This window comes from Nyctibius grandis, chromosome 6, assembly GCF_013368605.1.
Source record: "Nyctibius grandis isolate bNycGra1 chromosome 6, bNycGra1.pri, whole genome shotgun sequence".
NCBI lineage: Eukaryota > Metazoa > Chordata > Aves > Nyctibiiformes > Nyctibiidae > Nyctibius > Nyctibius grandis.
The window spans coordinates 51024364-51096452 of record NC_090663.1 but is presented as its reverse complement, the minus strand read 5'-3'; the positions used below and the strand labels follow the sequence as shown (position 1 = coordinate 51096452).

Below are 72089 nucleotides of genomic sequence, written 5' to 3'. Positions count from 1 at the left end.
AAATCTGTAAAAGTCAAATTATTTGACTCCTACTGCTTCTCCCTTATTCACCCTGTCAGGGAAGAAAATTAGATCAGCTTGACATGACTTGTTACTAGTACATCCGTTCTGGTTGTTATTCATCTCCTTATAATTTTCTAGGTGCCTACAAATTGCTTGTTTGACTATATTCTGGTATTTTTCCAGGATCTAAGTTGCTATGACAGCTGTATAATTCTTCGGCTGTTCTTTTTTGCTGTTTTTTCCATGATAAGCTCAGTTTAGGGGAAGATTTTAAAAAACAGTTTTTTAGACTCCAAGATCACCACTAGCAGTTATGATGGCTGAAGCAAATTGCCTGTGTAATCAAGCTTAAATTTCACGAGGTCCAACCAAAATGAGAATATCTGGTGTAAGTCATCTTTAACCTAATCTTTTCCTATAATAAGCTCAACTCTTATCTTTGTGACTATTAATGCAATGTCTTCTTGTCTTTGGTTAATGAAATTTGTAACCTCTCCTTTTTCCTCATGGTGTATACATTATATTAAACACATACTATGCATAAGATAGGAACTGGTCTAGTAGATATGTTGAATAATTTCTTTAGTGATAAGTGACGGTCCTTGTTCTTTTCTCATTGATCTTCCCATGTCTGTTACCCTTGGCACTCATTTACTTGGGCTAAACAGTCTAAATCTGTAAAGTATTCTGATCTGACTTGGGGCAACAGTTATAGTGCCTTCAATACCTACAAGATTTGGGGTTTGTTTGGGTTTTTTTTAAGAAGCATTGTCAGCTCTGACTGTTGGAATTATTTGAAACTAAAGAGTTAAATATTTGTTAGCAGCACACATTCCCTTTTGAGAAAGCTGTGAAGCATGGTCAAGCTAAATATAGAGTTATTACACACAGGAATACATGTACATGCACATTCATTAATATCTTAATCAGCATTTTTTTAAAGCCAAGAATGAAGGACTACATTTCAGTATAGTGTCACTATTAACTATCTATCTTGTACATTTTCTGCATATAACCCTGCCTGATGCCTTATTCAGTCTTTTCTTAACTTGCAAAATTTTGGAATTTATTAATTTGACAGTATGGTTAGCTGAAGATATAAATCAGGCAGCCATTAGTGTCAATATTTATTCCAAAGGGAAGATTTCTGCTCTCTTTATATTAAAGGATAGAACCAATGGAAGCATGAGGCATCGCAAGAGGAAAAATTGTGAGCAAAGGGGAAACCTTTAAGTTAGTCATATGGAAGAATTAACAAATGCTTTCACTGGCATGATTCTGCTAACACTGTTTTCCAAAAGCAGTTTATGCCCCTAACTCTTGAAAGTCAGTAGGACGATCTCCCATTTTTTTGCTCTTCATTATTTTCCCCCAATGGCTGATCCACAGGGTGGAGCAGGGGAGGGCATGACAGCAATTTCACCTAGTGCAGCCATTCATACTCACTAAACAGCACAGGAGACACACCACCAAGCACAAGTCAGTCCCACCACACCAGTGCTGGTCACCACTGCACTGGACTCCCTCAGTCAGGAATACAGTGTCTGGCTCCAGACCAAATCAGCCAGGTCCAGCTGAACTGTTCAGCTTAGTCATCACATTGCCATCATTGTTGGAAGTGATGACAATCACAGGGCAGGTTTGTGTGCAAAGGGACAGTGGCTCCAAAATGGGGCTGAGGGAAGAGGCTCTTGGGATAGATATGGGAAAGAAACAAGGGACTAGCACCCTGAGGCACAGATGATCTCAGGCAAAGCTCAACTATAAACCAGTTGATCTGATGAACGTTAGCTCTGGTCTTGAGGGCAGAACCTGTTACATTTCATCCCCGTTTGTGAGAGCTAACAGATAGCTTCTCAGACTTAAAGAACTCAGCATTGTGACAACTAAGGTGCGATTAAGCAGATGAAGGAGCAGATCTGAAGAAAATCATCAATTCTGTATTTCACCTTTCTCTGAGGCAGATAAACTTCTATGGTAAGAAAGTAATAAGTATGCAGGTAATTATGCTCTAAATGTCCTCTTAGGCAGACTTTACTATTGTCTTCCTAGAGGTCACATTCACCATATTCACATTTATTAATGCTGTCAACAACTGATTTACCTGCATTTTGCTTGCAGAAGACAGACATAAGAATTTAGCTGAGAGATGCTGCAGCAGAAGATTCTATCACAGACACATCACAGAAGCTTTACAGATAACAAACATCAGCTTTCACTGACCCTTCCAACTTTGCTATTTTTATAGCAAGTCTTTTGAAATACCAAATCGAAATTACAGAACACTCTGCAGTCTTTCTAAGTCTGCAGAAAAGACATCAACTTCCCTTCAATACTTACTACAAACATCTTGTTTTTGCCCTCTGCCTTGAAGCAACTGGTCTCAAAAACAACAAAATGTCTTACTTTGCACAAAGTTCAACCTTACTTATGGATTGCGCAGATCTTGTCATGCTATTTGCATTTTTATTACTACCTTGTGTAATACAGGAATGAGGCAGAAGTGTATATAAAATCTGCTGTATTTTCCTAACTGTGGTTGAGTGTAGGACGACGAATCTGGACTGTTCCAAACATCAGACAGCAATCTTCTTAGATGTAGTTGGAAGTTGTACCAAGGAAGCTGATAAAGAGGCCAGGATGGAGGGTTGTGTGCTGCACATCAGCTATGAAAGAGGTGTCGAGTGCCTGAGCCCACTGTGCCTCTCGACAAATATGTGGCATTTATTCACACATGCTCAAAAAGAAACATGGCAACTACTATCTGCAAAGACTGCAGAACTGCAGAGTTGAGAGATGAGAGGGAGCTCTCCTCTGCTTTGCTTCTCCCTTCTTCTGTCCCACATTTTTGCCTCACCCAATCTTACTGTGCACACTGCTCTCCTTCTGCAAGAGGCAGTGACTAGCAGGCTGGGTGGCCACACATACATTTAAGAAGATTCAGTTACATTTCCCAAACTGTTTTCTATTGGATGAAAGAAGATGTATCTATAATCTGTATACGCAGTTATAATAGATTGTTTTAATATACATTATCAGTATGCATGTTTTGCTTTGTTACTAAAGGCTGAATGTAGAACACTCAGTTAACAGTTTACAGCCACTTAAGCAACAAATTAGTCAACAGTAGTTTTAAATTATATTTTCATAGAATCATAGAATCATAGAATGTTTTTGGTTGGAAGGTACCTTAAAGATCATCTAGTTCCAACTCCCCTCCCACAGGCAGGGACACTTTTCCAGTAGACCAGGTTGCTCAAAGCCCCATCCAGTCTGGCCATTCTGGCCCCCTTTTCAGTCCTAATTTCTTGGGAATCAGTATTACTTTTCCAAATTTCTATTTAAAACTTTAAAGAATTTGATTCTTATCCACTAATGGATATATCTTTATCTGCTAATCTTATATCTTACTAATCTAAATCTTATCTACTAATGGATATCAATCTTTTAAATTTGTGCCTGTGAAATATGCCAAATTTGGCATATGACAAAATAATTGTTTACATTGTTACAGAAAAGACACAGTAGTATGTATTTGAAACTACTACTCCTGTTCACTCTAGTCTATATCCCAGAAACAAACAGAAATTAAGTTCCCTGTGAACACTTACTTACATTAAGTAACCCATGTTCAACAATGATAGTACAGTAGATAACTTATCAGGATGGAGAAAGTTCAGTCTCAGTGCACAGTCAGGGTTTGAGCCCTTTACCAAAAACACAGTAAAACAATCCAGCCATCACAATAAACACCCCAATGAGCATCTGGAAACCTCTCTGCAAGATGCGAGACTGAGGAAAACAAAACTCACTTTGCATATGCCACTGAATGGCACCAATATGACGAAATATAGCCAGAAAGGATCTAGGCACCTAGAAGTTAGTCACTATAATATCTAATGTTCCGGCTCATGATTAATACTGTGGGATTTGAAACGTGTATTAGATGCCTAGGTTCACACACGGTACGTGATGGTAAGCTGGTGTCTCAGCCAGGGATTCTATATAGGCATCATGCCAAGAAAATCATCATCTACAGACAAGGAAATCTACAGGTCAGAGGACATACAGATTTTGCACCCTCTCTAGCATATCCTAGTCTTCAACAACAGAGTGCTGGAAGGTTGTGTCCGCTTGTGTAACAGCAAGTAAACACAGCAGCAGTATGAGATGCTGTTAGGGAAAGCCTGGCCAGTATTCAGCCTGCTCCCATCATACTCCCAACACCCAGCACTGTTGTACTGGTGCTGTCAGAGGGTACAGCCCTGCCTATGGTTTCAGAGAATGAGCAACTTCAGCGTCACCTTCTGGAGCTGCGGCTGCCAGTTTTGAGCTCAGCATCCCATATGCACAGATTATTTTTTCTCTAGAGGCATTACTTTGCTTTAACAGAGTAATTTATATTGAAGATTGTCTGCTTTTTTTTTTTCTCACTTAGATCTATGCGGTCCTTCTGGAGCTGCCTGCCATTAGCACAGCATTTAACTACCCAAGGGAGCCAAAAGACACATTAACTATAAAGAAAGTTTAAGACAGCATAACAGAAAAATGTTGAAGCTTAGTAGTTAGGGTACATACTAGTGTAAGACCTGGTTTCTGTCTGGAATTCATTTACAGTCCTTGAGTATCTCATTGAATGCAGCCTGTTTCAAAACTTTAACAGAATTCGTAATAAAAATGTAGTCTCATTATCAGTGCACTGAGCCATTTACTTACTCCCACACACAAGTCAGATGCGAGGCAAATCAGCTTACAGAGATCATTTAATTACTCATGAGTGCACCTAGGGCAGTATATCCTGATTCTCATCAATGACCTATAGTTTCAAGTGTTTATTCAGAAGAGAAGCATTTCAGAAGGTCAGAAGGGATCATTCATCAGAGGCTTAGGAATAGCTCCTCTGTCAGTTTTAGCTACAGTAAAAGGATACACAGTAATTTTCAGACTCGCATCAGGTTTCATTATTTTTCTGATTAAGAGCTTTTTTTTTCCACAGAAAGAATAAATTCTCATTTAAAGGATTTCTTAACTAGTATATTATTTCATATAGAACCTAGTATTGAACATAATTTTATGCAATCATCCTAGGACTGTGAATAAGTATATTTTTTTATTTATCTTGGCGCTCAGAATTTGATTGCTTTTTTACAGCTACATTTTATTGCAACATACAAAAGTTCTCCCTCCCCCCTAAACATGAGAAAGAAGACTAAGCTCCATTAAGTTTTGAACACTCATGAAGTATCACGCTATTACCCTGAATATAAAGAGAATTTAATTTTCAGCATTTTACTATAGGAAATTTAGACTCATTCTGTTCACAAGGCTAAAGATGTTTCCATGTGAATGAGAAAGATGAGGTAAACCTCTTTCCCTTGCCTCTTCCAGGTACGTCATACATGATGGCAAGGCATGTTCTCACAGGACGTGTTGAGGAGCACCATCTAAATCCCAGACTACATCAGTCACATGACACGGGGTGCAGTGACACAGGACAAGTCACTCTAGTAAAGGCAGATGAGGGGCAGCACTGCAGCTGAGGTCCTGCCCCTCCATGACCTCCTCCTCCCACTTCCCTGTCACTGCTCTGCAAAGCCCTGGGGAACACATGAAGTTCCCACCCTGCCGCAGAGGGGCTGGAGGCCGCCTGGCGGAGAAGGAAGAGGGGGAGAGGTAAGCACCGCCGCTGCCCCACGCTCCAGCACTGTCTGCAGGAGAAAATTGGACTCTACTACAGCTTAAGAGAGGGCAAGTTTTGCCCAAAGGCTTCCTTCATATAACTCATGGCCATTGATTTTAACATCATGATTCATTTATTGTGGCTCTCTTTGTAACTAAAAGATGCAATAAAAATTACTGCAGTCTGCTCAGCAGCCAACTTCCAGAGATGTGATGTCCTGAAAGGCTGATTACGGACAAAGACTCCTTGGCTCGGAACACGTTTCAAATCTTCCCACCTCCCCAGGAAATATTTGTGACCTGCTTAAAACACACTAGTGTAAATGCAAGTCTTTGTAAAGATAAAATTTCAGATATACATCAGGTATAACTTACTATACTTCTACTTTCCTACAGATAGCTTGAAAAATGACTGGGGGTTGAAATCTTCTTTGCTCAGTTAAAAAATTATTCTGAAGCCCAAGAAAAACATGAATGTAAGCATTAACTATTTAGATACCCATCACTTCAGTGGCTGATAACTGAAAAAAAAGGGTGAAATATGAATTCCTGACAGTAAAAATGTATCTTGAAGAGAGGCAATGAAGAGGAATAAAAAATGGAAGAGGAATACCAAAACGAGGACAGTAGCCATTGGGGTTCTGCCCTGAACTCACTGTCACCCTGCATGACAAAAAACGTGACAAAGTCCTCAAGAATGAGCAGTGACGCAAGGCAAGACTCTACCCTGGTCTCACCTGCAGATATCTCACTGCTCTCGATAAAAATCTGACTTTGAACAGAGAACAGCACATACAAGTAATATTTCTTGGCCGTTAGCCAGAGTATAAATTATTTGCAACGCATGGTCTCTGCTGAAATACTTTGCACGATTCGTGGCTGAGGGAGCAGGACCTCCAGAAATTTAAGCAGGGAGCTGATAACAAAACACAGCATTAACAACTGTGAGTGCAGTCTGAATATCTGCATTGCTCCCATAATTCTGTGCCATATGGCCTTTGTGTAAAGTCTGTGAAAGTTTTGAGATGCAGCTTGCTGTATGAGTTGCTTGTCAGGGCTGATCAGTACAGCTGAGTGCATATCTGCAGGTGCCAGGGTATCAAATGACCTGAACCTACGAGCAATGAGCTCGAATCCGCAGAAAAGTTTTAAGAGCCCAATCCCCTGCTGATTTAAAACAGGATTCAAGAGTCTCTCCAGCTCCAGACAGTGACTAGTAAGAAACAGCAGGGGCAGAAAAATTAGGGAATATTCCTTGCAGTAAGCACAAGCTCACCATTACCCTCAATCAGTCTGAAGATCCTGAGTAGCTTTAAACACCCTATAGCAATTAGAAAGGCAGCTTTGCAGTAAAGTTGGGCATTTGCATTCAAACGAAACATACTTAACCAGCTAGACTCAGACATTCTCACTTTTTTTAATCCCTTCTTCAAACAACTCTAATAATACAGGTGCTATTTTCAGGGGTAGAAAACTTAAAGTTGTCCTGTAGAAAGAGATTCCCCATTTTTTTTCATATTCTTACTCCCTCCCCTAAGCTCAGATTCTTTATTATTTCTACTACTTCACTTTGAACACAGGTAGTCAAAATGGCTTTCCATAAAACTAGTGACTGCCCTCCCCCCTTTAATCTTGTTTTGTTTGACTTACGAGAAACAAACTGAGCATGAGCTACAAAGGAAGAACTTTTGCTCTTCATCAGCTGACAGAAGGCAAGTTATTCTCCAACTCCCAAACACGGACCTGCTGGTTTATAAATAACTTCCAGACAGTCACATCTAAGCCTCCCTAAAAGGAGAATTGAGGGGAAGAGACACGTTTGGACAAAATTCCTGTTCTGGATCATTTAACCATTAAATTGAACCAGGAATTCAATTATTTGGTTACACTGTATAGAAATACTTGGGCAGATCTTCTCTGTTAGAAAATTGGACACAATTACCCCTCTTGCATTTTTGTAATGCGCATGTTCTGGCAGGATTTTCTTGTAGGAATGATCACACAAATGAGTAAGACACCTGGCTACACCTGAGTGGTCCAGATTGCTGGATTTTTGATTTTCTCCTATTAGGTCATCCAGGTGACAACTACTTACTATTTTAGCTAGAAATGGCTACAGACGTGTATGTTTTCAAGTTCATGTGACACTAAGTGGAATAAAGTACCACTGCTACTTTAAAGACTACAACTAAGAACCAAAATACGGCAGCTAGACAACGTCAAACATCACATATAGCATCACTACTGGAGCTAACCCGAGCATCCATCTGCCTGCACTTTTACATGTGTAGGAATTGTGGGTTTTGCAACTGCATATGTTCCAGTATTTGGTATTTGTTTCAAATGTACCATTTATATTTGTTTTCCTCTACTAGAGAGTCATAATCAAACATTCAGAATGGTTTTATAACTATTTTGTATTTTATTTAAAAGAATATAGCACAGTTTGGAACCTAGCTGTTTGAAATTTGCCCCTGATGTCCATATTTCCCTGGAATGTCTTTTAAAAAGTAGCTATTTTCATCGTGTTGGTGCTACTGTAAGACAACTTTCTAGAGGTTAACTGCAACAAAGGAACACAGACATGTCAGGCACCCCAGGCTCTCCTACAACCTTGTATATTCATTGCTTCCAGTTTGCCCAGATTCAAAATACACTTAGTATTTTACTTGCACATTACTGGTGCCTTTAATTTTAACAGGACAACAAGCGTAACAAGTGGGAAGGTGTCAGAAGTGTACCATTGTGTCCCTGGACAGCAACATCACGTATCCACCTGTGCTGCATTGAGAATTGATATTTGTAGTAATTTAGTTTCCTGCTGCTTTGACACAGATAATGCAAGCATTAGAAGTTGTTGTGCAGCCATATTCAAATACGTACATGTTATTTTGTGCTAAGCAATGGGACCAGTGAATTTAGCTGACTTGAAGACACTGGCAGAGACTGGCAGATAATTTGTTTCAACTGCTCTTAATGAAAAGCATCACCTAAACTGACACCTTTAATGTTGGAAAGGGACATGCTAAGACACACTGAATCTTGCTGGTTTCCACCTGAAACTTGGCCTGCTCACTTTTTGCTGCTGAATAGCTCCAGTAATTTGGGGGGCTGGTGGGAGAGGAGCACCTGGAAAAGTACAGATTCTCAGTTTAGATCCCAATGGGTACAAGGCATCACGTTTGCTGCTGCTCCTATACGAAAACATCTTTATGTGGCGACACCATGCGTAAGAGCGCACAGAGAAAACTGCCCGTGCAATTATGACTGATGAGATTAAACATTTAAAGATTAGTGTGAGACTTCCAAATTGCTCTGGCGAGCTAAAGGACAAAGGAGAGACTCCCCTCAATGTGAGTCCCCACAGGGCTCTGCTTAGTCCTTCTCACTGATGTAGCCTGAACTCACCTCTCAGGAGCCAGGTCCATTTTGGAACTGAGACCCAGGACACATTTCCAGCGAAGATCCTGAGACTTCCCATTTCCTCACAGGATACCCCTGCATTATAAGTTACCCATTGGAGTAAAAAATCACTTCAAAAGAGAACATCATCTTTTGGGCCATGTTTCACCAAATACTTGACACAGATGCACACAACTTCCCATGGCTGTGAAGATTTTCTAACCATTCCAGTTTTAAAGCTTTCTATTAAACAACACTTCAGCAATTGGGAATCCTACTTTTAAGTGGCAGTGACAGTTTCCTGGGTGCTGTGCTGTAATTTAATAGTGCCAAGTACTAGCTGGAATTTTAAAGCATGCTTTTAGCAGTTTGAACTGCATTTTCCACACGACTCTCTCACTACAGGTACTCAGAGCTTGCTGCTACACAAAGAACCACACTTTGGAGAACATTTCAACATCACAATCAAATCACGACTGTCTGATATCATCACAGCTGCTGTACCATGTCTAGCAAAAATAGATTATGGAATGTCATATGATAAGGAGAAGTAAAACTACAATAATAGTAATTTTGGAGAGCAGACATAAACATTCGGAGCAGGTATCTATAGCTTCTCCAGCAAGCATACGCATGCCAAGTTTTCCCTGAGCCTTTTTGAGTGGATAACTCCAACCAATCTTTTCTGAGCCATGTTTAATCCATTTTCTGTCACCTACCTTTTTAATTATACCAACATTTTAATCTTAATCTTTTCTTCATGCTTTTGCTTAGTTACCGGAATTCAGCTTTTCCCTTACTTTTTCTATACTTTCATTTGATTAAAGCTTCCTTTGTTGCTACATTTATTTTTCTTTTTTACTTGTGTATTTTCATGGCAAGTACTCCCTCTGGCAAGGCTCACTGTGAGATTTACTTCACCGTATTTCCTTCCTAGCACTTCCCAGCTATTTATCATGGATTGTCTGTCCCCTTCCCATCTATCTGCTTCCTTTTTGAAACATGGGAATCAAACTGGCAGTGCACTGACTGAATAATAATAATGTGCATTCAGAGGGAACACCACACTCATTGCCTTTCTGCAATAATTTACAAACATGCGTTTCCCATCAGGGAAACCCATGTGGAAATACAAGGCTGTTGCTTATAGCAATGGCCAAATATACAGCCATAATGCTGTCAGAAGCGTCTAGCAAGAATATTGATGGGAATTAATGGAAAGGACTTGCAACTTCTACCCCATCCTTTTCACTGGCGCTGTCTATCCCACTCCTCAATAGCCCCTCCTACTATCCTCCATTTCTCATCCCCGGTACCCAGCACTGGCACCATCCACATTCCCTGAACGTCGCCCATCCCTCCTGTTCCTGGCACTCCCATACCATTCACATCATATTTTCAGTATAGTAATAAGAGATTGGTCTCTAGTTTCCCTACTGCTTTCATCAAATTTCTTTGCTATAGGACTACAGCAGCACCTATTTTTACAATAGATCAGCATAAAGCATGAACGAAGAAAAATAAGCAGTTCCCGGTGCCCTAGACAGACCTGTTAGCAAATATATGTGTGCAAGCGTGTTCAAGGGAGTTTAGGTTTCCAAGGTCTAGCCATACCAACACTCCTTTGGTAAGGCATTGATGCCAGCTGCTTTGTATGTTACAACTGCGAAGCCCCAAAGTACTGAACATGAGTGAGCAGAGGGTCCCTGTGGGATTATACCAGCATAAGGAGACCAGGGCAAAGAGTGATTTTTTCTGCACCCCGGGTACAGACATGGCTGAGTGGGGGTCTCACCTGGCTGCTCTCTGAGGGGGGTAGTAATAGACCTCTGTGGCCCATCTGTGCTACTGCCATTGAATGTAGCCTCCTTCATTAGCTGGCAACGTGGCTCTCAGCTAAAACTCATCTTCCCGCAGGCAGTGAAGGGACGGCAGCAGTATTCATTCCAGGTTGTACAGCAATAAAACTAATTCAGAAATACACATTTTCCAACGCTTTCCCTCTTAGAAGAAGTAAACTAAGCTATTTCACGAGTTTCAGTCAAAACAGACGTTCCCCATCTATAATTGAATGTGGGACTTGGGTTGACTGAGCTGCCCAAAGTGCTTTGTTCCTCGCCGGCTGAGCACCAGCTGGCAGCAGCACTTAGCCCTGTTTGAGCAGTCGCCTGGGAAAGCTGCCGACCCCGTCTGCCCTGTCAGCCTGGGTCTCTGGTCACGCAAGGTTTTGTGTGATGGACCACATGTAACACAAGTGAAATATTTACCATAATCATATTTACAAGGGGTCTGGCTCCCAGGAGAGACTGAAAGCCTGAATACCATATGAGAAATGAAATGAAGTGTAGTGTAGTTTGTTGGGTTTTTTTCAATTGCATTCAAAAAGTTTGGAGCCAGACAAAAAAACCTGTTTTGTTGGGGTCAGTGGCCACAAGAAATACTTGAACATTTCTGGTGAGAGTCAGGAAAAAAGTAACCGAGCAGCAGCAATGCTTACCAGCAGAAAGCCCCTCTGCTTGCAGCAGGCCCCGCCAGGCTCTGAGCCACCTCTCCCTGCTGCCGTCTTGTTTGCTCCATCCCTGTCCCTGAGGTACTGCCGCACAGCCCCTGCGTGCTGTTGGCTTGGTGAGGCAGCGGGCGTTAGTTATAAATGTATAATGAATGCTTTTATGGCTCCCCAGCAGGCAGCGTGCGGGCTGTTTGCAAGCTGGTGCGGTGATGTTATGTCTGGGGCAAAATGCCCATAAACTAATGAAGAGAGGGAAGTGCTAAGGAGTGTGGGAGTGGGGCGATGCGGGTGGCAGGGGGCATGCAGGAGCAAGGCTGGCAGCACGCTGGCGGCAGGGCATCCAGCAGCCCAGACTGCAAAAGCAGGCGGCCAAAAGTTTCTACTTCATGAATCACTGTCTTTAAAAGGTGGTATGTTCTCATGGGTCTAGATGGAGGGGAAATGCACTCTTGGTTCATTGCCCGTTTCCCAAAACCATTTGAATACATATTTTACTCAAACTGTTGGATGGTGCAACAGTGTCCTATGGTTATGGTCAGATACTTTCTATTCCTCAGCTTTCTCCTCAAGTCTCAGTATGTCTCCGTCTAGCCAGCCACACCGGTCACAGCCCATTGAAACGAGCAGTTTCGGGTTTTCTCTACTTGCCTTATTTAAAGTTTGGCTCCAGCACTCACTCCCCGTGGAAATTCACATGAACTGATCTTGTGAGGCACAATAGAGCATGATACTGTTAGTGTCACCTTGGTTAGCCTGATGAATCTGCAGCGCAGTAAGTGCTAATGTTCAGGCACTGAATTTTCTCCTAGAGATGGGCCACATCGGCTACTGACAACAATTCCAGAATTTGGGGCTTAGAGGATCTTTCAGGTCACACTGGGGCAGTTGCTGAGCTTTGCAATGTCTCTATGTAGCTCTTCAGTACCTCACAGTACAAATATCTGAAATACAAGTTCCCATTCTCCTCAGCAACCAAAGACTGTGTGTGATGGGAGGGGGGAATGACACAGTAAATTAATCTGTCTGAACCTGAAGCCTTTACGATGATCTTTGCACAGGTAAAACTTTGTAAGAAAAACAGCAGCATCTGCAGGAGACAATGCAGGTCTGGGAATTAAGAAGCCATGGTTTCTGATCTCTGATTTGGTCGTGACTTGGGGTTGAGAAACTACATTTGTGTAACATGGGGGATAACAACTCTAATCTGTTCCCACGGGATATTGGAAGGATCTCTTTAATGATTACCTTGTGCATCAAATGTACCACACTATTTGTGAACAGTAAGTGCTCTAATTTATTCCAGGTATGGCTGGACACGAATACAAATGAAATCTCTGGGAAGTTCAGATGCTTAACACCTGAAAATCTTGCTTCGTTTTACAGAGCTGGAGTTCAGGATTCATAAGGCAGGATGGATCTGTCCTTGAGCTGCTAGGATTTTAAGCGTGGCCATAACAATCCTTGCTTTTTCCCTTAAGTATTCTGTTGGGGTCCGCGCGAGGAAGGAACTACAGCACGCCAATATGGTGCTCTAGTAGTTTCTTTATTTTGGTTAACACACACTTTTATAACCTACATACTCTCTTATGTAACGGTCACACACTAAGCTATTGGCTACAAGTATTGTCCATAATCTGGCTGCGTGCCACCTCTACTGTTCTAGTTGGATACTTACTATAAACTTAAGCCAGCCACATCCCTATGCTTTCTTGTTATCTCATGCTGTTACATAACAGTGTACTGGTATGTTCTCTCTATAACTTTCCCACGGTCCAGGCCCCTACAGTATTCTTAATAGTATTCAAGGGCAATCTAGGCCTAATACAAGAGCAACAAAGATGTGTGTGCTAATTCTTGGCTGTGTGTTTTGCTAAAATGGCAAAACATTGCCCATGGAATGTTTTACGGTGGCAACAGATTATCCATTTTTTAAGGAATAAATGTTTCAATTGATGAAAACAGAGCCTTGCCAGCCGTGACAATAACACCTCCTGCCCACAGTAAATCCTGTTCTGGCACATGTGGGCAGAAGGTTTCTCAATGGCATTTTCCGGAACTCTGGCAGGTTGGAAAGGAGACATTCAGCCTATAATGAAGAGTGAAACCTGTGCAAAAACCCACTGGCCAGTCTTGTCTTTGCTCTGTTTTACCCTGTCAATGGAGAGACAGTGCACGAGCCCGGGATGTCATCGCAGCTCTGTGCCGTGGCCCCTTGTGACACCTTTGTACAAACCCCATGGCACAGGTGTGTAGAAAATGGTAGCTGGAAACCAGGTCTGGCGGCATCCGATGCAGAGGGTCTGAGCCTGGGCTGCAGGCTGGTAGACTTCATTTCCCTCCCTTGCGGCAGTAATTTCAAGCAGTACAGTATTGCCAGTGTCTGGTTCCGGATTAAGGTCTGCCTTAAAAGTAAATCTAGAAATAAAATGCAGACAGCCCACGTAGGGGCCTGCCTAATTAGTAAAAAAAGGAGCAAATCTAGAAATAAAATGCAGACAGCCCACGTGGGCCCGCCTAATTAGTAAAAAAGGAGTAAATCTAGAAATACAATGCAGACAGCCCACGTGGGCCCGCCTAATTAGTAACTCCAGTGCAGCCCACGTGCGGCATGCCTGGTTCAATGCAGACAGCCCACGCGGGGCCCGCCAAATTATAAATCACCCGGTATGCTTAACCTGCCTGCAGGTAAAGCACCCCCCCAAAATCCTGACCCGAAATAAAATAGATTTGTGATCCTTGAGTTCGGACAAAGCACAACCGAGGCACGGTATCAACAAACTTAACTCTGACTTTATTAAGTCCAACAATGAGGCAACTCAGTGAGCAAGGAAGAGAGAGAGAGAGAGAGAGAGAGAAGTAAAAGAAAGAGAGGAAAAGAGAACAGTTGAGAGGGAAAGGATAGTCACCACCCTGAGATCCAGCGGCGTCCCGCGGGATCCTTTGTTCCTTCTCGGAAGGTGGCGGTGGGGGCCCGCGTGGTCGGGCGGTCCGGCCTCTTTTATAGAGTTTTTCGGCAGAGTCATGTGACTTGGAGCCGCCAGTCAACAGTTCGCACCAATCACAGGTCCAAAGGCGGGACATGTCCGGTTCCTGCGCCGTAGGATTGGCCCATTGTCAGGCTGTCGCCGGAGACACACATCCGGAGGCGGGTGGAGGGCGGAGACCTCAAGCCGGCGCCTACCTTATTGCGTCATAAAACGTCGCCAAGGTCAGGCAGTCCGGGCCTCCACAAGATGGCGTCTGAGCACATGGCATAGGACGGTTTCTGAGACAATGCCGAAAAGAAGAAAAAAAAAGGGGGACACGGAACAGATCCCCACAGCCAGTTAAATTTTTTTAGCAACTTATGTTTTGCATCCATGCTCATTTTATAATTTGACTTCTACATGTAGCTCACAGACTGACAGCAAGGATTGCATATACAGGTAAAACTCTCCCTGCTCTTTCTCTTATGACTGCTTTAACCAGTGCACATGATTATTTAAAACAAATATCTGCGTAAGAAAAGGTGGAAGTGAATCATAAAGAGAATAGTGTAAACGATATTTGACTTGCCAGTCAGTAGGCAGGTTTTGTGAAACACTTAACATACAGTTGCTACATTGAGCCTTGAGCTATTAATCCTGCTGTTTCCACCTATCACTGCCCTGATATTATTTGCACATAACCTCTCTTTCTAGTGATACTTGGTAAGCCAAAAAACATAGTCTGCCCTTGAAAATCCCGAGTCATTATCAAGAGCCCTTGCTTTGGATAGGTTAGAAATGCATAGCTGTTTGCAAAGAGCATTTCTCTAACGCACTGCTCCTACATTTTATTGATTCACATGAGGAATAGAAACTTCAGCAGAATGTCATTTTTGCTGCAGTGAAATTTAACAGCTTGATGCACTACCATCTGTTTAAGGGAAAATAAGTATCAAGCTGATGTTAGGGTTTAATGATATAATAATATTTCAAATTGTACAGCTGTATTGATGGCAGATTCATTCTTTGAGTAGATGATTGCTCTCTTTTGGAGGTGCTGTATGACTGCAAGAATGAACAGAATTATTTGGTGTCTTAAGCAGGAAAGGCAGGAAATTTGCTACATTAGAACAAAGGAAACCAGAGTATGCTAGTCAGTGGAAGAGCAAGGGGAAAACGAGCACATGGCCTTTGCCTGCTGAAGGCAAGATAGCAAGCAAGGACAGTAGCTGGTGGACTGTGAAATCAAAGTGCCAGGAGCTGTTGATACAACTGTACCACGGCTGCTGGTCTGAAACCACTGCTGCCTTCCCAAGACCATCCTCATTCTCCTTGTGGTTTTGACTAAATTTCTCTTATGTGTTTTCTGGGACGGGGAACCTTCTGAGGCAAGTCATTTTTCCATTTTGCTTGTGCAGTGTTCACCACCATGTTCATAAGCACTAATGTTTCTACAAATGATAAATTTAATAATGACAGAACTGATTGCTTTTATTTTCTCACTGGTATCCTCTCTTGTGGGACCTTGTGGGCAGCTTCCAACTCAGGACATTCTATGATTCTATGATTCACCATGACAGCCAAAAAAATGTTTAAATAAAAGCCTGAATGTCTTCATTTTGCTCCCTGAGCTTTTGCAATATAAATCTTTCCTGCTCCCATTTCAGTCAAGGACAATATTCTCCTTCAGTGGTAGACGACCTAAGCAATAAAAATCGTATCAACAAGGGTCTACTTAGACAAAAGCCAAATGTGGGAAGTTTGGAAAGCTATCTGCAGTGGTTAGTTATTGGCTGAGTTAACTGCTGCTCATATTCTGCCTGCAGCTGTGAGTGAAAAGATATTTCTGGTATGGGGAGGGAAGAGTGGATACCATCCTGCCTGTGTCAGGGAGCAGAACTTGCAATCCCCAAGTCTCCCAGAAACCCTTCAGAATGGGAGCGGTTGTCCAGCCCACCTGCAGGGTTTCATGACCAGCCTGTTAAACTAAGTGCTAAATCACCTCTGTACATCCTCATTATACTTCAATATTAGAAGTGCTAAGAAGCATACAGGAGTTCAGAGTAGCTAAGAAAGTTTTTTTCCCCAAATGTCATTTATTCTCCATGATTCTGCAGATGCTTCTTCAAGAAAGTGAAATAGATTGAGGACAGCTTGAATATTTTCCTTTCCTCTATTTTTTTTTCTCAGTTTTTCCTTTTTTTTTTTTTTTGTTGGAAAGCAGCATATGGGGATGGGTCCCCAGTGTAGGCCACCATGTTAAAAGGTGCAAAGTAAAATACAGGTCAACCACAGTATTATTGTTAATATCTATGCTACACCTGGGCACTGAAACAGTTAAACAGTGGAAGGTCCTACTTCACTCGTTGAAAGTTAATGATGCTTGAAAACCTTGTTATCCTCATATCACTTGTTATCCTCAAGGACTGGACATCCCAGTTTATATTCATGAAAATGAATACATATTCATTTTATGTTTCTATTAATGAAAAATTATTAACCTATAATGGGAGTTCTCACTTCTTTAAATAATTAATGAAAAAACTTACAACTGTTCTAGTCTGAATCTACCCAGAAATAAGAACATCGCAGAAAAAGACTATTCATAATGAAATAATAGTGAAAAAAAAAAATACTTTGCAATACCAAGGGCTTTTATTAGCAGTTTTGTTCTGAGTGCAGGTGCTAAAATTATGTGCTATGTTGAAAACGTAGCTTAACTGTCTGAATGCGATCTGCTAATATAAGCAGACTTCTCCATGCCTCAGGCTGAAATAATGCGGTAAGAGCTTTGCAATTACTTTATTATTCACTAGGGGAAAATCGAAACAATAAATTTTATTAAAATTTTAGAAATTGTTCTTTAAAAGCCAGTGGTTCGGTAGAAATCTGAAGGTGGAAGTATAAGTAGCATTTGAAAGTGTTGATGACCTAAGGGGTGCTTGGGACTTGAGCTTAGCTATTGCACAGTTACCGAGACGAAACAGTTTGGGTTGTGAAAGCTGATGGCTGCTTGGCTGCAATGACTCTGAGATTGTGAAGCTTTCAGTCCTGTAAGAAGCAAGCAAGCTGAACAGTAGAACCACAACCTTGGCCTTCAGGAGAGAAGATGATGGCTTGTTCAGGGATCTGTTTGGCAGGATCTCACAGGAGAGTGCCGTGGAGAGCAAAGGGACTCAGGAGAGTTGGTTGACCTTCAAGAACACCCTTGTCAGAACACAAGAACAGTCCATTCTGACATGTGGGCAGTTGAGCAAGTGTGGCAGGTGGCCAGCATGGATGAACAGGGCTCTCCTGCCTGAGTTCAGACAGTAAGCAAGCACACAGATGGTGGAGAGTACTTGCGACCCAGGAGCAATATAGAGACATCACTTGAGTGAGCATGGAAGGATTTAGTAAAGCCAAAGCTCAGCAGGAGTTAAAGCTCGTAAGGGATTTGATGGGCAACAAGAGGGGCTTCTGTAAGTACATTGACAGTGAAAGAAAATGTGGTTCCTGCTGCTCAGGGTGGCAGGTGACTCAGTGACTCAGGACATGAAAAAGGCTGAGGTACTCAGTGTCTTTTTTGCCCTTTTTTTTTTTTTATGTGTAAGGTCTGACCTCAGGCACTGAAATATTGAAGACAGAATTGTGGAGTGCTTCAGCTAAGTGGACATAGCTAAGTCCATGGAGCCAAGTAGGGTGTTTCTGAGGGAGCTGGAAAAGTGGGCTCATGGGAATCTTTGAGTTCAACAAAGGCAAAGTAAGTCCTGCATCTAGGGCCAAACAACCCCATGCAACAGTACAGGTTGCGCCTCAAAAGCTTTGGGCTCCCCAGTGCAAGAAAGATACAGACATACTGGAGCAAGTCCAGCCCTTGACTTGCAGCCAAGGCTGCCATCAGCGTTCACCACCCAAACTAGTTCATCCCTGTTGGCCAGACTCAAGTAACTCAGTTCATCACACAACTAAGCGAGTGAGACACAGCAGTCCATGATATACAGCCCAGGTAAGATGATCTAATATTTTGTGAATATGAAAGAAAAAGAAGACATGATGGAGAACAGCATACAATCTTTCTTACCCAGAACGAGAGAACTGGAATAGAAAACTACCTATCATCAACCTGCCCCTTCAGTGCACCAATGCCACAACTTAATGCCTGAATTAAACACTGGAAAAAATGAGAGATATTGTTAATCTTCCAGGTTATGACTTTGAAACCCCTGTGTTCCTTAAATGTATGTTTGCATTGGTGTGGCAGCAAGCAAAAGGGAGGGTCAGTGAGCTGGAGGAAAGAGCTGTAGTGCCAGAAGCTCTGATTTCAGTGGGGGACAGTTCCCTGTCTACTTGTCATATTAAGAATGATGAAAGAATAGCTTGTGCTTAGGGACATCGCCTAGTTCATCTACATGATTTATAGATCTAAATAAAGATTTATCTGTCCTAGGATCTGAGGAAAACATTGAGGATATTATATTAAAATATACTTTATTAAATACAAAATATTTTCCCTCTGTCATCAATAAACATATTAACAGGACTTGTACAGAAACATGTACATTTTTATAAATTAATGTACACATGTTCCCATTTCTCAGCTCTATTTTTTTTATGACATTTGCATCATGCTGCAACATGTCCAAGTCTTTACAACATAAAATTAGACAAAGCTCCCAAAATTTTATTACAAAAGTTAAACACACAGTTGCATCAACTGTTTTTCCATGTCTATAGATCTTCAGCATCTTTTCCTAATTGAAAAGTTATGAATTTATGTGAGTGCCGGGTATAACACTCCTCTGAAAGATGCCACCAATGTCTTTCCCCTTCTGTCTTCTGTCAAAAATCTTCCATCCAGTCATTGAAAGGTTTAAAGCCAATAAGGATGCAATATTCAATTTAGGCACAGGAACATGACAAACCCTTTTCTAGCCCTGACACTAACCCTACCATACTTTTTATTTGCATCCCTCAACTATAGGCCTGTAAGCACAGGGACCTGTCTTACTTGCTCTGGCAGGACACTGCAAAAATAAAGATCCAGATGACCTGTTTCTCACAGGCTGCATGCTTTGCCTCAGACTCTCCCGGTCTGATCATGACAGCCGTACAGCAATCTCTGCTGTCTGCTACACATTTCATCTTCCTGTGATATTATAGCTATAGTTTCCTAACACACTGCAATTCTGCTACCTCTCCTGCTGGTGTTTGTAATTTTACCCTACCTCTTAGGTTGCCCACTGAAGCTGCTCTGGCTGAGCATCTTCTCAACTTCTTGAAAGTTTCTGTCCGCAGTGATTCTTTCTTTGCGGATGCCAATACTGCTGTTGTGATATCACTACTGCTGGAAAAAATGCCTGACCTGCCATGAGATAACAGCCAGAGCCAGACCGAGAGTTTATGAAAGCCCTGTATCCACTTGTCCGTAATATCTGTGCTGCAGGCTGGCTTAAGCCAGATAAAACCCTGGATTTGCTGGATCTCTGCAAAAAAACTCATGTGAAGGATTCCCTAACTGTGAACTTCAGTGGTAATGCAATGCACTGCAACACTGCAACGCAGGAAGCTCAGCGTGGGTACTACTATGCAGAGAGATTACATGAAAAAACTCAAATGGCCTAGGAACACAGCTAGACTCCAGGGGCTCTGCAAGAGCAGACTTGCAGGCCTTGGGGTGCTTCTGAAAGCTCCGGCCTCTCGCCTGCCCTCTCCCCTTCTTGACCAATGCCTTCCTCCTCCCAAATGCAAAAAGATGAGCTTAGCACGAACCCGTATGAATGCTGCCCCACACAGAAGTTCAGCATTTGAGTGATTACTCTTGGCACAAATCTGAGTCTCACAGAAGGGGCAAAAAGGTCACTATTGTCATTAAGGTCCACTGGAAGACATCAGGTGTGCACTACCTGCAGACTGTATATAATCAAAGGATGGGTGTCATAAAGGTTCCTAGCTTCTCTACAGACTCTTCAGTGTGTTCTAGCCACAACATTTCTGGGTGAGCAGCCCAGTGACAGAAGGCTAGAAGCAAATAAAAGAAAAAAAAGCCAGGTCCAGTACAATTGTCTTTTGAGGAAGAAACAGAACTTAAAGCAAGAGGCAGGATGAGCAGAGGCCTGCTCAAAAATCCCAATACACAATAGGGCTACCATGAACAAGGTGCATGAAAGGCAACTGGATGCTGAGACATGCAATGTAAAGTACCAAGCAACATACTCAAACACGATCCTGCAATAAAAACACTTCATAATCTAGAAGCTGTATCAAATCTGCAACTACTCGGTTAGATGATTTGGCTGTACACAAATCCAGTACAACTACTAGTGAAACCTCACTGTTATTCTCAAGATTAGCAAATACTTCTTGACACTGTCAATAGATCATAATGCAACACAAATACCATACATTTTACAAGCCTTCCTCTACACTTGTTTATTGATAGAAATTACGCTAATGACGGTAACTACACCACTAGCTACTGTTCTAACCAATATATCTCATCTTTTTACTTTCTAACACCTGCTTCTGTCTGTCATAAACTTTGCAAAAGGTCTGAATTAGGAATTCACAGAACTGGAGTTCATGCTAACAATAACAAACAGGACCATATTCAACAACGAGATAGCATAGATATCCTTCTGATTTCACTTTTACATACATAGCAGCAATAAATTTCACCTGTACAGCATTCTGGTAATAGAAACAGTTATGGTCAAACCAAATGCCTCTAAATCCTCAGTGGCTCTTGCTAAAACATTAAAAAACAAGCAAGAAACATCAGGAAACTAAAGAAATCAATATGGTCACTGGTCTTGTGGTTTTTCTTTTCTGAGGAGATGCCCCAGTGTTACATGAAATGCAGAATTAATGAGTAACTCAGTGATTTATGGACAGCACCGGACTCAAGTGAAAAAGGCAAGTCTACTTCTCATATGCTCCTTTGACTTCCCAAGGAGGCTGTCAGTCCAAACAGCAGTAAGATTCTCATTTGAGAAAATACATCCATAATTTAAAGACGAGGGTTTTTCACTTCTTGGTTGGTGATGCTGGTTTTGTTTTTAAGAATACACATTTGAGAAGCAAATCTGATATGGAGTGATTATTAAAATTCAAATAAGAAAATACAAACATAAGCAACAGCTTGAGTTTAGACAGCAGGCAAACAAGAGATCTGAAGATCTCTAAAGACACGTAGTCTTGCCATTGTTGCCAAAATAGTGAGGCAAATAGCCACGAAAAAACAGCAACTAGCTCATTAGCAATGATGAAAACATGTTTGGGAAGAATTTACTTGATCGTGTAAAAACAACCACAGAAGCCTTTAAATTAAGTTCTGAAAAAATAATTTTCAGTGTCTAAGGTTGCCTCATAAGAGTACCACTGCTCTGCCCTTGCAGTTTTTATGTAAGGTTTCGTGTGAACTGCAAAACATGCCTCTAAAACTACTGTTTTGTGTAGCAAGCAGGAAATCTATGGAATGTATATGAAGACCTGAAATGGAATTAATGGCTACTGTCTTACTTAGTCCTGGATCATTTTACATTATATGGATTCCAGTTTAATTCTTCTGTACCATCACATGGCTGACTGTTTTTGGCCCCACGAAATCCTGTTTCTGCTTGATGCAGTTTTAACTTAAAAGTTATTTTTATATATCATAATGTAACATAATCTAAGAATTATATTATGTTCTCTGTAGTTTGTCTCTTCATTTATGAAAATGACGTCCCCCTACCATACTGCTTAGCCTTTTGTCTTCTATCACCACAAGAGAGCCAACATCATCTTGCCCGTCATCCCCCCCCTTCACAAAGCATTTCTTCCAGACTTAACTCCCCAGCAGTGTGGCCTAGTAACTTAAAAATAATCATTCTGCTACTTATTGGGTGAAAAAAAAATGCCAGATTCCAGCCTTATGTATCCTGAATAAACACTTTCACCAAAAAGGAATGAAGTAACACAGGATTTAGCAAAACTAAGTTAAATGTGGAATTACAAAAATTAGTACCTTTTCTAAAGCAACGGAAAGGGACAACTGATCTACTTAAACCCCAGAGAGAAAATAAACCAAAAAGAAAGGACACAACATCTATTATGGCTTCAGTGAAAATCAGCTGTTATTGAAATAATCACTAGCCATTGGCAGAACTTTGTGGATCATCTTTTCTCATAGAAGGCAACAGACTGCTCAGTAATTCCTTGAATACGTGGCCTTGCCAGGTGGACTCCAGGGAGAAGGCACTTCATCCCCATGGACAGCCTGCAGCTTCTTTTCTTCTTCTCAAGCTGCCCTCTCCTCTCCTTCTTTTCCTGAGAATAAAAAGATGTGTCAAAAAAAAACCCGAAACAAAAACAAACAAAAAAAACAACTCCACCAACAGAAAAGTTAAAGTTATTTTTATACCTTTCTTGTGTAGAATGAAAAGTTAATATGCAATGGAGATTTGCCTTTCGGAGCTTAGCGCATCCCTTTTAGGGATTCAGTCACACACATTGCACAACGCAACACGAGAGGCTGCACATTTGATGTCATTTACGATTAAGGTTACTGTTTCAAGGATGGGCTGGTTTTGTGCACTATCTAAACAAAAAGCCCAACAGAAGGCCTAGTGGATTAGGTAATGTATTTGTCTAGTATATAATTAGCCTCATCTTAATTACTTATTTTCTTTAAGAGGATACCTAAATCACAATGCTAAATACATTGTTCTCATTACATGGAAACATTGACTCATCTTTGCAACTTTCTGTACTTATTAAATCACACTTGCCATGTACTAGAACAAACTGGGAATTAACCAATTTAATTAGAAACAAATATCTATCTAACTTATATTATAAACACTGCAAGGTTCTGATGATATTTTCTATTGTTTCAAACAGCAATGGGCAGTTAGGATGATGAAGGATAAGCAAGATACCTGCAATATTATTTTTCTCCCCAATTAATGATTTTCAAGAGACCTGTCATTCAAAAAATAATTTGCCAATTATTTATAATTATTTTTGAATTTTTATGTTGTTCTGTTCTATATAAAATGACTGCCATTTCACCATTGTGAGGACCAGCATCTAAGGGTACATCTGCATTAGCAATTCAGTACACTGGAGAGCTCTTTATAGGTGCAAATTTTCCTTGTACCATACTCGCAGGTTTGTGGTGCATGCCTGAGCACACCACTTACTGACTTAAAGTAGTTTCTCTCTTGGTGGAACTAAAGTTGACATTATGGACCAGAGCATAACTTACAGCACCCCACTTGACAGGTGGATAAAAGGTCCTTGAGCAACTGGCTTTCTGGCACATGAATAGTGCATTCATTCCTAAGACCAACAACTAGCATACATATCATTGGTAGTAAAGATGCAATGTGGATATGCAGGCTTAAAACCATAATCAATTGTGCCAAATCCAACTTTGGTCCTTTCCTCTTTTGCAGCCTATCAACCAGTATTTTGAAGCACCAAAAAAGTTTCATATTTTCACATGCATGAACTGCATTGCAGTGGAAGTGCTACTCCTTGAAGATTGCCGTAAAATAACTGGCACTCTCACATAATCCATGATCCTGTCCCTCTGAGGAACACTGTATATCCTGCAAATTCCCAAGATCCTAGCAGTGTTTTCCTGTTATTCATAAGTGAGAACAGAAATAGTGAGGTAACTGCAGCTAAGAGAGTAGGCTGGTAAATGGCAGTAGAAGTGTTACTGTAAAAAAGGGAGCTTGAGCAGAAGTTTTCTCATTTCACATATACACAGCAGTCAAACTGTACTAATGCTAGCTATACATGTGATATGTACAAAAAATTTAAAAAGCATAACATGCACTGAAACATCAACCCTATCAATATGATTTTAATCTGTCCCCTTTAGGTCTTTGTTAACATAAATCTAAAGACCCAATTCAGGTAGGAACATCTGGTCCAGCTAAATAAACAAACAATTATTTCATGCTGTTACTAGTAAAGCTGATTAAAAGCAAGACAAGGTTTGCATGGAGAAGTAATGCCCTTTGCTGAAACAAGCGATACAAAAGTTCATCACGGTTAGTCTAATAAAAACTATTCTCTCTCCATACGAACTGTATCTTTCTGGATTATATGGAGTAATTGAGACAAACTGGGCTTGTAGCACTGTAAGATTCTGACTCTTCTCTGTCATCCTACACTTTTGCCTTCTTTCTCCTTCCATAGAGATCTTCCTCAGATGAACACAGCTAAGTGGCTTTGGGTCTTTAGAACAAGGTCAAGATCTCTTTTTTCAGGAATTCTTAAAGGGAACTGGTTAGTACCCAAACGGGAAAGCAGTCTGCATTATCAGTGATATTCTTCAAAAAAGACAACAAGATATGTGCAAGCAGTACAGATGAGCCTGGCAAGAATGTGCTCTGTAATGGAACACATATATGATTCATGTTCCCGTTTTGGAGTATTTGCACATATCCAGCCAATTTATTTTTACAAAAATTTAATCATATTCTACAGATCTTAGAATCTGAATCTGTATTTGACATTGAAAGACATATCAGGACAGGTAATTGAAAACTCATTAAAAATATGACTTATTGTAGCAGTATTGGCAATTATTTGAGAAATCACACGTTACAAAGAAATGTGCATATTTTATGTTTATAAAGCACCCTTTACATGTTTCATGGCTGAAAAGCCTAAATCAAAGATAAAGCATATATCCACCCAGGAAGGGAATGAAAGTTCCTTTGGATTTTTTAATCATGTCTTAGTTTTGAATGTTTGGGTTTGAAGATCCAATTTTTATGAATGAATCCCAGTGCCAAGGAAAGAGTCTTGAGCTAATTTAACTGGTTTTTAAAAGATTAAATTTGACATGAAGACTTACTGGCTTCTTCCCTGCCTTCAACACACAAAGCTTTTTATGTTCTAGTCCTAACCACAGTTCACGTTCTCACAAGACATAACTGATATAAATCTTCCCTAAAATAATAAACAAGATGTTACTTGCACTAACAGGAGAAGAGTAACAGAAATACTGAAAGATGAAAACAATAACTGTAGCTTGTCATACACTAGATCAACTTGATTGTATGGCTTGATTTCTCTGTGGAAGTTTCCTGCTCAGTAGCCTAGTAAGATGAATACATTTTTCACTTACAAAATTCTGGGAAGATCACATTCTTTAGCAGTATCACTGCCACATAATAATCGAATTTTAGATAGTACAGAAGCCTTACAACATTTAAGATGAATAACAATAACAGCCTTATTACTAACATATTCCAATGCCAGGAGATTAAAATTCCAATATAGAAAGTATTTTCAGATAGATCTTATTAAACCACATGAAATGAATAACCCACATCAGCTGTTTCTAACCCAGAGAAGCAACAAATCCATGAGACTCATCTAGTACATAATTTCCTGATGTTTTTAAACCACTTCAGAACACCAAAAATAGCTGTTAAGCATGCTCAACCTCAAGGTAAAATTTCAAACTTCTTCTAGGGCATTTAACCTTCCTATGCTGATCTTCAAGAATTATTTGAGAGCATCCTTACTTCTTATCCACTCATACTAGGTTAATGTCTACCACATAAAATGGAGAACATAACACATCTAGGATACTCGCTTTTCTCTACAGAAAACAGTTATCAAGTTTACTATCTCAAAAATAATGGAAACTAAACTGATTTGTCATTATAAACTTTCTACATGATTCTTCTCCACATTCTACTCCTCAGAATAGGTGCACGTCAATGACAAATGTCAGACACTGGTAGTATGTATTAAGTAAAAAATGACCATTTATCAAGCATAACATCTAGATCGGCTTGAAGAGTACTTGTTGAGTAGCAAGAGGCAAACACTATGAAAGAAACAAAAAAATCAGAAGCTTAAATTTCCTCAGCAATACTAAAGTATCTCAGCTCAAGATTATCCTTTTTATGTTAGCATTTTACAAGTGTTAATAGCCTTTTTCAGGGCATTTATTTTCATGCTTAAACAGTAATCTTCTCTATGCACTTATGTTATCAAACATTCACACAATGACCTCTAAAAGTGTAAGTAACAGAATTTCCATTAACATAAGAGCAGAATGTTTCTTATATTTTAGAAGAACTACAAGGAGATTTTTATGTCTGTTTTACCCATGCATTACGGTCAACACCTGGTTCAGGGAAGCTGAGGATGAATTTAAACATTTATTTCTGTTGAATGTTAATGAAAGCATATTAGAGTGCTTCTGACTATATTATTCCTATTTTATTTCCCTTCAAACAAAAATCCTCTTATTTGAAATAATACACTTAAAAGGCTTCCACAATTCTGCCCTCTCAGATTTCATGCCTGTTTATCTACCTGTAGGTAGATATCATCTTAGTTCCCCTGATAATACATGAACAACTTTATAGGCATTTCTTTCTTGCAGTTCACTGAAGGTGTGTATTTTCTCTATTACTATACAAACTGAGATAATATTCTGGCCAAACACAATGACAGAGCCATTGCCCGATATGCTTTTGCAAATAAAGACGTGTTAGCTGAAAAAAAACAGCACAATTTCAGAAAGTAAAAATGTGAAGACTGGGCATGAGACACATCAGTCAACACCTGCACATAGACACTGAAAATGAGATAATTTTAGAGGTACCTCTGCCAACCAATTCAGTACCTATCACATCCTGCAACACCTGCTTATTTTTTCGAACTGCTCCTCTCATATAGGCACATGTACATCCATTTAGATCTGGTCATTCCTCCAACTACTAAAATTTATGTTAATAATCCCACTGAAGTCAAGTGACCTCAGGAATTTATACACAATTTGAACAGGCAGCAGATTTAATTCCCCAAAAAAGGGATAAGTTTTTTATCTTCGTACAGAGTCCAAGACAGCAAGGAAGTCAAACATAGAATGAGAGTTAACATTCATGCCTTAGTACAACTACACTAATTGATGATAGTCTCAGTAAAAGAAGCATACTGGGATAGAGTGTTAGCTACTACTCAAAGCATAGTACTTCCTTCCTTGGGCACCAGGAATACTGACTAAGCAAGAAATAATCTAAGACTGGATATTAATTATCTGACAAAACTGAGCTTGACAAAGTGGACCAGAGAAAACACTTCTTACCAATGATTACAGAAATCAGAGGTATTCCAACAGAGGACCAGGTCAAAGATCTTAAAAGACTTAAACCTAAGACTAAAAAGGTTTGAAAATAGAAAGAAGGGAAAACGTGCAGGTTCTTGCTGTTTTACTGAAGTGCATATTTCTGAGTTAGCCAAGTAAAGGATGATTGTCCTTTTAAAATCTGTCCCACACCTGTACATCTGCCCGCCTCAGTTCTCATCTATCCCTCCAAAAAAAGAGAAGTAGAAAGCCCAGTCAAGACTGGAAAAGATTTTTTTTAAGCTATTGACAGTACAAATGAATCCCTGTGAGGACCTTAAGCCAGCTGAGTTGCAAGATCCCATTCTTATAAATGGCAACAGAGACCATATGTACAGGATGCATGCCAAAAATCATAAGGAAGAGAGACAACAGAAGAAACGCTCTCAAACTAAGAAAACCTTGTAAGTTGGTATGAAGAATGACTGTGTCACAGGGTGAGGATGAAAAACACAGGGTTTTCTTTAACTAGCAAGTGTTTAAGAAAACAATATATACTAAGAATATTAGTGATCTCTCTTGTAGCTTGTCTTTCTGAGGCAAGGAAAAAAAACCCTGCCTTATTGTCGGAACTAGAGTACTAGATTAGTTTACTGCTTAACAACGGAGACTAAAGTACACTGTTGTAGGAAAAATGTAATTGGGAGTGTCAGAGTTCCACCCTTTCTAGTAAATGTAAATAATCTCAAACCTCATTACAAGTGCTTTTATCAATTTTAAGGTATACAAGTCTCCACTTCAAATGCTTCCTTGAATATATGTGCACTCACTGTTGCAGCTAGTCATGCTGCTTGGCTTTGCAGGTTTCGTGCTGTGGTGAGTTGGCCCTTCAGAAATGGTTGCTCCTAACATGGAATGTCAAAAAACGAAGACTAACTATGAAATTCAAAACTCTATGACATGTAGGTGGGGACAATATATTTTCCATTATGCTAAATATCAAGCCCACCATATTTTACCATCATTTTGCTAAAGAATTTTGGGGGACTAGCTATGTAATGCTGCCATCATCTGGCCTCCCTCATAACAGCATGAAAACCCACAAGTATGATACAAAAGTGTTCACACTCATTACTACATTAATCTTCTTGGTTTTGACAAAATGCAAAAAAAAAAAATAATACCAGCCATCTTTCATATTCCTCCATAGCCTTTTTATTTTTTTCTTCCTTCTTTGCCTGTTGTATTTCTTGCTTTCTTCTCTCTTGGATTTTTTCTACTTTCTTCTGTTTTATATATTCTTCCTTTTTTTCATTCCTGTATAGTGAAAGGGAAAAACAGGAGATCATCATGTAACAAACTAAATACTGCATCTGTGACTGATTAACTAAGTTGAGTCAAAAGAGATATTTTAAGCATTTAATAAAAGATCAAGAATACATATAAATATGTAAAGGGCAAGTGTCAAGAGGATGGAGCCAGGCTCTTCTCAGTGACATCTCTTGACAGGACAAGGGGCAATGGGTGCAAGCTGGAACACAGGAGGTTCCACTTAAATTTGAGGAAAAACTTCTTTACGGTGAGGGTGACTGAACACTGGAACAGGCTGCCCAGAGAGGTTGTGGAGTCTCCTTCTCTGGAGACATTCAAAACCCGCCTGGACGCGTTCCTGTGTGATATGGTCTAGGCAATCCTGCTCTGGCAGGGGGATTGGACTAGATGATCTTTCGAGGTCCCTTCCAATCCCTGACATTCTGACATTCTGACATATCTAAAATCTTCAAAGTCCATCTTTATGTATTATATCACCAAGGTATAAATGAACCTACTATTCTATCTAGTATGGCATCACCTTTTCTGCACTACTTTCTCCCTTATTTGGTATCATATAAAAAAATAGATTCAAAACTTCTGTGGTTAATAGTAAGTTGCACATGATCTGTGAAAAATCTTGGCTTGTAAAACTGACAAAGAATTCCTCCAGCAGACACATCTCATTTGCTTCTGAATAAATCTACATTCATACATTGTATTCCACAAAACTTTAAGATAAAAGATTTACTTTCCTTCCTATGGCTTAGTAATGAAGCATGAGACAAATCACATAAGACATTATACTACTCAATGAATCTTACTTCTCAGTGGCAGTATCTCTGCCTGGGCTTAGTCAGTAACCTTTTGGGGAGGAAAGCATTTAAGTTACTAAACTGAAAGAAGCTGTACAGCTTGTTCTCACTGTTACACTTCTTCTCCATTGGGACTGAAGAGCCTGATCCCAAGCATGACATTATCTCCCAATTAAAAATACATCAAGCATTCACAGAAGACCTACTGTATTTATAAGCAAAGATTTGGGAAAATATGATATTCCAAAACCCAGTAGAGTAGTACCATTTTTGAACTGCTGACATGCTGTCTCTCTTCTTCTCTGCAACCAGTTCCTCTTCTTTCTTCTTCCTGATTGTTTCAGACTGTTTTTCCTTTCTGCTTTGCTCTCTTAAATATTCCACTTTTCTTTCTTTCCATTTTTCGAATGCCTAAAGAAAACCACAGATTCATTAGAAATCTTACCCCTCTCCTTTTTGTCAATACTCCACTTACTTATTCTGTATTATTAATTTTGAAATTTCTACACATTCCAATTTTGGAAGATTTGTTTGTAGCATTGCTCAGAGGTGGGTATCACTATACCTAAGAAGTATAAATTATTTTTCCCAGTAATAGTTTATTGCCAATGTATTTATATGGAGTTTATTTTACAGTCAGTTAGTAGAATACAAATACGGAAAAATGCCTGTTTGTGTGCAAGTGTAAACATTACATACTTCCAACAGAACAGAATCTAATATGAGCTTTCTTCAATAATTAACCATGTTTAGATTTTAGAACCGAGTTCGTTTCCATCTCTTGCTGGATTAAGCAAAATTATTCTCAACAATCTCCTGAACCATATCTGCTACACATTTATGTACATATTTCACATCACCTTCTGTGCTGCTTCTGTTTTCTCCTCGTTCCGTTCTTCTGCTTTATTTTTCTTAAGTGCCTCAAGCTTTTTTTTTTCACTTAACTTCTTTGCTTCTCTTCCCTTCTTTTTTTTCCAGGCTTCAAAAGATGCAATTGCTTCCTCTCTTTTAATGGCTTCTTTCTAGATTGAAAATAACAGTCTACATTTAAATAAATATAAAACTATAACTGAAAAAGTATGCTTTAAACTCATTGTCAAATGTAGGATTAGATGGAGCAATAAAGAAATGGAAATTGATTTGCAGACAACATTCCAAGTAATACTCAAAATTAAATTTGAACTATATAGAGCATTTTTTTTCCTATTCTCATTTTTGATTTAACTTAATCAAATGAGACAAACTACTGCTGCAAAATATGTGTGGAAGAATATGAAATACATGTTAAATGCTTAGAAGTGAAACACATTAAATACTTAAAAGTCAAATCTAAGAATTGTGTATGGTACTATTCAAAATACAGACCTCTGCAGATAACCATCTCTTGAGATAGGGAGCAAACTCATTTTCTAACAGATAACAAATTAAAACTTAACACCTGAGGGGTTGAGCATCCCAAGGCCTTTGTAAACAAACCTGAAAATTAATCCAAGAAGCACACTTTTAACATACCTTATGTAAATGTGTAGGCAGGCAAGCATCAGCCACACACCCTTTACAGCAACCATAACAAGTGGGACATGCCATTTACTCTTTCAACTCACCTCGTGCTATTTAGAGAAAACCCGATGCCGTAGAATAGCAGTGTGATGTAACTAGGCAGAAAGCACAGGTAAGCATACTTCAAAGAATTATAGTTTGTCAACTTCTTTTTAAACAAGAATGCAAACAAACCTTTTCAGTATCATTCTTTAGATTTTCAGCTTTCATTTTTTCAATTCTCTTTAATTCCCGTTGAAAGACCCTTTTCTTTTCCAACCAATCCTGTAAGAATCATAAGAAGACTTTAAAGTCTTTTTAAGGTATAACTAAAAAAGTTCTGTTAAAACAAGCAAATATTATTAGAGCAGCACCAATATAATGATCACCAAAATTACTCTTAATTCTTCCATGTGCTACTTAAATAACTACCTCATGTGGAAGACTAAGCTGTGATCACATAAACATTGTGACCAAAAAAGGTCTAAGATTCTAAAAACACAGCTATAAAATATGAAAAAACTTAAGGATCTTTTAAAAAAAAAAAACTTAAAAAAAACCACACAAAAAAATGTAAGCATTAAAAAAATGAAAAAGAAGAATAAAGATTCTTATCACTTGGTATATAGGAATATTATTTACATTTGTCTTTCTTGCAAATACCTATAATTAAAGAGAATAAAATCCAACTGGGATGAATGAGACTTCAGGCATCTATAAAGTGTTGTGAGCCATCTGCAGAATCAGGCTTAAATTTTCAAGGTTTAACTATATATTTGGTATGCTGCTTAGAGATACAAGTATATTAAATGAAGACTATTTTACCTTTAAAAATTATGGAGATAATATAAATATTGATTTGTCGTTCTAAATTTTGTTCTACAACCATAACAAGTATTAAAAAAACATACCAATATGAATATGATTCTGTGATTCTGAACAGCATCTGTTAATGAAAGTTCTTCTCAAACAGATCACAGAATCACAGAACAGTTAGGGCTGGAAGGTACCTCTGGAGATCATCTAGTCCAACCCCCTGCTAAAGCAGGTTCCCCTAGAGCACGTTGCACAGAGTCGCATCCAGGAAGGTTTTGAATATCTCCAGAGAAGGAGACTCCACAACCTCCCTGGGCAGCCTGTTCCAGTGCTCTGTCACCCTCAAGTAAAGATGTTTTTCCTCATATTTAGATGGAACTTCCCATGTTTCAGTTTGTGCCCATTGCCCCTTGTCCTGTCACTGGGCACCACCAAGAAGAGACTGGCTCCATCCTCTTGACACCCGCCCCTGAGGTATTTGCAAGCTTTGATAAGATCCCCTCTCAGTGTTCTCTTCTCCAGGCTAAATTATTAGCAAAAATCTGTTGGAACCCACAAACTAATTGTTAGGAAATTCTACACGGAATCCACACAGACTATCCTTCTGGTGAGAATACTAGACTTGTTTTCACTTCTCCTGAATGCCAACCACATAGAACATATCAGGAAAAGAAACTTTAAACTACACACTTACTTATGTTAAGAAAGAAGTAGAAATAAAGGAAAATATTATATGTGTCTGAAAATAGTCTGACACAATAAATTATGAAATTATGTCCCTCTCATCTAGCTTTTTAGTTCATAATTTGATGAATTAAAAGGATTATTACAACTGTAAGCATATGCAAGGAATATACTCAGAAATATCGATTTCAAGAAAATAAGAGGTGTTGACTCCTATAACAGGACCTTTATATACGTTTTTTTGGTTGATTGGTTGGTTGGTTTGTTCATTTTTTATTTGTTTGTTTTTAAGATCTACCTGGAAAACAGCTGCTCGTAAACTATCTGCTTTGTCAAATTCTGTACTGTTCTTCTGCACGCATTTATCCTCCAACACCTTTAATGTTCCCAGATATTGAGATGAAACAGGTGTAGCTGATGGAAGAGCTTTTGCATTTTTCTTTAAGTGCACAGAAGACAGAGACCTATAACAACACCAAGACACAAACATATTAACGATCTTTCCATTTATTGTAACTGATACCAAGTAGTGTTCTTTTTATTTCAGTGTATACCAGAAGTTACTGTGATTTTGTTTTTACATGCACTTGGCTGGGCACAGGGGAAAAGGAAAGGAGGAAGAAGCCTGTTTTCTTCTGAGGGCTTTACTATTGCCAAAACAAACCACTACTCAACATATCCAGCCTAAGTAAGTTTACAAGTTCCTTACACTTTCGTCTACAAAACAGCCTAAAACCTGTGAAGACATCATGGACTGGATTCATTGGTGGATCATCATAGACACTGGCAAAAGACTTGGAGTCTGATCCGATATAACCCTGAGCAAGGGTTATGATGACATGCCACATCTACTGAACTGTTTTCCAAAGGTGGTCAGACGTTGTCAGCAGTGAAATCAATGCTGACAGAAAATGAGAGTGAAGCAGATTGTCAGGGCAATTACATGCATCTCACACTCTGCAGACTGTGATACACAGCTCTTTCTCTTACCTTCTTTTCTCAGATAAAGAAGCCTTCTGGTTTTGTAGAACTCTCTCCTTTCTTTCACTTAGTTTCTACGAAACACAGAGAAAAAAAAAATTACAGTGTCTCTCAGATCAGGATAAAACAGTTTAACAAGCTAACAAGGACGTTGGGAGTTGGGCTTGATGATCCTTATGGGTCCCTTCCAACTCGAGTTATTCTATCATTCTATGATGTTAGAAAAATATGCAAGAAAGCCACACTAATATAGAAAGGGTACAGTACAGGGTATTAAAGTAAAGAAAAAAAACACCAAACAAGCAAACTTTCAGAATGCCTGCATCTTTTTGGACTGGCACCTAGAAATGTTTCTTTGTACTATGTAAAAATATAGTCTACAGTTTACAAATACAAAGGAATAAAAAGAACCCAGCTGAGCAGTGGATCTCCCTGTTACTACATCAACACTTTCAAAACTGTTTTTAATATTTAGTTTTAACAATTACATATATCTACATATTTTCTTTCTTACGATAAAGCATAAAGTGCTTTGCATCTTAATCACTATTCAAGTCACACTACGGATTCCACCCTCTTAAAACATACACTGCTCATTCCAATTCAGCTAACCTCATAGTAGAGATTTGACATTTTCACTTGGATAAGGGTATTTCCTCAAGACTGGAAAACACACATTTCAATACCTTTGTCTGGTTTAAATGATTTGTGTAAAAGGTATTCCCCACATCTTCATAAAACTATACAGAACGTGTAAGAGCCTCAGGTCTAGAAGCTAGAAATAAATTGTCAGCTTTACAAACAGAGTTCTACACATTTAAGGTACCAACAGTAACTTTACAAAACTTTTCACCATGCTTCTAGGACATTGCTCTAAACAATGGTAAAAACGCATATGAATAATACCTTGACAGAGTCCTTTGAAGCATTCTTTGCGTCCCCATGCCCAGACTGATCGTTCCCTGATACTTCCTGTATTGTATCAGTTACTATTTGCCCTTCCACTGTTTTCACCATTTCATCTGAATTGTCATCTGTTGACTTCTCTAATTTCTTTGTTTTCTCATATACTGTGATCATCATTACTTCAGTCACAGAAAGGGATTTTCTACTATTGTCTTCCAGTTGCAAGTCACTGGTGCTGATCTTCTTCTGATCTTGATCTAACAGGAGAAAAAAGATTGAGAGGACACATTAACAAGAACTTCATTGTTTACGAGTATTATTATTTCTGTACCAAAAACATCTGTTTAAGAAACACATTACTAAATTTGATATAATATAATGTATTTTCTGTATACTCCCTCCTAAGATCTATATGGACTAATAAGAAGAGCATTCACTTGTATTGCTCTTAAATGTAAGACTGGAGTAGCAACTGAAGTTTTAACAAATGTTACAGAACGTGAGAACATGACAAAGGCAACACTTCCCACCTGCCTTACCACCCAAACATGGTTCTAGTGCTGAAGCCAAAAGCAAAAGCCATTGCAACCACAGCAAGAGCTCTTCTGACATCTAGCAAACTACTAATGAAGCCTGTACAACAATCTGGGTAACAAAACCACTTTCATTGTGTCTTTCAGGGATGTGGAACACACAAGGAAATAATGGAAAGATTCTGCGGTGGGGATTTGAACAAAACGTCACCCCAATTTAAATGTATGTCTAAGTGGTGAAATTGTCATTTATGAAATACTTTATCAATAATACTTAAAAATAATTTTTATCAGATCTGAACTGCCATTAATGCAGAGATCTAAATTGGTAAAACAATTCAGACACAAACCAAAAAAGTCATGGCAAATTTAAAATTACAGTCTTTCACAATTTTCTGATGGAATTCTTAAAAGAAATAGAAGTTGTGGATGAGAGATTAACTCCAAGTTACCTGAAGAAAGAAATATCAATGCTGACAATCTAAGAAATTTAACCTAGATTTACAATGATGAAGGTAAGTTCAAGGTGACAAGGAAAATTCTGAATTTATATGAACCATTTTCTATCCTCTGTTGATACGTAAACTTTCATATTTTACTTTAAACTTACTAGATAGTACAACTGTATATAAACTGTAGGCATCAGAAACTGTAAAACTCTAAGCAAGCCGCAGCACTTAGCGCACAGGACACTGGCAACCGCAGATTTGCTGCTGACTACGAGCACTTAGTAGCACGAACTTCACAGAACATCACATGCAAGTCAGTTTGGCTCTGTTTGCAAAATGGAAACAAAATACTAACCTTCCCATGGTTGGCTGAGAAATGCAACATAAAACCTGGAAGTATTATTATTGTAGTCTCTTTCTTGACAGTTCAAGCTATAGAAGTTTGATCAGTCTGCTTGGAATTCTTACACCTGCACACTTCAGCATCATATTTAAACAATCTTTTCAAATCCCTTTTCCTCCACTTTTGTTGAAGACTCCACATCATTGTTGTTTCTATGTCCTCCTTTGTCCTGACAACACCACCTTTATTATTCTCTTCCTCTTATGCTGTGCCTGCACTTGGGAATCTACCCACTCCAGTACACTGACGCTCATATCCTTTTCCCCATACAAACTCTCCTTAGGCATTGTTTCATTAATGATGCCTAAACATATCAAGCTATACCAAAAAAATTTTCTAATCCAAAGTATCAGCAAAATATAAAAAAGAACTGAAATTAAACACAGATCTAAGCATATTTGTTATTTACTACTCAGTACACTGCCTGAGTTTTCTACTTTTATTTACCTTTCTACACTAAATTCTTCAAGCCAAGTCCATCTTTTATCTCATTAGACCTCAGCGTACAGATATTACATAGGCCATACAGAGAGCATTCTTCTTGCTGCATCTGACAGTCTATGTTACCTACCACTTACAGTCCTGCAACAGCAAATTACCGCCAAGCATGATTCCCTTAGCAAATAATAAAGGTGTCTAACAGCCTATTCTAGAGTTTTTCAATCTGTGGTCCCAGGATTTTTTTTTAACTAATCTGAAAAAGGTGACTAAGAAAGGTAAGTTCAATGGATACTGCTGAGGAGCCCACAGATTTCGTACTTCTTAAAGGGCCTGCACATCCCCTAAGAACTGTTAGGGATGCACAAATCCAAAAAAATACAAAAGCGCTACTCATTTTGTATCAAACTTTGTGGAAAAAGGTGCAGGAAGAATTGAAAGGTTTACCCTAGTCCTGTTGATTGCAAAAGAGGAAATGAAATCAAAATTACTTGTTTTAAGTCTCAAAGATGCTTAGACAATGATGCATACACTTGACATACATCAAAGTACAAAACCTAAATTCTCAAACTTTAATCTGTTCTTCTCCATTCCTGGCATGTCTCTAGGGCCAAATTTCTCAATACCTGGGATGATACTGTACTCGGACATAACTGCAAGAATGAGGCTGGGCCATTCTCAAAATGAGAACAGAAGGAGACACGAGGGCATGAGAAAGATACTGAAAGAGAGTAGAAAGGAAATTGGGAATGCCACCAATTTTAAGAAGACCTGTGTCTGACCATTAGATATTACTAAGGTATAAATGGTGACATTTTGTGATGGACAGAGTTTGTATGCCTTAAACAACTTGTTTGATAACTCTGGCTGGAGGAGGGGATGGGTGCTACAGAGGCCTGCAAGTCTGGCAAGAGATAAAGGCCTTGGGTACAGAACAATGCCTTTGCTGTGCCTTAGCTGATGTGATTTACAACTCTGGCTGGAAGAAGAGGTAAGTCCTGCGGAGGCAGGATGGTATCTTTTCCTTGGGGCCAACCTACATGTGCAACATCTTTGTAATATGAAGGCATCAACCATGCTTGTGCAGAAGCGGGGTCATACAGCGGACACCACAACTAGGGGAGATCACGACCATCAGACACCCCTTGGGGGACCACCGACTCATTTCGAGAACAATTTAAATTACAAATGTGCAGGCGTCCCAATTAGCATGAGAAGCGAGCAGAGGGGAGAGGCAAGAGGGATGTTACCACCCTCTCCTATCTCGCATGCAAATAACCTAAAGTATTTAGACCTTCTCACTTGGGATGCTGGTGTACGCTCCCCGCCCACCACCTGAGGACCGATCCTGAAAGCGATTTACTGGAGGACCAATCCTGACTGGCAGACTGATCCTGCAAGCAATTTACCAGAGTACCAACTCTACAAAAAACTTACATCGCTAGATCCAAGGGTGGTGATATCTCTTTTTCTCTCTCTTCTTCTCTATCCTCTTTCTCCTTTTCTCTCTTTTGTCAGTGCCTTTAGAAACCCAAGACACTTATGACCATGCTGCTTTCCCTGTATTAATAAATTGTTCTTAATTCCATACCAGTTATTTGGTGTTGTTTCACCTTAATTTACTCCAAGGGATTTATGAATTAGTTGCGACCAGGTTGTAACACATTTATCTGGTTGTATGTATCTAAGTTCTACCTTTTACAGGTGGTGCTTCTCCACACATCAGTAAATCGGAGTGTCCAGATCTTTCATTGTGGGAAGTAAAATTAATGGAAAATGGTGGTGAAGTACTTTCTAGCCAGGGACCCTTAGATCAGAAAGTGACAAATAAACAAGTGAGCAATTCATAACAGATCAGTATAATTTAACTTGACTTTGTAATACTTTGATAGAATGTTTGTTCAGAACTCTAGAAGTATAATTCTTGTTTTACATTTGGAGAAATAACACCAACCAGCACATAAGGCTGCAAACCATCACAAAATCCTGTTTGTAGTTAGAAAGGAAAAGAATGATGTTCTCTTATCTGGCCCTCATCATACGAATGCTACTGGCAAAGACATTTTTTTCCCACTCCTATTTCTTGTCCTATTTTTCTCCCCAAAAATTTTGTCAGCTAAACAGAAGTTAGTTTCTAAAGTTTCCAATGTAGATGGTAAAAAATCAACACATATACTCTCTTACTTCAGGACCAGGGCTTTCGGTAAGCAGTTTTTTCTTGGGCGTGGCTTGGGCATTCAGAGTAGCTACAGATGATGGTGCCAAAAGTGAAGAAAAACCATTTCTAGAAGTTGTTTTTCCTTTTGACCTATTACGGTCATTATCTTCCACAGGACCACTTTTTCTCAACGTACTTCTTGGTCGAGGTGATGGTTTATAACAGCTATCTAATGAAGGAATGCTGACATTCTTAGCTGAAAATAAATATTATAGTTTCAGTTATGTCTAAATGTTAAAGACATTTTAGTCTGGAACACTATATTGTCAAGATAGATTTAACTAACTAATTTCAGTTAAATGAGCTATTCAAATAATAGCACAACTTTCTTAACACAGTGAGACCATATACAAACAGCTATATAAGAAGTTACAGCCACTTTTTCATAAAGTTTAATGAAAGTTTTAAAGCTTCTAATATCTCTACATAGACAATCTACAAACTTATTTTTTCCATTTATCATTTTCTCTGTATATATTGAAACTACACTCAAGGGCTTATCTGCAATTAGAAAGACAGAGTGTTCATAAATATAGAAGAGAGCATATATCTAGTAGAGCACTGTTTTAAGAAAACCTTTTTGCTAATCTGCTTGTCCAGTTACCTCCTAGAGAAGCTACAAAGGGAATGTCACTCCAGTCTTCAAAAAGGGCAAGAAGGAGGACCAGGGTAACTATAGACCGGTCAGCCTCACCTCCATCCCCGGAAAGGTGATGGAACAACTTGTTCTTGATGCTGTCTCTAGGCACATCAAGGACAGGGGGATCATTAGGGGCAGTCAACATGGCTTCACCAAGGGAAAGTCATGCTTAACCAACTTGATAGCCTTTTATGAGGACGTAACCCGGTGGATAGATGATGGTAAAGCTGTGGATGTGGTCTATCTCGATTTCAGTAAGGCGTTTGACACGGTCTCCCACAGCATCCTCGCAGCTAAACTGAGGAAGTGTGGTCTGGATGATCAGGTAGTGAGGTGGATTGTGAACTGGCTGAAGGAAAGAAGGCAGAGAGTGGTGGTCAATGGGACAGAGTCCAGTTGGAGGCCTGTGTCTAGCGGAGTCCCTCAAGGGTCGGTACTGGGACCAGTACTATTCAATATATTCATTAATGACTTGGATGAGGGAATAGAGTGCACTGTCAGCAAGTTCGCTGATGACACAAAACTGGGAGGAGTGGCTGATGCGCCGGAAGGCTGTGCAGCCATTCAGAGAGACCTGGACAGGCTGGAGAGTTGGGCGGGGAGAAATTTAATGAAATATAACAAGGGCAAGTGTAGAGTCCTGCATCTGGGCAAGAACAACCCCATGTACTAGTACAAGCTGGGGGCAGAGCTGTTGGAGAACAGCATAGGGGAAAGGGACCTGGGGGTCCTAGTGGACAACAGGATGACCATGAGCCAGCAGTGTGCCCTTGTGGCCAAGAAGGCCAATGGCATCCTGGGGTGTATTAGAAGGGGTGTGGTTAGCAGGTCGAGAGAGGTTCTCCTCCCCCTCTACTCTGCCCTGGTGAGGCCGCATCTGGAATATTGTGTCCAGTTCTGGGCCCCTCAGTTCAAGAAGGACAGGGAACTGCTAGAGAGAGTCCAGCGCAGAGCCACGAAGATGATTAAGGGAGTGGAACATCTCCCTTCTGAGGAGAGGCTGAGGGAGCTGGGTCTCTTTAGCTTAGAGAAGAGGAGACTGAGGGGTGACCTCATTAATGTTTATAAATATGTAAAGGGCAAGTGTCATGAGGATGGAGCCAGGCTCTTCTCAGTGACATCTCTTGACAGGACAAGGGGCAATGGGTGCAAGTTGGAACACAGGAGGTTCCACATAAATATGAGGAAAAACTTCTTTACGGTGAGGGTGACCGAACACTGGAACAGGCTGCCCAGAGAGGTTGTGGAGTCTCCTTCTCTGGAGACATTCAAAACCCGCCTGGACACGTTCCTGTGTGATATGGTCTAGGCAATCCTGCTCCGGCAGGGGGACTGGACTAGATGATCTTTCGAGGTCCCTTCCAATCCCTAACATTCTGTGATTCTGTGATTCTGTGATTCTGTGAAGACTGTTTCTCTCCGCATTGTGTGGAACAGAACAACCCTGGGTAGGAGGAGACATCATGAGAAACGCAGTCAAAGAGGAGGGTGTTCAGTATATTTCTAGCTTCTTCAGTGCTGTCTCTGTTCCCTCCCTAAGGCAGTCACTGAGCAGCAGAACCACCATGCAACCTTTTCCTACAAATTTCTATCCTCTGGCTCCTCACCTTCCTCCTGTTTAGTAATCCCGTCTTCATGTTTTCTTCCCCTTGCCCTGCCATCAACAAGATCAAGCCATACAACGGCTTTCTACCTGCCCTTTACTTTACCGATCCACATAGAAATGCTTATCTAATTCTGCACATCACCACAGAAGCATTTCTTATTAAGTCCTAGTTCATATGAATCTATCGCAGGAAATGGGAGAATCACCATGCCCAACCAGCACACTCAGTTGCATAAAGTCTAATTATGTAATTAGTGTGAAGTTTAGAGAGCTGAGAGGTCACAACAATATTTCTACAAGTGCACCAACAGTTTTTCAATACAGTAAATCTCAAGAGCAATCAAAGGAGCAGAAAAAGCTGATGAATCTCTGGACGGTCACCTCCTCTGTGCGACAGAGATCAATTTATCTAATATAAGAAAATTTACAATGGTTGACTACTGAAGACAATATGCCAGTATCACTGCACTACTTAGATTCACATGAAGAAAAGGAGTACTTCAACTTTTTTTCTGCCAGTCTAAAACTAGACAGGCACACTGGCCATGGAAGAGAGGCATCTGCAGTGCCCAGCTGCACATCCAAATATCTAGCACTTTGGTGCCATCATGTGCAAAGGAAAAAATGGAGCTGGTATCACTAATCATGCGCCACCAATTTCAAAGTTGTAACCTTCCATCACAGGTAATGACCAGCCATAAATTTCTCTCAACATCAAAGAGGACGACTTCTTCTCATATTAGGAAGTAGATAAAAAATATGAAGTCTTTTGACATTTTAAATTTGCAAAAGCATATATAATCAATTAGCATAATTCCAAGTTCTGCTTTGCATACTAAAAATGAATTAGCTATTCTTAAAATGAAACATTAAAGTTTGTTTTTTTTTTACATGTTTGACTATACATCCAAAGTGGCTCAGTATCTTCAAACTAAAAGATCATTTGAAATTTTAACTTTCTGATGATGAGAAGTCTACCATTCATAAATGTTTTGGTTACAGCTCATTTTCTGACATTTTGTTCCATTACAGAATCGTGATGTCTCAGCATCACGACTTCAACATTGTATTTGTGAACACTGTGGTCCAACTTCACTGGTCGCAGAGAAGGGATGCCTGTTTAAGGACCTTTCCATTAAAAAGTGCACATGGACATTGTGTGTATATGGCTTTCTGTGCTATGCTCACACAGAAGAGGCAACTCTGTAGCCCTCCCACACCTTCCATAGATAGGCACTGATGGAGAGCTAGACTTTAAGTAACCAAACAGCTGTTTTGCATCTCCTGAAAGGAAAAGGCAAATAGGAACCTCCTGCTACTTGGCCCACACTGCTTCAGTTTATCCCCTGGCAGCTGGAGGTTATCAAAACTTGTATTTTTAGAAGAATATTGAATAAATCCCCTGCAAGCCAAAGCTGCTGATACTTAACACGGAAAATAATCCAAATTACAACACTTTAAAATACTGTAATATGGCTAAGCAAGTAAGAGCAACGACATTCAAATGCTTTCTTTTCACCTGATGCTGAAGCATTTCTTGTTTTGTGCACCCGTGGCTTTGGTATAGGTTTGTTTTCCTCTTTATTTCTCTTTTTCTGTAGTTCACGAACAGGCAAGTCATTACAGTGGTCACTTTCACTATTATCACATAGTACTTCTTCAGCAGCTGAACACTCTTCATTGTTTTTTCTGTCATCACCCTCATTTCGACTTTCCAAACCTTGTTCTTCACCATCTTTTCCGTCATCCTGTATGTTTTCACCTTCTAAAAGCACTACTTGCTGAAGCTTCTTTTCATGAAAGGATAAAGTCAAGTCATCAGCAGCTTTGTTTTCCAAATCTGCCGCTTTTTGTGAAGCATCATCATCTGAGAGAGGACTCTCAAGAGCAACTGATTTCTTAGTGCTTTCAGCACCTGAATTACTTTCATTAAGTTCTTCCCCAATACCTGAAAATAGCATATTATCAACTTCCATTTGAGACAAGTGCAAAAAAAAGGACACAGAAACTATATCTTCCATAATTTAAAAGTATTTTTCATATAACTATCTCCTGACTTAAGCCTCTGAGCATTTCTCTTTCTGCACCTCTGATCTCTGCAAAGTCACCAAACTAGATCCTTATTCTACTTCCTTTCCTGTCATCTGTTTCCATGGTCCCAATCTGAAGAAAATACATCAAATATTCACTTATTAATTCTTATCTGTCATGCAATTTAAATATCTTCTAAAAAACTCTGTCCCCAATGCCATAAGAAGTGCAAGCAAGTCAGCAACAACAAAGCTAAGCGCGTTTGGTTACCAGAATCCATCCTCACCTACTATTCATTTCTGTCCCATCTGAAATCTACTAGAAGATACGCGAAGGAGATATCTCCTCCAACGCTAAGGTTCACATGTTTAACAAAAACATTTTTATCTTCATGTAGCCTGTTACTTCTAACTGACTTTATTTCAGAGTTCAAATGCTCGAGGAAGACGACAAAAGAATGTCATGATAGTTGAGTAACATATTTAATGCAGGAGGAGCCTTTTTCTAAATCTTGTCAGTAAAGGCAACTCAAAGCATCCCATGAACTTTTAAAAGATGTTTCAGATGCGAATGAAGAACAGGACACAGAGGAAGTCCTTTTAAAACTACATAATGATATTTAAGATTCATATTTCCCTTAACATGCAGCACCGTATCAGGAGGAAGAAGAGCCATTTGGCCAATCATAAACATTACCAGGTATCAAATGCATCCTGTCCCAAAAAAACCCAGCCAAATCAAACCTGTGCCTGGTTTGTGTACACCGCCAGGCAAGCATGCTCTGCTGTGTGTCCTGCAGCCCTTATTCACTGATTGTCCAGAGTGGGAAAACAGTAAGACAACAACATGGCTTTCCCTCTGCCCATGTCCACTTTCATTCACAGTACTGTGCGCTACTGTCTCACCCAGGTGTAGAGCAAATAATATGGCTAAGGAGTAAAACTGGGCATCACAACTGTAGGAAACAGCACAGACTGTGTCTGGTCTCGCAGGTTAGTACCACCCCGATTTCACTGGGAATTTGGCTCCTAACTCGGAAGAGAAGGACTAAGTGATTTAGAAGTCGTTAAAATATGAAATCTTGGAACATTAAATCATACTGACTCACAAAGATTCTCTGTGATCTAGTAATGAGTTAAGAAAGGGAAGAACACGGGGAAAAATATTTACTTCTGTCTTACCATTTAACATGCTGTCTTCGTCACTCTCAAAGTCATCTGAGTATTCAGCTGCTTGCTCTCTTGCTGCATGAGCAGAAATTGCTTCTTGCAGCTTCTCCTGAAATGGTTTCACAGACAACTTTTACACAGAAGGGAAGATTCAATTCTTCGAGTTCAGCACTAATTCCCCCCTCCCACACATACATAAGTAAAACTGAGCAACAGAGATTAACCCATTTAACTGAAAATTATTGTGAAGGACAAATAAAATACAGTGTTTTCACTCTACCATCATTCCCCCAATTCTTCTGTGTTAAAAAAAACCCACCTTCCATGTATGAGTTTGTATTTCCTCTCCATAAGAAACATATCTTGCAGATCCCTCTTCTTCTTGCAGATCCTTTTTGGCAATAATGATGTCGTATTATGTGACACTTTTTCCCCCTTTTATATGTTTTGATAGGCAAGAGTACAACAAAAAGGTCTGTACAGTCACATGTGACAGAGAGGGTGAGCAGGGACACTGTTTCCCACAGCATCCTCCTGGACAAACTGGCTGCCCGGGGCTTGGATGGGTGGACTCTTCGATGGGTTAAAAACTGGCTGGATGGCCGAGCCCAGAGAGTGGTGGTGAATGGGGCAAAGTCCAGCTGGCGGCCGGTCACTAGCGGTGTTCCCCAGGGCTCAGTTCTGGGGCCGGTGCTGTTCAATATCTTTACAGATGATCTAGATGTAGGGATTGAGTGCACCCTCAGTAAATTTGCAGATGACACCAAGCTGGGTGGGAGTGTCGATCTGCTGGAGGGTAGGAAGGCCCTACAGAGGGATTTGGACAGGTTAGATAGATGGGCCGAGACCAACGGCATGAGGTTCAACAAGAACAAGTGCCGGGTCTTACACTTCGGCCACAACAACCCCATGCAGCGCTACAGGCTGGGGGAAGAGCGGTTAGAAAGCGGCCCGGTGGAAAGAGACCTGGGGGTGCTGATCAACAGCTGGCTAAACATGAGCCAGCAGTGTGCCCAGGTGGCCAAGAAGGCCAATGGAATCCTGGCCTCTATTAGGAACAGTGTAGCCAGCCGGTCTAGGGAAGTGATCGTCCCTTTCTACTCGGCACTGGTGAGGCCGCATCTTGAGTACTGTGTCCAGTTCTGGGCTCCGCACTTCAAGAAAGATGTTGAGGTGTTGGAGCGAGTCCAGAGGAGGGCGACCAAGCTGGTGAAGGGTCTGGAGGGTCTGACCTACGAGGAACGGCTGAGGGAGCTGGGGTTGTTTAGCCTGGAGAAGAGGCTCCGAGGTGACCTTATTGCAGTCTACAGCTACCTGAAGGGAGGTTGTAGTGAAGTGAGAGTCGGCCTCTTCTCACGGGCAACTAGCGATAGGACAAGAGGACACAGCCTCAAGCTTCGCCAGGGGAGGTTCAGGTTGGACATTAGGAAGAATTTCTTCTCAGAAAGGGTCATTAGACATTGGAATGGGCTGCCCAGGGAGGTGGTGGAGTCACCATCTCTGGAGGGGTTTAAGAAAAGACTGGACATGGCACTTTTAGTGCCATGGTCTAGTTGACATGGTGGTGTCAGGGCAATGGTTGGACTCGATGATCCCAGAGGTCTCTTCCAACCTGATTGATTCTGTGTGATTCTGTGACTACCCTGACTGCTGCAGCACAAGAACCTGAAGCGGGTGGCAGGTCCGAAACAGTGAAAGAACTTCACGTAAGCCACTTCTGATATTTCAGATGCCACTCTCTGCTGCAGGACATCACGGACACACCATGTTTACATGGGTTCTGAAAGCAACTGACCTTACTTATAGATTAAAAATACATCACGAAATAAAGCAGCATCTCCAGATTGGAACACCCTGAGCCACAAACCACCACAGGCTTGTGAGCAAGTTGTTTGACATGGCTCTTACGCTCTTCCTGAGGCACCTGCTGTTGGCCACTGCCGGCCCTTCAGCCAGAGCCATTTCTGCAGGACCACCAGGGCCAGGGAGGTCTAAGCCACGTCTTAGAGCGACTGCTTCCCCCGTTATGTCCGGGGAGCAGCTTCTAGTGCCCCCACAGGAGGAAACCTGCTTCCCAGTTTTCATTTTGCCGGCAAATCGGCCTTTCGGAGCGTGTTGCCTTTAGTAGCAAATTACTGTAGTCGCAGTACGCAGACACGCGCCACCGCCGCCGCCTCCCGGCCCCGCCGGCAGCGCTCGCCGCCCGCCGCCCTCCGCCGCTGCCCCGCTCACCTCCAACGCGCCGCGCCGCCCCACCGCCCGCCTGCCGCCGCCGCCGCCGCCGCCACCCCCCGACATGGCGGCGGCCTCTCGCTCCCGCCTGGTAGCGCCGCCGGCCGGCCGGCCCTCCGACAGCCCTCGCAGCCCCGGGCTCGGCCCCGCCGCCGCCGCCGCCCCGCCCCCGCGGCACTGCCCGTCGCCTGGCAACGCCGCCGCGCAGGAGAGACCGGTCAAAGGGCGGGCGGCGGCGGTTTGAGGCCGCGGCTGCAGGCTGGTGGGCACCGGCGGCCGTTGGACTCCGACCTTGAGTGGTACATGGCTGAGCGCTCGCCTCTCGCCCCAGACCCGGAGACCTCCGTTTTCTGTACCTACAGGCACAGACATTAGGGCTCAGCAGAGGACAGAAACGTCTACGCGTCAAAATTGGGGCCTTCTGCCACCCCTCAGCACCTTTCTCACCTGGGCGAAGTCAGGCTTCACCTGTGCTTTGCAGAAGCCAGCTAAAGTTGACAGGATTTATTATTTATGCCCATATCGTACGTATAACCCCCATACCTGTTCCCACAAGATATGTGTATAGATGCATGCCACTTGGGGCATGCCGTTGCAGCAGAAGACAGGACTGAGGCAGGTTCATCGACCCCACTCTCACAGTCAGGTAGTTGTTCAAAAATTCCCACTTGGGATTTAAGTGCTGACGTAGATAACGCGTTCCATAAGGAACAAACTCATTTTAGTGCCTTCTGGAAAAAAAAATCTCACAGCACCTGTGCATTAATTTAAATGAAATTTTGGAGATGAAAGAATGATAGTGGCATAGAAGTAAATCACCTGGTGTTTGCACCTCCTAATACTCCAATTTTTATTTCCCCAAAGGGTGGTTGTGCAACACACCTGGCAAGCACCAAGCCCCAGCTGACAAGACGCTTACCAAGTAGCACGCGTCCCTGCAGAGCTGGCTGTCTGACAGCTCATCTGGCCACTGTATGGGCAGCGATGGAGGCGACCAAACCCCAGGATGCTCTGGGAATATTGATCTCGTGCATCAAAAGAAAACTGTCCACTTCAGGACCACGTACAGATATGGACGTTTCTATTCTTTCTCCAGTTTAAATGCTTCTGATCACTCCTTTTCTAAAATAAGACTAGTGCTCCAGTTGTCTTAGTGATAATGAAGAACTTCTGGCATGCCCTCTGTACCGGTGTTATATTTGCATATATTAATCTTCCCCCAAATGTGTTACATTTTCACACGTTGTGCAGAAGAAAATCTCTCTGACAGAAACAGGGAGAGAATATGTAGGACAGAGTCCAGAGCCTTAGGACTTGTTTGCTTCTTGTTTATTTATGGAAAGTTATATTTTAAAAGCAGTGAAGTTATGCAAAGGCCACAACACACCTGGGGCAAAGAGGCCCTGAGTGCTAACAAGTAACCTTGGATTTAAACTAATAATTAATTATGAATGACTGATTGATATTTATGTACCATCTGTGAGCAGCTCCTTGCTTTGTTTGCCTGTATCTCTTTATGACCAAATAATGCTTGATCTGCTGATTATTCATGGCATTTGTTGAGAGTTATGCTTGATGCACAATTTTAGTCACATATGAAAGCCTTAAATTTGAATCTGTGCTATTCCATCTCTCTGTGGAAGGCGAAATTGGACATACTTGTTTAGAATTTAAAAAGTAATAAAGAAGAAATATATATATTCTTTCTCTGTAATAATGTTAGCAATTCCTGTTGAAGGCTAAATTATGTCCATGTTACAAACTGAGATGCACATTTTATTAAATTCCAGAAGGTGGCAGCAAAAGATTTTAAAATTAAAAGACTGTTTTTTTGTTTGGTTGGTTGGGTTTTTTTTTAAAAAATGTCCACTTTATCCTACCTTCTTTTACATTACTGCTGGTGTATATGGGATTTTTTGAAAGACATTGTATTCATTTAGATCAATTTTCCAGCCTTGCATACACTATAGAGTGTGAAGAAGATTTGGTTTCAATTATTATGTTATTTATATGAGTCAGACAATGGGGCCTCATATCACCTGTATTATTAAATATTCAATGCACTGAGTTGGTAGGATGTGGAAAAAATAAAAGATCAATACTGTCAGCACTGAAGAACTCAAAAATGTGTGAAGATGTTTTTGTCAAAACGCATGAACATCAGATCTGTATCTTCTAGTCTTACCTCAGGCAAAAGTCCCATCAAGATCCACTGAGGTGAATGGAATTTATGCTTAAATATGAATGTAGGGCTCTGAGTATAAAGATAAAGGTTTCTAAGAGTCTTGCTTAACAAAAAAAATTATGGAGGCTTATTGAGGACAAAAAGCAGAAGATTTTATGGCATGAAAATGAGCATTAACATCTGCTTTTGAATTAAAAACTGGTGAATATATCACAAGTAAGAATTGGACAAGGAAATGTACATTTGAAGGTGAAGTTGCTCTTTCTCTCTCAAGTATACATGGAGCAGGAATAATACTCCAAAATAATCCCAGCAATTATATTAATTTGACTAAAATAAACTTAGAGGTAACATTTAATTCTGCTGCCCAAATGTATGTTAATCTCTGCCATGCCCAGAAGCTTAAAAAAAACCTTTTTAAAGCAAGCATCATGATGCAATGTAATTCCAATGTGCAAGAAGGACATTACATTCAGAAAGGAGTCAGGTATGGTGAGTTTTGTGGATGGCTAGCTCATATGCATAGAAATAACTTCCAGAAGTGGTTTATTTTATTCATGTGGCTAGAGTTTGTAAGACTGGATTCATGATTTCTTCTGAGCAAATGACACACAGATTGAAACTTCTACCATCGTATGCCATAAGTCATCGTAAGTTAAAATATATAAAACTCCTTACTGGAGAGAAAAGGTATTCTGCTTGCTTTGGTATTACTTCCCAAAGTTGAAAGTTATGTTTGAAAGGAGACTTAATGGCATTACAAAATACCCAAGCTGATGTACATTCCTGTAGAAAGTGATATTTGGTGTTGGTTGCACGGGTCTCAGCTCATACTGTTCCTGTTCTTGACATCAGTGGCTATTAGACATCTAGCTAGGAGTGCATCTGGCTCTTGGATTTTGCATACATACTGATTTAACAAAGTTACATAGTCAACAGGTCAAGTAACTTCTTCAATTTTAAATGACAAGGAGATCTTCTACCTGTGGGTCACTTTCCCAGCCATTTTTAACCACAAACATTAAAAATTACTCTTCTCACTTTTTCCTTCCAGTTCATATGAAATAATCTATTATAATGTGCCATATTTTGCGGGGCTATGCCTGTTCTCCCAAAACATGCTGTTCTTGTTTTACTTGTCTGGAAATAAAACCAGAAATATAACCAACCTTATGCCTTTAGGGTTAGATGGGCCGGGGAAGTCATATGCCTTCACTGCAAGTCACCCAGTATAGACATGTCTGAGCTGGGCTTGACCTTTTGCTATCTCAGATGGTGAGAGCAGTGTTGCTGTGTCGGGATAACTCTCAGCATAGTCTAAGCACAGAAAAAGCTGGGTGTGTTCCTCGGTGAGTTTGTAGCCTGCAACGTGTGCTGTCCCACCTCAGCCACTCGGAGGTCCAAAGGTGCCCAAACCACCTTCAAATAGCTCTGGAGTAACCGCAGAAACAGCCACCCACCACGACAGAGAAATATGCAATAGTACTTCAGCCTTCTGTTCTCCTCCCCTATATTATTTTGAGTAAATGTCATTCTGTCTTAGAGAACAATCTGTTCAAACCATGACATTGCCAGTCCAACTGGGAAAGATTTGACAACTCACCTGAATTAACTTAATTCATATTGGCAGTCCTCTACCAGTATCCCTGGATTATTCCACAGCTGCTCCCGCAAGAGCTGAAGCACTTGCGTTGCTCCTTCTAAAAATACCTTTCTGTACCTTTCAGTCAGTTCTGGGAAGACAGATTTAGGTATATTTCTTGACCATCTGATTTTTTTTCCTAAACAAAAAACAATGGTTAAACTAATGCTTGGTTTGAACAGCTAAGCGGGTAAGAGTCAGGAAATATCAAACTGAGGATGCTAACGTGTCTTTTTCCCCCTTTTGCATTTGTACTATGATATAGTCTTTAATTAGGTGACTGAATTTAAATATTTATTAACTTTATTTACATGGCAAAACCTTTTTTCAGGATAAAAGTATAAAATTCTTGTTTATTTTTCTTCAAAGAAACTGTCATTAGTGATTAACACAGCAGGTTGGTCCCCACTACATAGGGAAAAGTGGTTATATTCCAATGGATTACAAAATAACTATGTTTTTTAACCGCATCTGGGACCACAAGAAAGAAGAGTTATCAGATGATTGAAACATCAGATTAAAATTCAGCTTGACCTTTTCTTCAGCATTCATTCCTGTAGAAAGTCTAATAATATGAGAACAAAATATTTCTTACATTACTGGAACTATATTCAGTGATTTGTTACCGTGTTTCCAGAGGAGAGCAAAGTTGGTGATAATGCTTTCTTAATGCATTGAACATAGTAATATCCATAAAATGTGCTGTCATGGAAATCAGGTAGAAATCCAAGTTGTCATCAAATTCCTCCTCTCACTTTTACATCTTGATCCTGATTTGTAAGTAGTTAAAGAAGATACTGTCAGGATAAGGAGGTATGCAAGCTTCACTTAGTAGATTATTGCTCTCAGGCATATTACCAGGGAACTTGAATTTGCTAAATTTAATATATACAGGAGAAACATAAATGTTGAAGGAACAGACTGCAAAACAGGGGCAACAGAAGGGGGTGATTAAGATAAATAAATTCCTGACAACTTAATTTATATAGCAGTTTATGAAGAATACATGTATTCTTGACTGGTTAATTTATTCCTGAGCATTAGACGTAGAAGCAGCAGATGGAGGTAGATATCAAAAAAGAAAAAGAAAAAAAAGGGGAAAAAAGTCTCCTTTCTTTTTTAAAGTTATTTTAAACTTTATTTTTTAAGCTGCCTGGTTTTGTTAATAGTACTAGATGTGATTTTAAGGAAAAGCATTGGAACACACAGGAACGAGATACAGCTGTCTCCGTGTTGTCCTTGGTCATAGTAACAGACAATGAGCTTTTCAAATAAAGCTTGTATGTGTTGGTGACAGCAGATGAGACTTCCTGTAAGGGGAATCAGAAAACACAAACCTTTTCACGTCAAGTGGAGTCATTTTGTGTGCACATGACTCAAGCTACTGGTATCTTTTGTATATAGATAAATTCTTCTTTTGAAGTCTTGCAGATGTGAGCTGTGGTTGAATAAACACCTTTGACAGAAACCTCACAGACCTGCAATTTCATTAAACATCTCTCCATGTTGAAACATCTCTATGTCTAATATTGTATTAATGTTGTCAGGAAAAGCCAACAGCTGTTAAGTGCTGAGCAGTAACTCAGGCCTTTAGTGTTATGGCATATTTCATAGAGAGAGGAATAACACTTGTCAGATTATCACCTGTGCGTTTGAGAAGTGTCAGGACTCCAGCTGCTTCCACCTGCAGGATCACCAGCAAGGCGGACGCAGGACGTTGGGTTAAAGGCTCAGACAATGTCCTGCAGCCTTCCAACCCCAAGGGACAAGAAGTCTGACATCATTAAAATTAATCAATCAGAGAAAATAGATGCAGTAAAAGGCGCCAAATTAAATTGCTTTGTGGTCAGAAAGATTGACGGACTAATTCTCACCGGCAATAATAATGTCTGCTCCTGCTCTTCATGTCTGTATTTCTCCCTTGTCTTCTTTTAATATTCAGTGCTATTCTGAATAACTAGGGCAGGAAGAGTTAAAGGAAAATATAGCTGCAAGGTCTGATTTTGCTACTGTCATCTTAATGAAGATAGAACTTTACAGTGCAAGTAGCTTCAGCGAGTACAGACATATGATTACTTTACTTGAGTAAGTATAGCAAAACTAAGGCCCATTGGGAGCACACTGACTGTATTGTTTAATCTTTTTGAATTTAGAATTGACCATATAAGGTAATATTTTTTATATCTTTTGAATGTATTAGTTTGTCAATCAGTATACCTATAAGAATCTCACTGCTACAATATCTGAGGGCTTCCTAGTCTTCAAGGGCGTTACCAGTTCTCCCTGCTACACTGCTGAGAGAGTAAATTATTATTCCCATTTTCTATATGTAGAGATAAGACTCAGGAGCTGTGCTAGTGACACAAAGGTGTGAAAAAATTCTATGGTGTTGTAATATTGGAGGGTTTCTAACATCTCTGTTTGTCACTAACTTGTGCACTTAACCAGTGAAGAAAATTCAGACACCTTAAGTGATAGCTTGTACCCATCAGAGGCAGTGCTGCACAAGAAGCAGAAGGATCTGAAGAACACCCATGGTATTTCAGTGCTCTATAAAAGGTTTAAGCACTTGCTAACAGCTGCCCTTTGTGGTTCTTTTTTTTAGTAAAGGAACTGTTGAATGTCATTTTTTCTGCATACACTACAGACAACATATGTGTTTATGGTAACATAGTAGAGAGAACTACATCAGACCCACTCCCAAAGAAATATATAGAAGACTGTAGCATATAGGTGGGCATTTCCTGTTTTCTATTTAGCATATAAATGGGTAGATTACTGAATATCTTGTAGATTGGACCCCTGATTTCCTTATCTTTAGATGCACTGTACTTAACTGCTCCTTTAAAAGGGATGACACTTACATACCCTTTTCCCCTTTCTAGGCCAGCCAACACATGTCCACTGGTCACGTCAGGGGCTGCAGGCTCAGCTCTACAATGGTAGCACCAGAGAGACCTGCAAAATACAAACTCTGGATTTTGTGTAGTTCCTTTGGAGACCATGCTACTTTATGATATTTTTCTTGTGGATTAAGGATTATATTGACTTTCCCTGCTATTAATATTGTTGTGTACTTTTATGTCACCTCGACAAGGGTTATGGAAAGAACATTTCATTCAGACTTGTTAAGGGAAAGTGTTGAATAATCCCAGCACTTGGAATCAAATAATCCAAGTTAGTAATCTGGAACATTAAATCAAACTCTGTATTTGGAAGCTCTGACAGAAGCTTAACAGCTCATCTTTTCTTGTTCTCCATGCTTCCTTCCTTCTGTCTTGTGACTTAGTTTATAGCCCCTGTAACTGATTTGAAATTTTGCAGCTGCTAAGATGGCTCAGCTTCGGTTTAACAGCGGATGTCATCAGCCCAAATCTGTGCTTCGAGTGATCTTTCCTTCCATTTACTATTTCTTTTTCAAATTGATTAGTCATTGGTTTAGGGGATTATCAAAAGCTGCCCTAAAACAGATTCTCTGTGCCAGGGCTCTTCAGCCTGTCTTGTTAGAAGGAAATCCCAAATACAAGCTAATGGGTGTGCCAGAAACACTTGGAGGGTGGGAGAGAGTCTGAGCGCCAAACCTCTCTCAAGAGGGGCTCTTGCAGAGTGCAGGAGGGAGTAAGGGAGAAAGAAGCAGCATCTCAGTGCAGGAGGGAGCTGAGCTGGATGTCGTGGGGAGGAAACGTTGCACCACTGGGGCAACGCTCTAGTGTTGAGGCAGACCAGGAGACCTCCCATCCCCCTGGGGTGAAATCGGTGTGCTCAGCTCGCTCCCTGAAATGCCTGTACACCAATGCACGCAGCATGGGGAATAAACAGGAGGAGTTAGAAATCCGTGTTCGGTCGGGGGCTATGATCTAGTGGCAATTACAGAGACTTGGTGGGACGCCTCGCATGACTGGAATGTGGTCATGGATGGCTATGTCTTGTTCAGGAAAGACAGGCCGCTAAGGAGAGATGGTGGAGTTGCTCTTTATGCGAGTGAGCAGCTAGAATGTATTGAGTTCTGTCCAGGGGCGGATCAGGAGCGAGTTGAGAGTTTGTGGGTGCGAATTAAGGGGCAGGCTGGCAGGGGTGATACTGTTGTGGGTGTCTATTACAGGCCACCGGATCAGGATGAGGAGGGTGATGAGGCCTTCTACAGGCAGCTGAGAGCAGACTCGCAATTACAGGGCCTGGTTGTCATGGGGGATTTCAACTACCCTGATATTTGCTGGGAGGCCTACTCAGCCAGCCATCCTCAGTCCAGGAGGTTCCTCCAGTGCATTGATTGATAACTTTCTGATGCAAATGGTGGATGAGCCAACTAGGAGAGGAGCGCTGCTGGATCTTATCCTCACTAACAAGGAGGGTCTGGTTGAAGCGGTGAAGGTTGAGGGCAGCCTTGGTTGTAGTGACCATGAGATGGTAGAGTTCAGGATCTCATGTGGCAGGAACAGAATAGCTAGCAGAATCGCAACCCTGGACTTCAGGAGGGCCAACTTTGGCCTTTTCAAGCAATTGCTAGGGGAAATCCCATGGGACAGGGTACTAGAAGGTAAGGGGGCCCAAGATAGTTGGTTAGCATTCAAGGACTGCTTCTTCCGAGCTCAAGATCAGAGCATCCCAGCAGGTAGGAAGTCAAGGAAGGGTACCAGGAGACCTGCATGGTTAAACAGGGAACTGCTGGGCAAACTCAAGTGGAAGAAGAGGGTGTACAGATCATGGAAGGAGGGGCTGGCCACTTGGGAGGAATATAAGTCTGTTGTCAGAGGATGTAGGGAGGCAACCAGGAAAGCTAAGGCCTCCTTGGAATTAAACCTTGCAAGAGAGGTCAAGGACAACAGAAAGGGCTTCTTCAAATACATTGCAGGTAAAGCCAACACTAGAGGCAATGTAGGCCCACTGATGAATGAGGTGGGGGCCCTGGAGACAGAGGATAAAAAGAAGGCGGAGTTACTGAATGCCGCCTTTGCCTCTGTCTATACTGTTGGAGGCTGTCCTGAAGAGCCCCGGACCACTGAGGCCCCAGAAGAAGTCAGGATAGAGGAGGAATCTGTCTTGGTAGAAGAGGGCTGGGTCAGGGACCAGTTAAGCAATCTGGACGTCCATAAATCCATGGGCCCTGATGGGGTGCACCCGCGGGTGCTGAGGGAGCTGGCAGAAGTCATTGCTAGACCACTCTCCATCATCTTTGCTAAGTCGTGGGCAAAGGGAGAGGTGCCTGAGGACTGGAGGAAAGCGAATGTCACTCCAGTCTTCAAAAAGGGCAAGAAGGAGGACCAGGGTAACTATAGACCGGTCAGCCTCACCTCCATCCCCGGAAAGGTGATGGAACAACTTGTTCTTGATGTTGTCTCTAGGCACATCAAGGATAGGGGGATCATTAGGGGCAGTCAACATGGCTTCACCAAGGGAAAGTCATGCTTAACCAACTTGATAGCCTTTTATGAGGATGTAACCCGGTGGATAGATGATGGTAAAGCTGTGGATGTGGTCTATCTCGATTTCAGTAAAGCGTCTGACACGGTCTCCCACAGCATCCTCGCAGCTAAACTGAGGAAGTGTGGTCTGGATGATCGGGTAGTGAGGTGGATTGTGAACTGGCTGAAGGAAAGAAGGCAGAGAGTGGTGGTCAATGGGACAGAGTCCAGTTGGAGGCCTGTGTCTAGCGGAGTCCCTCAAGGGTCGGTACTGGGACCAGTTCTATTCAATATATTCATTAATGACTTGGATGAGGGAATAGAGTGCACTGTCAGCAAGTTCGCTGATGACACAAAACTGGGAGGAGTGGCTGACACACCGGAAGGCTGCGCAGCCATTCAGAGAGACCTGGACAGGCTGGAGAGTTGGGCAGGGAGAAATTTAATGAAATATAACAAGGGCAAGTGTAGAGTCCTGCATCTGGGCAAGAACAACCCCAGGTATGAGTACAAGTTGGGGACAGACCTGTTGGAGAACAGCATAGGGGAAAGGGACCTGGGGGTCCTAGTGGACAACAGGATGACCATGAGCCAGCAATGTGCCCTTGTGGCCAAGAAGGCCAATGGCATCCTGGGGTGTATTAGAAGGGGTGTGGTTAGCAGGTCGAGAGAGGTTCTCCTCCCCCTCTACTCTGCCCTGGTGAGGCCGCATCTGGAATATTGTGTCCAGTTCTGGGCCCCTCAGTTCAAGAAGGACAGGGAACTGCTAGAGAGAGTCCAGCGCAGAGCCACGAAGATGATTAAGTGGGTGGAACATCTCCCTTATGAGGGGAGGCTGAGGGAGCTGGGTCTCTTTAGCTTGGAGAAGAGGAGACTGAGGGGTGACCTCATTAATGTTTATAAATATGTAAAGAGCAAGTGTCATGAGGATGGAGCCAGGCTCTTCTCAGTGACATCTCTTGACAGGACAAGGGGCAATGGGTGCAAGTTGGAACACAGGAGGTTCCACATAAATATGAGGAAAAACTTCTTTACGGTGAGGGTGACCGAACACTGGAACAGGCTGCCCAGAGAGGTTGTGGAGTCTCCTTCTCTGGAGACATTCAAAACCCGCCTGGACGCGTTCCTGTGTGATATGGTCTAGGCAATCCTGCTCCGGCAGGGGGATTGGACTAGATGATCTTTCGAGGTTCCTTCCAATCCCTAACATTCTGTGATTCTGTGATTCTGTGAAACAGCACAGAGCGGGTGGAAGGGGATAACTGAGCTCCTTGTGCCAGAGTATTTTTAACTGTGTACTCTTCAGGAAAGGGATGATGCCTCCCCTAAGTACATTTTCGTGCATACGTAGATTCAGATTAGCTGATGTAAATCGCATTTTCAGTTACATAGGTCCGCCCAGGCTGTTTGAGCAGGTGGAAAGGAGAGCTATTTAGCTTCAGTACTGTAGGATCGTGTTAACAAGCTGCACTGTTTCTATTTCTGAAGCAAATTCAGTCAGCAGTAACACTGGTATCCCTTGCCAGAACTACCTTATGCCATGAAGATATGTTCTAAATGTCTGAGGTGCATGCAGACATTTCTAGGTACAAAGCCAACAAGCTGAAGCATTACAAACAAAGATTAATACTTGAAAATGGTATTTGGAAACTGAAGGCCGTATCTGGAAGGCCATTTGTAATGTGAGCTTTCACCACCATTTGTAATTTCTTTCTTATTTTCAATACTTGTACCTTAAAAGTGGCAGTGGCTGATGCTGAAGCTACTCTTTCCTGAGGTTAAAACTTATTATTTAAAATAAGTGGGTTTAAAGCTACTTGCTACCTGGCAGTAAGCCCATATATACATACACAGACATTTACACTACAATATCTATCTAAGCACCTGACTGCCCACCTATCTACTTAGTTGTTGGACTCTCTGTGTTGAAAACAGATCCTGGAATACTTCATGAGAGGAACCAGCATGATCCTTTCCGTCTGTTGCCTGTGAATTATCCATAGTATAGCAACTGCACTTCCCACCAATGGTATTTTCTGAAGCTTTATAGTTCTGTAACATTGGCAAGCTCTAGATGCAAAATTAACAGGCAGGTCAACAAAGCACAATATATTTACCCAGCTGCTGAGAATCTTTTCCTGATAGCTGTGAGGTACGAAAGCCATTTCATGACAAAATACAGCTGGGAACTGCAGCTGTCTTGTATCAAAACATTTTTTTTTCCTGTAGAAGAATAATAGAAAGCAGATCAAGATGAGGTAGTGATCACATGCTGATCTTTTTATGCGATGTTTCAAAGTTGAAATGTTTCATAAAAACTCTTTTTGCTAATGAGGTGAGACCTATTTGCATTGCAGTAAATTGCTATATGGATTGTGTAGTGTTTTTCTTAGACAAGATTGTTGCCTCTTTTTCTCTTAGGCTTCTTCTGTTTGTTTTTTTTTTTTCTTTCTAAACACACAGTTATTTACCTCATAATTCAAATAAAATATGCCAACTGTATTTCCAAATCATCTCGGGAAACACCATGCAACTCAGGCACCTCTAATAAGAAGCACAGTTCACTTCACACTGTCTTTTGAGCAGCAGCAGCACTGAGAGATGCTGCACAAGAGCACCTATTACAGATCTAATGGGATTTTCTTTAGTACTATCTACTTTTTGTGTCTCATTTTCTCTCCAACATCACCAAGAGATCCTTGGAAATTGGTGGGGAATCTACCAAAACCATTCTATTTCCTTCTAACTTCTTGTTCTAATTTGTGTGGCCAGCTGCTGAAAGAAGGCCCATATGAAAGTCTTGGGTTTTTTCCTCTTTTTCATACAATTCAGTCAGCATGTAGCTCATTCAAAAAAAGAGGAAAATCTCCAGCAATATGATGCCCGTTATACATGCTTAAGCAAACTGGATTCAGTGCAATAAAAGACAGTGGCTTTCACAGATGGTAATCCATGCATTCGAGTTATTTAAAGAGTTCAGTGGTGGCCTAATTCTGCACTACTGGTTTTAGCAGCAGGACTGTAATGATCTGTGAAGGGGCAGAGCTTGGGCAATGCTGAGGGTTTTTCTAATTCTTTATTGCTATTCATATCAGCAAGAACACACTCTTCAGGTATTGAGTTCCTGTCTTTTATCTGTGGCTTGGTGCTGTGTAATGAATGACTTCAGCCTGGTCTGGACTTAGCACAGCAAAGTTGTTAAGCGAGTGCAGGAAGGCGCTCCTGAGTCAAATGGTGCCCTTCCACGATCCAGTGCCTCCTCTGCTATCTTAGCTACCTTTAATCTTGACTAATACGGATAAAAAGACTGATGAAATAGGGACTGCAGAGACTTCCCTACATGTTGTACAAATCCTGTTGATAACTCTGCATATGTATTTAGCAGCTGACCCCTGCTATGCTAAAAGCTGTGCTGACTAGAGAAAGCTATCCTGTCACAGTCAAATGCAACTTGTAGGAAAAAAACAGAAAGGTATTTAGATATTTAAATCAATGGAGTAAAGCACCTGAATGTGATTGCAAGTGGCAGTGTGAGGTCATCGTGTTTTGTTCCTTTGGCTTGGCGCTAAATGCATTAGTTTGAAAAATGCTAGAGTAATCCTGCAATGTCTTGTAATGAGAATCATCCCTCAAGGTTATGATGCCACTATACTTACTCTTAAGAGATAATAGCCAAGTAGGCAGAAACAAAACTAAAGAACAAAATAGGGAGAGTTAAAATTATATGTGAGCTGCAGTTCTTCAAAGCGGTAAGAGAAAAAGCAACTGGAGCGATTTTATTTTCAGGTGGTGCCTTTCCCTCCCCGTAATAACAGGGCTGGTGACATTACAGAGGATTTCACGTGTTCAAAGTGTGATATTGCCGTTAATGAATGATTCTTACAAAGAACCAAGTGAATTAGCAGCAAGTAAATATTACCTGCCTTTTTAATTAGGGAAAATGAGCCTTACAGCAGAGTCCTGCAATGAACATTAAAATATATACTGCATAGTGCAGTACTTACACTCAAAAACAGTCTCAACACAGATTTGGATGTTTTTTGATGTTGTAGTGTTTTTCCGTTTCTGCCTGAAATGCTTACTGCTGGCAAACAGAAAAAAAATTAGTTTGACACCAATTTTTTCCGAGTGGGTGAACCATGCAAGCTAGCAGCCAGTGTGATTGCTTAAACTAATCTTTCAACTTGAATATTCAAATAGTCTGCTAGTCAGCCTGGCTTGTGCATATGGAGGTGACTGCACCTTCTCTGCTACAGGTTCTTGGGTGTGCAATGGGTGTAGAGGCTTTTTTCACAGTTTCAGTTACATGGAAATTTTAGTGTTATCTTCTGGGCAAGTTTCTGTTTGGAAGACTATTTGCATGTTTTTCTCTCTGTCTTTATGTATCTCTTATACACATGCACACACACACACTTATGTATATATTCATATATTATTTTTTGTATGATCCCTATGTATACAGATTACTGAATGCACATACTACATGTATAATATACAGGATATAATAATATGTCAGCCTCAGTATTTGAGATATTTCCAGTGCTGAAATCATATGCTGTGTCCACAGATTTTACACAGATACTGTGAGTGGGCTTTTGCAAAGTGCTATATACTGAGCTAATTTTCCCCTTCTAATGCACTCTTCCATGAGTGGTGATTTAGCCCATGGCTATGAATTCTTGTGAAGTGAACATTTCCTTTTGGATTACATCTTCTTATCCTAAGATAAGCAACTATACTTACATTTGGTATCATTTTGTTGTAACAGAAGAGTCTACACTAACAGTCCCATAGTTGTTAATTTGCAGATGTGAGAATTCAGCAGTGCAAAGCTTGATTTATTTGCTTGCCCAGTGCTATGTTCTATAATTAGCTTTGGCTTCCTTTCACATGGGACAAAAAACATAACATGTTCCGTGGGGAATCATCCTAGTGTGTTGAACTCGGATGTAGTATTTAAATCCCTTTTAATTTAATTTTTTCTCCTGTACCCTTTATTACTTTGTAACCCTCACTTACTGAAAAAGATTTGCAATGGTATAATATATTTTTGAAGGATAGAGATTTGTACTTAGAAACCAGGTTTCAGATATCCAGATTCTTTCTCCTTTCTTTTAATGGAGTGAGAAAGGATATAATGATGTGCTAAAGGTTCTTGTGATGCTTGCAGTCTGTAAAGTTATATTGAGGCGATGACGAAATGTACAGCCTATTAAGGAGGACTGGTGGAATATACACACTTCTAAGATTCAAGTTTTTGGCAGACATAAATGCTGTTACAGGCTGAGGAGAATCAAGTTTAAATTATGTGGATTCTGCTATCCTTAATTTTATGTCAAATGGTTAGGTAAACATTCTGCCAGCACCCGGGATGAAGTCTTTGAATAAAGTATAATACTTTTGTTTTCTACGTTAGAGATGGTAATCAGATTAAGAAAGGAACTAAATTGTAAAACCTTGGTCCTGCACATGAAAGGGACCACTTAGTATTATAAAACTGCTATAAAAACATACCCAGGGTCTAAGCAAACATTCCTTTGTTTATTAACCGTGACAACAGAGTGTTCCCAAAGTTATTACCAGAAAGCAGAGATTCCAGTTACTGGAAGAAAACTCTAAGCACTGAACAGTGTTTTGTCATTTTTTTCTGTGAGATTTAGCAAAGGCTTTCTTAAGAAAATGAAGTTTTGGAAGTGGTGAGCACTTAAAACAAAATGGAGGGATCTTTTAATCAATTTTTCAAATAACCTATAATAAAGGAAGATACTGACAGGTACTTCCTTTCTGCTGACGGTCACGTTACTGGTAATTGGCTGTGGTCCACAGAGAAGCCATGTTTATGCAAATCATATTGCTTTGATGTTTTCTGTTTTAAATAGGGACTGTGGATCAGAACTGCATTCCTTCCGGAAGACAAGGTGCAGCTGATGCACAGGAACTCTACCTGCATTAAATAGTATGACTGTTCTTACTAATTGGCAGAGTCCAGAAATGTGTCGTCTTACTGCCTTTTGGCAAGTGTAGGCATCTGCTCCTACAGCACAGGATGTCAGAGTGTATTACTGAGATTGTGTGAACCGAAGAACAGAGCATTTGCCTTTACAAACAACTCTTTCCACTGTTGCCCTGTTCTTCCACACAGGGTTTTTAGGTCTTTCAGACAGCCATATCCTTCCCAAGATTTTTTTCTTATGAAGATTTTCCCATGAGGCTTTGCTTTTCTTCTGGGAACTGAACTTCAGAGAGAGGTTAAAGAGGTCATGCCTTCGTAGAATTAATCAGAGACATTCGACTAGATGCTGCTGCCTTTCCATATTCATGACAAGTTTTTAACTTGTATTTTGTTTCAAAAATCAAATTCTTCAACACTCTTTACAGCTCTTCCATTAATGAAACACACACAAAAAAACCCCTTCTCAAATCTTAAAGGCAAACTTTTTTGATAATTGACTTTCTGTCCACCTGTCGCACAAGATAATCACCATGCAGTATATTTATAACCTGTATTTCTCTCCAGAATGCCCTTCTCAAGAAATACATGCCGGGCTAGGAAGGAATAAACACATCAGCCTTTCAAAAACATCCTGATGGGCAAAACAACTCTCTTTCTGGATTGAGAGTGTGAGAAATTGAACCACTTGTTCTATCCCTTTAACAATATGAGTTTTGTATAATTCCAACTTATTTATACTGGCAAAACTGAATATTGGATCTTAGACTGATTTTCAGTTTTGGTCTTTACAGTGGACTCGTGTGTGGTAAGGGACAACAAACTTCAGCTGTGATCCAGGTACTCTTGTAAATTCTAGTGTTTCACCAGTTGCACGCTCTTCACTCCTGTCCATGTCATTTAGTGTGGTTGTATGAAATTGTATGAATTGTATAAAATTGTATGAATATCAGATTATATCAAAGGTCCATCTACTTCAACATGCTATCTCAGTCACCCATAGCACCAAAAGAACACAGCAAACACATAGTGGTATTTCCTCAGAATGTTTTTTCACCGTATAGCTTTTTGTAGCTCAGAAGATTCCTAAGTTAGGGGTGATGGCTTTATATTTATATTTAATAGCCCTCAGTGGATTCTTCTTCCAATGATCTGTGGAGTGACTCTTGCCCTACACCTCCTCACCAGTCTTTTGAATGTTGCTATTTGCACAGAGTCTGTTTGTATTAGGAGTGGACGAAGCCACGACGCAAGGTTTAGGAGAGCAGGAACACTTCTTGCTGACCACCCACAGAAAACAAGGGGAAGTTTAGTCCTTAAAATTGTTATTAAAACCACTGTGATTTAGGGCCATTTCACATACATTTTCTGCTACCTCAGGAAGTTAGTTTTACTATTTCAGTGTTAAAAATGCAGAGTTGAATTTCAACAGCTCTCCAGCGAACTGGTTGCAAACAGAAGGCAGAGATCCCAGGCAGGACTGAAAACCCAGGACACAAAAATCAATGCCTTTCTTTTTCAAATCTATCTGAAACTTTTCCTATAAAAGGATTTTATTTTAATGTGACCACAAACAGAACTGCAATGTAAGATTGCATATGAATATGAGAAAGAAAAATGTTTCTCTTTCCAGACATAAATTCCTCTATTTACTCCAGATATAGGAAATTGCATATTTATCTTCTTCAGTTGTGATCTGTCCTTGCGTATTTTGCTTCAATCCAAGAATAATAGCATCTAAACCATCTCGCATGGAATACGGGGAGATGAAGCTCTAATGACTGTGAGATCCTTACTGAGCATTTCTGATCCCTGATTAGAAGCAAATCACTAAATCAAAGTAGTGACAGATGCTGATATTTTATTTTCACCCACTGGAAACTCTTCTGCCATTAGCACATATTTTTTGCATGCTGTAAACATGCAAATCTTTTTTGTACTCTGAACACCAAAGATTTAAAGATGCACAGCTAAGCTTTCCTCCCTCATTTGTACTGGTGAAACAACCTTTGAAACTTCATGTGAACAAGCAAATTGTCATCTAACCCCAAGTTCTTTCCTAAGAGCTAAATGCTATCACTTACCAACACAGTCATCCGGATTGTTACTGACCAATTTGCAATTAAGCAATAGCAATCAGTAAGGTGTTGCTGGTCTAGCCTTCCTGCCTTCCGGCTGCTTCAGGAAAGCCTACCTGCAGGACTGTACCTCTCCTATGAGTTATCACCCTTCCTCTGAGGGACTGCTGGGAGGAAAACGCTCCCTTGCACTCAGTGTTGGACTCTTTCACCTCCTCCTGTCCATCTGTGCTGGGGATCTGCAGCAACCCTGCAGAGCCCTTTTCCCCAGTGTACAGCAAACAATCCCCATAAGTGGCTGGTAAGGCAGTAATCCCTTTGTGGCCTAAGCTATTAATTAGAATGATTAAATGTAGGGCTACCAATTAATTAATTTGGAATGATCTAGCTCAGCAGAATTCAGTTTCCAGCTTAGATTTTATGGCAGAGATTCTGATTTATGAAATTAAAATAGTGTTACTTATAATTCACAAAGCATCAATTCTTTCAGTTAATAAAATACATATAAACTGAGAATATCAAAGCAACTATAAAGTATCTGGTGTCTGTATTGCTAGCTTAAAAATGTTATATTAGAAAGTTTTTCCTGTTAGGTGTTTCAACAACTATAATTCTGGGTCATTCATACTTGTGTTGTGATAATTTCTTTTTTAGCTGATGTGTTTTACTGTAGTTCACTAATTTCTAGACTTCACAGAATCACAGAATCACAGAATCAAAGAATCACACAGAATCACAGAATCACAGAATGTTAGGGATTGGAAGGGATCTCGAAAGATCATCTAGTCCAATCCCCCTGCCGGAGCAGGTTTACCTAGACCATATCACACAGGAACGCGTCCAGGCGGGTTTTGAATGTCTCCAGAGAAGGAGACTCCACAACCTCTCTGGGCAGCCTGTTCCAGTGTTCGGTCACCCTCACCGTAAAGAAGTTTTTCCTCATATTTATGCGGAACCTCCTGTGTTCCAACTTGCACCCATTGCCCCTTGTCCTGTCAAGGGATGTCACTGAGAAGAGCCTGGCTCCATCCTCATGACACTTGCCCTTTACATATTTATAAACATTAATGAGGTCACCCCTCAGTCTCCTCTTCTCCAAGCTAAAGAGACCCAGCTCCCTCAGCCTCCCCTCATAAGGGAGATGTTCCACTCCCTTAATCATCTTCGTGGCTCTGCGCTGGACTCTCTCTAGCAGTTCCCTGTCCTTCTTGAACTGAGGGGCCCAGAACTGGACACAATATTCCAGATGCGGCCTCACCAGGGCAGAGTAGAGGGGGAGGAGAACCTCTCTCGACCTGCTGACCACACCCCTTCTAATACACCCCAGGATGCCATTGGCCTTCTTGGCCACAAGGGCACACTGCTGGCTCATGGTCATCCTGTTGTCCACTAGGACCCCCAGGTCCCTTTCCCCTATGCTGTTCTCCAACAGGTCTGTCCCCAACTTGTACTCATACCTGGGGTTGTTCTTGCCCAGATGCAGGACTCTACACTTGCCCTTGTTATATTTCATTAAGTTTCTCCCTGCCCAACTCTCCAGCCTGTCTAGGTCCCTCTGAATGGCTGCGCAGCCTTCCGGCGCGTCAGCCACTCCTCCCAGTTTTGTGTCATCAGCGAACTTGCTGACAGTGCACTCTATTCCCTCATCCAAGTCACTAATGAATATATTGAATAGAACTGGTCCCAGTACCGACCCTTGAGGGACTCCGCTAGACACAGGCCTCCAACTGGACTCTGTCCCATTGACCACCACTCTCTGCCTTCTTTCCTTCAGCCAGTTCACAATCCACCTCACTACCCGATCATCCAGACCACACTTCCTCAGTTTAGCTGCGAGGATGCTGTGGGAGACCGTGTCAGACGCTTTACTGAAATCGAGACAGACCACATCCACAGCTTTACCATCATCTATCCACCGGGTTACATCCTCATAAAAGGCTATCAAGTTGGTTAAGCATGACTTCCCCTTGGTGAAGCCATGTTGACTGCCCCTAATGATCCCCCTATCTTTGATGTGCCTAGAGACAGCACCAAGAACAAGTTGTTCTATCACCTTTCCGGGGATGGAGGTGAGGCTGACCAGTCTATAGTTACCCTGGTCCTCCTTCTTGCCCTTTTTGAAGACTGGAGTGACATTCGCTTTCCTCCAGTCCTCAGGCACCTCTCCCGTTGCCCACGACTTAGCAAAGATGATGGAGAGTGGCCTAGCAATGACTTCCGCCAGCTCCCTCAGCACCCGCGGGTGCATCCCATCAGGGCCCATGGATTTATGGACGTCCAGATTGCTTAACTGGTCCCTGACCCAGCCCTCATCTACCAAGACAGATTCCTCCTCTATCCTGACTTCTTCTGGGGCCGCAGGCGTCCGGGGCTCCTCAGGACAGCCTCCAGCAGTATAGACAGAGGCAAAGGCGGCATTCAGTAACTCCGCCTTCTTTTTATCCTCTGTCTCCAGGGCCCCCACCTCATTCATCAGTGGGCCTACATTGCCTCTAGTGTTGGCTTTACCTGCAATGTATTTGAAGAAGCCCTTTCTGTTGTCCTTGACCTCTCTTGCAAGGTTTAATTCCAAGGAGGCCTTAGCTTTCCTGGTTGCCTCCCTACATCCTCTGACAACAGACTTATATTCCTCCCAAGTGGCTAGCCCTGCCTTCCATGAGCTGTACACCCTTTTCTTCCACTTGAGTTTGCCCAGCAGTTCCCTGTTTAGCCATGCAGGTCTCCTGGTACCCTTCCTTGACTTCCTACCTGCTGGGATGCTCTGATCTTGAGCTCGGAAGAAGCAGTCCTTGAATGCTAACCAACTATCTTGAGCCCCCTTACCTTCTAGTCCCCTGTCCCATGGGATTTCCCCTAGCAATTGCTTGAAAAGGCCAAAGTTGGCCCTCCTGAAGTCCAGGGTTGTAATTCTGCTAGCTATTCTGTTCCTGCCACATGAGATCCTGAACTCTACCATCTCATGGTCACTACAACCAAGGCTGCCCTCAACCTTCACCGCTTCAACCAGACCCTCCTTGTTAGTGAGGATAAGATCCAGCAGCGCTCCTCTCCTAGTTGGCTCATCCACCATTTGCATCAGAAAGTTATCAATCAATGCACTGGAGGAACCTCCTGGACTGAGGATGGCAATTTTCTTGTAGGTTATAAACCAAATACAGCTCTAAGCAGCTCCAGACTGCTACTGACCAGTCAGGGTGCTAGTACTAGTATGATGTTACATTTGCACAATGAAGATTTCTGTTTATTTTTATTTTCATTCTGCTCCCACATTTTAGTTTCATTTTACTCATGTAATACCTATAAGTCTCTAGGATTTTTAAAGAACATGGAGCCTGAGAGCTTAGTGTTAAGAGTCCAAGACATCATTGCCCCAGTATTTACTCTAAGCTTTTAGCCCTTTTCTTGTATTAGGCAATGCTCCTGTTACGCTGCTTGGCCTTGTCCATACTGAAGCCTTCTTGAACACATTCAGCAGTCAAACTTTGAGGTTTTTTTAAGTGTTAAAGTTGAGAACCAAGATTAAACATAATCTCTCCTCTATAAGAAGGGCCAATGATTAATCAGTCTTGACAAAGGTAATAAAAGCAAGTTGTAAAACTTAAAATCATTCAAATAAACACTCTTATGTGCTTTAAATGGTATTTGGAAGAGTGTTTAGCAATTGATATATCTTTAAAGTATCAGACCACAATGATGATTGTGGTCACCAGGTTATATTCTATTTTGACCTGTTCTAACATCAACCTGGCCTAACTTTGAAGTTGGATCCTCTTTTTAGCAGGTGGTTGGACTATATGACCTATGTAAGTCCCTTCTAACCTAATTATTGTACTATACTACCTGTTTTGATTTTGCATTAATATGAGGACATTGATTGCATTAAGCCTTTTTGTGATGGAGAGCAGCGTGAGCTCAAAGTCAGAAGCAAGTATTATTACTGCAACAAAAGATGGCTCCTTTTTCTCCACTAATTCTTTTGTTCTGCTAAAAATTAAGGCCATTTCTCTTACCTGTTCCCTTTGAAGATGATCCCACGGATGTGAGCAGAAAATCTGTGGAAAGAATGAACACTGACATAAGCAAAAATGACAGCGGAATCTGGCCCAACAGCTTTTTGAAACTGTAGTTCTTTTTCATGTGTAAGTATGTGCAAACTATTTCTGTTTTTAACATGTGTAACCATTATTCATAAGTATTTGCTGAATAATTTTTTCAGAAAAATTCAGACTGTCGATGGGTTAGCAAACTATTCATATTGTCTGCTCACTATTTATAGCATGTGAGTGGTCACTCAGGTAAAAGGGGACAGATTCTGCTCCCCAGAAGAATGCACCTATATTCTCTTTGGTAACGTAGCTAATGGTGGAAGTTAGCTATTAACAAGTAACGAAATACTTCCAGAATTAACATTATCCTGATAACACACATAAAATATGAGTGAGTGTGTAACTTTTTCAGAAATATTTCACCAAATGACAACAAATAATAGCATCCTCCCAAATAATGGCCAGCTGATCTCTTTGTTTTCATTTACAGAGTATTTCCTGATTACTTTTCGATTTAAGCATTAAGGTCTTTAAGCATTCCTAAAAGCATTTCACATATGCCAACACTTCTTTGTGCATTTAGACTCAGCCCCATGAGCTAGTAAAACTGTTTAATACCATTGTCCTCCAAAAAGATACACAATTTATGTCATGGCTGCAACGGGTGTCTGTACTTTAGTCTTCTCGTTGGGTTTGTGGATCACATAGAATAAGTAATGGACAAACCTAAGTATGTCAAATAGCAACAGTTTATGAGAAACACAAAACCATTAAGAACATTGCACTCACTTGAGAGAACGAGGAAAAAAAATCCAGTATATAGAATACTGTTAATATAATTGCAAACAGAAATGTGTAAAGCACATTTAAGTGCCAGTTTCCAAGATCAATTTATATCAACAATATGTGTGCCTTTTTTTGACTGGTACCTTGGCTTGCTGCTTCTTTATGGATTTTGCTACTTGCTGCAGATTACACTATGAAGGCAATGAAGGCCAAAGTTTAAAAATTTTCTCGGCTGCTTTTCTCTCCTAACGTTTTGCACGTAATGTGATTGTGAAGTTTGATGTTGCCTTTGTACTTGAACCAAGAGGCCCCAATTTTTTTTTCCAAGGCCTTCATTTTCAGAGTCCAGTTACAGTTTTATTTCTTTCTTTATATTTTCCAGGCTACTATTTATAATTCTTCCTCTTATGCAGAATATGTAGGAGTAGAGAGGTGTCTTTCTGAGTATAGAAGTAATACAGAAGTGAAGCCTGGGCCTCCTCCAAAGGTTAAGGGTGAATCAAATTCTCAAACTGTGAGTGAGTCTGTGTGTCTGTGTGGGTTTTGTAGGGGAAGAGGAGAATTTCAGAGAGGGGACCAGGGTTGCAGATGGTAAGGCAATTTTTTTCTCATTACAAAATAAGAGTGCAGAAAGGACACATGCCTGGTTGAGTAAGCATGGAAGTGCTTTTTGCTCCTACACCATATAGCCTCTGTGAAAGAAACACAGATCAGGTCTGCTCCTCGGTGGACAAATAACATGCTATGATATTTTTTTTTTTGAATGCTCAGCTGCTGATGGACATGTCTGTTGATAGTCTTGAGAGTGGGTCTAAGAACCACATGTGTGTAATTACAACCCAAGAAACTACAGAATCATTTTTGCATAACTTTTTGCAGTCTGATGGATGCATAAAATATTCAATCTACTTAGTTACTTGCATTAATAAATAGAAGGTGTGCTTGTCTTTTAATAGTTCCACGATAAATTAAATAGCATTAAGTTATCTGATTTGGAATAGTTCCTGGTCTGTGACAGGTGGCATTAGTGTACAGGTGCTTGGGCTTTTTATTTATATTGTTTTTTCCTGAAAGGTTATTACAGACATGTTGGGAAAAAATAGAGAATAGAATAAAAGAAAATATATTTATTTCCAATAAAAAAATTGAGAGCACAGGTGTGTAATGGCTGGTTTCATTACGAAAGTATCAGCTTCACCGCATTTGTATCGGCTTAAGTGAAAATGTACCAGCTGGAAAAAATTAAATCAGCATGAGTCATACACCCAAAAGGTCACTGATCTAAAAATATACATCCCAAGAAAAGATAAAAATGATGTATGCAAACTAAAATTGCCAAACAAAAATTAAAATCCTTCTAAACATTCTAAATTTAGGACATTAATTAATTTGAAAGTAATGTAGAAAGAGGGAAAAAGCCACCCTGTGATGTCACTTTCGTTAGAAGGAACACAGCTAAGGAGATAAAAGAAGATCATGCAGAGGCCAGGAGAAGATTAAGCCTCTATCTCGCTGTGGGAGGAGGAGAGTGTATATACAGGTAGTATTTTGTGTATGGAGAAGAGGGAGGAACTCCAAATGACTTGAGTTTTAACATGCGCTTCTGTCACTTAAGTGTACTGATGCATAAGAGGAGGTATGCATGCAGGTCCTGAGGATCATCAAGTGACCCCAGTTGTCAGTCAAAATTACAAAGCTAACAAGTAAAACCAAGTCCCTCTTCTTAACAAAGTTCCAAATATAAATTTTGAAAGGAAACAAAAATAAGCTCTGTTGGATGCTGTACCTTCTTGTCACAGCCTAATGCTTAACAAGAATGAAAAAATAAAGTATCAGTATGTGGCAGGAATTAGAATATAGTGCAGGTACTCTTGAAGTTAGAGCCTTATTAGTAAAGCCTAGAGGTGTTTTGATCCAAAGGTAGATTGTACAATGGTTTGTATATGTGTGCATGCCAGAAATTTCAAAGGATACTAATTAGCTGTTCTTCTTCCTGTGGTAAAATCTCATTATAAATCATACACTGGCAGAAGCACCTTTGCAGAGACTGACGTGCAGCTTGTTGGCCAAAGAAAGGTTGGACATACAGCCACACAGGGAAATGACGTGTATTCTCCCATATGACTTCTAGAAAATATGGCTTATGTTTAATTTTATCAGTAAACAGCCCTCTTATTCTTTTCTCAGCCATCCAATTAGAGCAAAAGGGGCAGATGGGCTCACACGAAGCAGTTTTAAATAATATAGTTCCACTACCTTCAAGGGAATAAGACTGATTTGCACTGATACCTATATCAGGTCCAGAATATTTACAGAAAGCTTTGATATTTTTTCTTCCGACAGCTGTCTTGGTTCTGCTTTAAAATCTCATGTCCATGCATCTCCCTCTCTCTACCTATCCTTTCTTTGGATCTTGTGATGTCATTCTGTGGGGGCACCTTCTGTGTGAAATCACTTCTTAATTGCAAAGTTCCTAATGGGCTTAACGAGTTTCTCTTCTTTCTTGGAGTGTCCATTTCTGCTTGAAGTCAGGTGGTATCCTTCTTTTTCTGGTAAGTTTATTGACTTCATTATTTTGCTTGTATTTAGTTTTACAGGTTTTTTTCAAAGAGAGGTATTGGGGTGATAGAGATGAAGAGACTCTGCACCATTTTCTAAAGATTGATAAATTTCAAGTTAGTTTAATTTCCCCTGGAAGTCCTTTTCACTGCCTCATCTCCTTGACTGTGGGCTGTCTAACACACTTGTAAATCAGAGACTAGACCGGGTGGTGAATCACTGCATCAGCAAGCTGGAAGCAAAATAAAAGCAGAAGGCCAAGCACTGGATCGTTGCATTAGAAAGAGGCAGAAAGGTGATGGAGTACACCAGGAAACTGAATGGAGGAGCTATAGGAGAGCAGAAGCTGAAAAGAATAGTACTTCGAGGTTATCAAAGGCTCAATTTAGCAGCTATTCAGTGAGGTTGCTGTAGACATTTACATGTGTGGTGAAGACTGAGAGGATACATTCAGATTAATAAGAGCTGAGAAATTTAAGGTAACAGGAAAGTTTACCTTGTCAATTAATCCATAAGAACAAAACTCTGTTTTAAGAAATAAAGTCAATTATCCTAATTATGTAAAAACATACGTGTTATTGTTGCTGTTTGTTGATACAGCTATCATTGGCAGGATTCCTCCCTCAAGTGTTTTTCTGAACAACATTTCCAAACTGGCATGTTTTATTGTAGGCATTATGTAAAACAAATAAAAAATGTTGATTTGCTAACTCTTTCCAGTATTTACTGCACAGTTTCTAAACGATGGGAGACCAGTGTTGATGTGATTGTTTTTTGGTTATATCTAGTTTTCACAAAAAGAAAACCAAGAAATACTTGAAAAATTCATGTCTTCATAACACAAAATGTCTTTCTAATACAAAGCTCATCATTAGAGGATCAGTCATGATCTGCAGCATGGTAAATAAGTCCGTTTTGTGCTTGTACTTTAGGACTGTGATTTTTTGCAGTAACTTTTATAACAATGTCTCAAACTTAGCTTGCACTGTAAAGTTTTTGGCTAAAGTTCTTGCTGGTTAATCCAGCTTTCCATCTCCAAAGT

The 72089-nt window shown here is 40.7% G+C and overlaps 1 protein-coding gene across 1 annotated transcript; it reads right to left on the bottom strand.

Annotated features, from left to right (window-relative positions):
* Nucleotides 1–22726: 22726 nt before the first annotated feature.
* MAP9 (microtubule associated protein 9) lies at nt 22727–46252 on the bottom strand. Its single transcript, XM_068404161.1, is given in 13 exon segments — nt 22727–22812; nt 22815–22848; nt 28459–28533; nt 28813–28945; nt 30020–30165; nt 30615–30776; nt 31489–31578; nt 33092–33257; nt 33784–33848; nt 34681–34937; nt 42487–42915; nt 44180–44276; nt 46076–46252. Coding segments are annotated over 13 exon segments (1917 nt in total).
* Nucleotides 46253–72089: the final 25837 nt, after the last annotated feature.